The following is a 68,456-nucleotide window of genomic DNA, read 5'->3' on the forward strand; positions in this document are numbered from 1 at the left end:
ACCAAATTAGGGTGCTTCAGCTTCCCCACCACCTCCATTTGCTGCTCAAATTCCTTTTTTCCGGTGCCCCCCAAATCCTTCAGCCGCTTCACCGCCACCACATTCCCGTCGTCCAAAACCGCCTTGTACGCCGTTCCGAGCCCGCCTTTTCCGAGCATCTCCGCCGACGCCCTCAGCAGATCCTCCAGCTCAAACCTCCTCACCCCCTCCAAGAACACGATCCGCCCCCTCTCGCACCCCGATTGGCCCGGGTTCGGGTTCGGGTACGGGCTCGACGAGTAGATCGTCTTCTCCCCTGATCCGCTGCTCTTTCCCGATGGCGATGACTCCAGCTCGTTAGAGTAACTCCTCCAGAAATAGCAGTACAGAAGCATCGAAACCAGCCCTAAAACTAAAGCATCGCCGACTATTATGCCGATTATCGCCGGCGAGCTGAATTTTCCTCGGCGATTATTTTCCGAGTTAATGTCGGGCTTTGTTTCCGTGGTCGGAGACGACGGAACGGTTGCTTTCGCGCATTTCTCCAACGGCGGCCCGCACAAGGCCCGGTTGTTTAAGAACGACGTCGCTTGGAAAGTCGAAAGTGAGTCGGGTATCCGACCCGTCAACCCGTTTCGCGACACGTTGAAATCATGCAGATTCTGTAGTATCAAACCCGGGATAGGACCCGAGAACCCGTTTCCCTCCAGCCTCAGCGTGAGCAAGCGGGTCAACCCGTTCACGGCGGCGGGTATGCGGCCGGAGAAGCTGTTGTGGGAGAGGTCGAGGCGGTAGAGCCCCGAGAGAGACGCCAGCGAGGAGGGGAAGGCGCCGGAGAAGCGGTTGTGGGAGAGGAAGAGGAGCTTGAGGCTGGTGAGGTTGGAGAGGTCCGGGATTTGGCCCGAGAACCCGTTTTGCTTGAGGCTGAGGACCCGGAGCTGGGTGAGGGAGGCGAGGGAGCGCGGGAGGCCGCCGCGGAGGCGGAGGTCTTCGAGGATTAGGCGGGAGACGCGGTTGCGGAGGCAGGTCACGCCCAGCCAGGAGGCGGTGCATGGATCGGTGGAGGCGTTCCAGGAGGTGAGGGCGGCGCTGTGGGGGTCGGCGGCGGATTTGAAGAGTAGGAGGGGGCGGAGGTCGGGGTTGTCGGCGGCGGCGGCGCAGTGAAGGAGAAGGAGGAGGAAGAGGGCGAGTGTTGTTGGGTTGGGGTTTGAGTTTAATTTTGAGACTGACGGCATTGCTGGAGAGAGAGAGAGAGAGAGAGAGGTGAATGTGAAGAAGGTTTGAGAGTTGAGGTGGCGGAAGAGAAGAGTGTGTATTAAAGTGAAAGGATTTGCAGAAAATAGATGCGAGAAATGAAACATGAATTTTGTAAACTTTAATGAAAATGTAGGTATTTGCAAATCCATTTTATAAGTAGACACTTATAAAATGATCTGTTTCTATATTTTTAAATATTATCTAGTTTTAACTTTTAAGCATGTGATTTCTTTGTAAGAATTTTTTACTTTAGAATTGGTTTTTTTATTCGAGTAGAACTCACGCTGAACTTGTAACATACACATCGAATTCATTAAACTAACAATCTATAAAATTTACACGATTATAAGTCGCACATAATTTAAGATATCAGTGAATTAATAAGATGAAAATGTAGTTAAACATGACAAATTTGCGATCGAACATGAGACATAATAAATTAATAATAAATGCTTACAGCTGCAAAATTAGGACCGTTGGCGCGCATGGATGGCCAGTGTGAAAACTACTCAATGTGATTCATAACTCTATTTTCGTTTGTTTGCTTATATTATCATTATCTTCTTTTTATTCTCTTTTTTAAGACATATCATTCACTCAGCTAAATTTCGTTTATAACTAATAACATGTTGCATAAATCACAAGCGTAAATTCGTGTATACATATATAATAACTTGATTAATAAAATATTGGTAGAAAATATAATTTTCTGATGCTCATCTTAAGTTTTAAGTAAAGGGGTTAGATATAGTCTGTCACTTACGTACGCTTCTTTCAGAACTGATATTCATTTGGCGAATATATATAGTATTAAATAAATTAAATCCACGAATCAATATCATTTTTTACCAGCTTATTCAACCGTATATAGTCTTTGCAGACCGATTCATTATTACTAGTGTATCTTCCGCACTATGCGCGGTGATTGTGATTTTAGGGTCATATAAATTATGTATATATTTTATATTTTTTTTCGTCCATAAAAATAGTGCTAGAAAGAGACGATACAAATTTTAATAAAAATTATTAGTGTATTGTGAGTAGAGAAAGGATCACACGTAAAAAGTAGTGTAAATAATGATAATTAATTATATTGTGAGTGAAGAAAAAGATCCATCATGTGATGTAAAGTTTCCAAAAATATAATGAGACTAATTTTTGTGGACGTCCTTAAATGACAAAAATAGACTGTTTTTGTGGGCGGAGGGAGTAATTATAAATATAACCTTAAAAATGAAAAATTTAATATCAAATTTATTATTTTCATGTAATTTACACAATTTATAATTTTATTTTCAAAATAAATTATAACATAATCCACTAACTTTTGCTTTATCTTTTGCTTCAGAAGATCTAAAATTATAGCTTTATCTTTTGCTTAAGAAAAAAAAGTGCAAATGGAAAAGGCATAAATTATGTTTCTAGTTTCAAGGAGTATATATCAATTTTAAAATCTTTTCACGGTCTTTCATTTAATTTAAATGTTACAAATTTTATTCAATAAAATAAGAATAATGTTCTTTATGTACAAGATAAAAAAGAAAAGAAGATTTGAGATGAAAAGGAAGAATTTTAAGTTACTAAATCTAAAAAAATAGAATTTTAAGTTACTAAATCTTAAAAAAAATATGCATTAACATTGACGAAAATATGTACAAAATGTGGGTAATATTTTTAATCTATAATCACGGTTATATTGATAGTTTTCAAGTAATTTATTTGTTGCTAGATTTTAATTAATAATTATTTTAATATTATTTTAATCAAATAAATGATTAATGAACTTAACAAAATAAATATATTATTATTTAAAGAACATTTACTTACATCCTTTTGTAATGTGGTCATTTTGTTATTTCCTTCATAATATAAGCTATAAGTTATAAATTGGTGGTAATATTATTTTGTTCTATTAATAAATTTTTATAATGTCAAAAATAAAAAAGTAAAAGCAAAGGCGAAAATAAGAAAAAAAAAATTGAAGAAAAATTTAAACGTGCCCGATCTTTAGCTAAAAATATATATAAATAAAAAATAATTATTTTGTTGATATAATTATAATTTATTTATTTATTTATTTCAAATTAACTATATACCAAATTAAATGGCTTTCCATTATCTTTCATTTAAGATGCATATATTATCTCAATTAAATATAGCTTTTATTAGAAAAATAAAAAATAAAAAAACTAAAGAAAAACCCTTGAAAGCACAAGAAAAGCAGACTAAGGGTCGAGCCTCGTTAAAACCTCAGAAGGGAAAATCTAAGAGGAAAAATAGTATTCGTCTAGAGGAAAAGAGCCATCAAAAGTTAAGATGCATATATTATCTAATATGAAACCAAACAAAAAAGGGTAAAACTATATTTTTTGTGTGATGAATAAATAAAATAAAAATTATAATATTACACACTCCTCGTTTTTTTGAGAAATACATCCTCCCATATTGCATAATAATTGGCTACATATTTTTGAAAACTAATATATATTAATAGATATATTACTATATCATCCATATTTTAAAAATGAATTATTCACTTTTTCTATTTTTGTGTAGAGTAAGATTAAATATTCAATTATTTTGATGAAAGTTGTGAAAATGTATGTGTACGCATCTTGTTTTATAAAATTTTAAGAAATATTTAGAATAATTAATTAATCGGATGAAATTTTGAGAAAGTATGTATGTATGTATGTTTACGAAATACTCCCTCCGTCCCATGAAGCGTGACCCATTTCTTTTCGGCACGGGAATTAAGAAATTGGTATTTTGTGTGTTAAGTGTGGTAGGTGAAAAAGTGAAAAGATGAATAAAGGATAAATTTTTTGCCATTTTTAGAAACAGGTCAAGCTTCGTGGGACAACCCAAAAAGGAAAGTGGGTCACGCTTCGCGGGACGGAGGGAGTAATAAAAATTTAAAAAAATATATTCAAATAACATCTGCATTTTATATAAAAAGAAAAAATAACTAAAAACTAAAAAAATATTAATATATTAGAATTTCTAGTTGTCATAAAATTTTAATTTTTTCACATCCATGTTCTATATATATTATATGAAATTAAAGCATTCTCATATTATATGTTTAAGACACACACTGCACATATTTACCAAGATTGAATCATACAAAAATAGTAAAATTGTGATTTGTGTAAATAATAAAAAGGGTATAAATTACATTACTCATTTAACGTGTTTTGAGAAAATGCATTTCGCCCATAAATTTCATATTAATATGTTCTTAATATAAAATAAACCAAAATACATAATTTGAAAAATTAAAATATTAAAATTAGGAAAAAAATGTAAATTAAAGAAATTTGAAATACAGATTTTAGTTTTAAAAAAATATCACTACTTAAATATAAATAATTTAATATATTAAAACATTAAATTGTAATAACTTGCTCATTTTAAATTTATTTTTAACATATCATATATCAAATTAATGATAATTTCATGACCTTTAATTCAAAATATATATTACATATTTTTTCGAAATATAATTGCATGAAAATAAGAAAATTGTGATCTCTACAAAATACGAAAAAGAAGAAATTATATTGTCTTACAATATTGCAATTAGGCGGTTATGATTTGATGCAGTTTTTTTTCTTTTCTTCAAAGTGTAGTCAACATTTAATTGATTGTGAATTTTATAATTTTTTCCAATTCCAAATACACCCTTCTAATTGAATTTATTTACATTTACTTTGCTTTTTATATATATAAAGATTTATCCACATCTATATAATATATAAAAGAAGAGTTTTCTCCCTCCATTTTTTCTTTCATTTTTTCTCTCTCTTCTCTCATCAATTTTTTTAATATTTTTTTCTCTTCTTTTTATAATTTCAATTCTTTTCTAAACATTGTAAAATTTAATTTATAAAAAAATATTCAATGTGCATCTTAAGTTTAAGTTCGTCAGAAGATCTTTAATATGGTATAAAAATTATCAAAAAATAATTTAAAACGAATCGGTTATTAAAATCTTAAAATATTTTCATTATCAAATAATTTAATAACTATAAATTTTTTTTTTGATCAGTAAAGGTAAAAATTCATTGAAGAGGGAAAAACATGGCACCAGAAATGCCAGTTGAAACTACAAAACAAGTTTGAAACCCTTAGAGCACCAAGAGGTAAAAGGAATTCTCAACTCAACAATTTTGAACACCTCATTCCAACTCCAAAGACTCCCCTTAATTTGCATAACCATTCTATCAATATCCCAAACCTTATTCTGAAATCAGCTTTCGTTTCTGCTTTTCCAAAGCCACCAGATAGTGTCCACCCACAGCGCTAAAAGCAATCTCCTACTTTTCTTCTTTTTTCCTTCAGAGATGAAAGATATAAAGTGTTGGAGAATACCTCTAGGCCTTGCCATTTTGATGTTGAGCCATTGTTGTATCTGGTTCCAAACCGCCTCTGCTTTCGGACAGTGTAAGAACAGGTGTTCCGCCGTCTCCTCACACGACACACAAGCGTTGCACCATCTCTCCTCGATGCCGATCTGAATGTTTATTTTTAAACCATATTTTGCATTTATTATATTTTGTTTCTATTTATTATTTATATTTATTTATTTAAACATATCATTTAATTTCGATTTTGCCGTGCATCGCACGGATGGTCGTACTAGTTTAATTATAGACAAATTTACTAGTTATTGGCCTAAGTTAATCTAATAATTGTTCTCAATTAAGAAGATACCCAATACCAAATACGTATATCTTACGTACTAGTGTTCTTTTACTATATGATTATTTATAGTATATATTGGATATTATTTGATTTAATTAGTTAAGACAAAAGGCAAAAGCATAAATTATTTTTTGACGAAAAGAGTTTAATTGAGAGGAGCTAGCAAAATGAAAGCTAACACAATGATGAGATTCTTGAGAGCTCCCTCCTCTTCACGAATATCTTTTGCGATTTTCGATGTCATTTTTTTCTAAAGTAGGTTCAGAAAGTGCTACCTTGTTTGAATATGTATTTATTTCTTCGTTTTATAACCTATATTTATGTAATGAAAAAGATAAATTTGTTTACTCAAATATAACCAATTACATATGTTTAGATATGATATGTTCGGATCATGGAAAAAAATATAATAGTATAATATGGATTAAACCAACGTTTTTTGGTCTTTTTCGTTAACATTGAAATATTACAATTTATAATTACTAGTATTTTTTTTTTGGAGGAGAAAAAATGGTGAGGTTTGAACCATAAATCTTGCTAACTGCTTATATATATTGAAGTTTGCATCGTTTAAATATCTCTTGAGAATAATTAATATTCCTTTCGTCTTATTATAAGCGGCATGTATTTTATTTTGGATTATTCTATTATAATTGATCTATTTCATAAATAGTAAAAATTAATTTTTAAAACCAGTATATAAGTTCAATCACTTTTAATCAATTTATATATTTTTCTTAACTTTTGTAATCAAAAAATTTATGTCACTTATAATGAGATTGAAGTAATACATCGTATTCATTTAATAAATACCTACCATTAAAGTTTTATTTAATTGCATGCTGAATTAAAAAAAATAGAGAAAAGTGAAGTGAAAGATAAACAAAAAGAAGGCGGCATTCAAAATAATGACATTCAAAATCTATAAGAGAGAGAGAGGCGATTGTATTGTTGTAAATAATGTCTTTACGTTTGTTTGGTGTCTGGTGTCGGAAAAGAAGATTTAAGAAGAATTTGTGTCTGCTTGGAAGCACGTTTTCCAACGGAACCAGATTTTGGGGATTAAAGCAAAGTCATAAATTTGTTTGTCTGGGAGCCTTTGGGTATGGTTGAGGACTAGGGACCCTTCTTTTTCAAAATTTTGGTGGGGCAAGATTATTATTTTTTTTATTATTTCTTTTTGTAATTACACTTATATAGTATAAAAAATATATTAGGCTTAGGGTTGATTTCAATAAAAATTTATTTAACGTAAAAATTTAAAAATTTGCACTTGATAATTGATATATAAGTAATTGTATGTATGGGGCTGTAAACGAGCCAAGCTACTCGTGAGCTATTCGACGTTCGACTCGATAAAAGCTCGATCGATAATTTAATAAACAACTCGTTTAGCTAAACAAGCCAAACTTAAGCATGACGATACTCTCAGCTCGTTAGCTCGTGAATAAGTGATTTATCTTAAAATATAAGATTATTCATTAGATGTCTTACTATATTTTATATATACTATATGTAGTAATATTTGGGTTAAGTATCTAATTAACATTATTTATTTACAAGAAAATAGTAAATACTCCCTCCGTCCGCCAAAATTATGTAAAATTGCTTGGGCACGGGATTTAATAAAATTGGTGATGATTTTGATGTAATGGAGAAAGGGTCCCACCACTTTATGAAATGTGTGGATGAGATTGAATTTTGAGTGGGTTTTTTGTAAATAAAGAGTGTTAGTAAGGATAAAATATTAAAGAGGATGGTGGGACCATTGCCATAAAAGGAAAGTGACATAATCTTGGCGGACGCCAAATATAGTACTCCCTCCGTCCACGAAATGAGTACCCATATTTCCTTTTTCGTCCGTCCACGAAATGAGTACCCATTTCCCTTTTTGGCAGGTGTACCCCACACATCTCTTTAATTAATACACTCAAAAAGTGGGACCCTTAAACTATTCACACCACACTCCATACATTTCTTAAAACCCGTGCCGTCCACAAATGAGTACTCATTTCGTGGACGGAGGGAGTAATTTTTACATAATCTTGGCGGACAGAGGGAGTATATATTTTTGTGAATAAAATAACTTACATATATTTGAAAATTAACTTATGTATTAGGAAAATAATTAAAATTTTAAATAAAAATTTAAATTTAAAAAGCTCGATTAGGCTCGGCACTGTATTCGACTCGATTAAAGCTCGATCGATAATTAATCAAATAGCTCGATTAGCTAAACGAGCCAAGCTTGAACAACACACTATTCGCCTCGGCTCGATTACACCCCTATGTATGGCTATAAATGAATAGAGCTATTCGCAAGCTATTCGAGATTCGGCTAAAAATAAGTTCGTTTGGAGTTCGAATCGATGCTGAGCTGGAGCCTGATTTCGAGCTCAATACTTTATCGAGTTGTGCTCGAGCCTAACAACATTCGACTCGTTAAGCTCGCGAACAGTTCGAATTTAATTGTTCGCGAACATGTTTGCGAGCCTGTTCACAAACCTTTAATCGAATCTTTAATTCAGTTAGTACACGAGTCATAAACGAGACGAGCTCAAGCTCGAGTTCGAGTAACATATTAATTAACAAAATTTTCTTAATTTTTAAGAAATTCGGGCTTGAACATATTTATACGAAAATCTAACGAGCCGAGCTCAAGTTCGAATTCGACATTATCGAGTATCACACAAGTCGAGCTCAAACTGAACTTGAGCTCGACAAGTGGGTGACAAGCTGAGCTCTAACAACAAGATAAAAGTTCAAATCAAGCTCAAGTCGAGTTCGAACACCCGAATATTTAAAATGAGCCGAGCTCGAGCCTGTTAGTATTCGGCTCGACTCGGCTCGTTTGCAACCCTAATTTGTACGTATAATGTAACTGCACTTTTGTGATAATAAATTATCTTATAATTATGCTTCATTTAGATTTCGAACCCCAAAATTATGATATAAAGATTTTATAAATAAAGTCAATTAATTTATAGATTAAATGTAAAAAGTTTCTCGTTTTTATATTAAGATCTGTTTTTATTTGACAAAAATAGGGTGTAACAATTGCCCCCACCTCCTCTAAATGTAGCTCTGCGTGTCTTTAATTAGTAGTTTACTTAGATATTTTTAGGAATCACATTCTCGCAAGGCTCGTTGTAACTTGTAAGATCATCTTTGACGGTCTATGCCTAGAATAATGCAAAATCAAAGTTACAATTATTATATTAATGCAAAAAAAAAAACACTTTACTATATATTCTATTTCTATCAATATTTAATTATTTTTTTTAATTTGTGCGGTTAATATTTTTTTCTTCATCTTTTTAAAATTCCATAGTCCAATTTTCTTGTCCAAACCCAACAAATTTGAACCAATCTCTCACCCAAATCTCGGATTTGATCAAGGAATCAAGATTTTGTGATTTATTAATTCCCATTTCCTACACTTCTTCTTCGAGGTTACTTCAATTAATTATTCTTCTCAAACTTTATATTTTCTCAATATAAAAGTAATACATGTCAAATTTGCATCTTCCTATTAGTTTATTGAACATAAATTTACAGATACGATCACATGCCCACCGTGGGCAAGCATAACGTGCCCACTAGTGATGTGGCAATTGTAATTAGGAAAGAGAATTAGCAAATCTTACTCTAATTACAATTGTCACATCACTGGTGGGCACGTTATGCTTGCCCACGGTAGGCATGTGATCGTTTCTGCATAAATTTATGCTGACAATAAATTACATATCAAAAAGGCTAGTTGGAAATAATCTTCACCAAAATGAAACACATATTTTTTCAGACTACATTGTCACGACTGGGCCGAAGGCCGGCCCAATCTCATTAATCCGCGTAAGCCCAAAGCTCAATTCACATCATCGAGTCTTAGGGTTTTATCAAGTTTAGATTTGACTATGTGAGGATGGGGTGAACAAATTTGAATCGGCACCAAATAATCGATGCGAGTCGAATTGAAATCGACTGTTTATTCGATGTTTTTTTAAGTAAAACAGTTGAGCTAGGGTTGAAAATTTTAAAATTAATATTGTTCGAGTCAGGTTCAACCCAAAATTTTTGATTTTAATCCAAATCCTTATAAATATAATATAGAAGTGTGTACATAGATTGTGATCCGTCGATAATTTATATTCTCATTTCCAAATGACACGAGTTTTAATAAATTGTTTAGTGTGTTGTGACTTGTGAGCAGAGTAAGTTCTACTTTATTGTAATTGAAAACTTACCAAAAATAAATTTGATACATTTATTATGGACGGACGAAAATGACAAATTGAGTACATTTTTTATGGACGTAGAGAATATATTTTAAGATTCGTTACAGATGTATATATCTTTATTAGTTAGAAATTCAAGTATGTTGGGAACTTATTGAAATATTCTAATCCTTGTTTTGATGATACCAAAATCCATAGGCCTTAATTGTAACAGACTAGAACTGTTCGAACTCAAGTGTTAGAGTTCTTTTCTAGTTTAGTTTGCTGTTCTGAAGACTGAAGACTGAAGGACGAAAGACTGAAGAGTGAAGTTACCAACTGAAGTATCAGTTGAAGAATCAGTCCGGAACTGATTACTTAATGCGTGCCACGTGGATTCAGCGGAGTGATACTAAAGTCAAGTATCAGTTAAACATTATTCCTCAGACTGAACCTCCAACGTTCAAAGGAAGCCACGTACTCCAAAACTACAGCCGCATTAAATGCAGAGATCTCAGGATCATCCCTCTCTGTAGAGATCATTCCTATTTGGTGGCTACTTTATCAGAGACGTCACATCTCCTGCTCTTCAACATAGCCGTTCTCACCAAACAAGGAACCTCGAAGATTGAAGCCTCAACCCAAATTCGAAAAGCTCTCCAACGGAAGAAATTTTGAAGACGTTCTCCGCCATAGGATCTATTCAAAACCTCTCCTATAAATAGCGCTCGAGGATCACTTAAATCTTCACCGATTCAACGACATAAGCTGAAACTCTGCCAAAATTATTTCTCAGCCAAAGCTTAACCTCTCCAAAGCTTGAATCGAAGAAGAGAATACCAAAGCCAAAAATAAGTCACTGCTAATTACATACATTCTCTTAGACCTTAGGCAAACCTCTGTTTACCCAAAGCCTAGGTCAAAACTAACTCTAAAGAACTTGTTCTTTGAAGTTTAGTTGGCAAGATTTCAAATCTCCCTTCGAGAGATAGAATCGAGTGTTTGAGTTGAAAAGGAGTTCAGGAAGGTACTCTGACTCCGTGAGATCCTAGTACAGGTTCGTGCTAGGAGTGAGAAATCCAGCGCGAGTGAAGTGTTGGTACTGAAGATTGGATCTTCAGTTGATTCGGTTGTGTGCACCCGGCTAAGCACACGGATAGGTTTGCAGTGCACCAGTTAAGCACTTGCGGAGTAATGTTGTTGGTCTGATCAGCCGACCGTGGATGTAAGAAGTGTTTTTCCGAACCACGTAAAAATCTCTGTGTTATTTACAGCTTTCAGTTTTACATTCTTACTTGTGCTCTTTCCATTGATAAACTGAACACTGACTAAATGCAAAGAGAAACCTAAGACTAACAACGTGCTCAACAAAGGCTATTACGAAACAAAGTTATTTCCGCTGCTTATGTTATCAGTCTGACTTATCTATCCTCTGATAGTCAGGAAGACTTGTAACATCTCTGTTTTAACAAACTCGACTGAAGCCTTAATGTGCATCAGTTAAGTTCCAGTGACTTAACTGATAATTCTTTACTGAAGAGTATTTCAGTATCAGTCGTCAACCATGTTTGGTCAAAACTCCTTTCAGTTAACAGGCGTCTAAGTTTGCATGTAAAGTTTCGTTTTGATCTCTATCTTGAGATCCCTCTAATTTGAAAAAAAATAGCCTATATGTGTATTGCCCCCCTCCCCCCTCAGACACCTATTCGAGAACTTCCGGACCCAACAAAGTAAGCCTTGACTTTATAAATAAAGGTCTTTTTTATCATCATAATTAATTTATACTAAATAATATTCCCTCTATGATATTTTATATCTTAATTTAATAGTTAAATATTCAAGTAAACCTGATTTTTATAAATAAAGGTTTTTTTATCCTCATAATTAGCAAGCTTCTTTCATTTGCTTCTTTAATTGACTCATCAGAACAAGAGTTTGTGGCAATATTGCTTCTGCTTGACATATTCCAAAGGCCTCAAATAATTGTCTCAGCAGAACAAGAGTTAATTTTATGATCGGTCATAACGTGAATGCATGGTTTTTTGTAGCGAAAAATAGCAATTTAGCCTCTATCATAGACACCTTTATAATCGCTGACACTTTATACTCAAGATTCGATTAATCAGGTCCCTTATGTTTTGAATTGGGTGCAATCAAGCTCCTCATGTTGACGATCAACATATACTGCTTGTCAAATCTTTTTTTTTTATCATTATTGCACTACACCTCCTCTCTCTCTGTATCCGACGTTGTTGGACTAGTCATTTGGTGTCGCCTAAACCAGTTCTGCGACCTTCCACGTTTCCCCCAAGGTCCCAGTCGGTGACACTCCTTATGTCAGAGCAAAAAATGTTCAAGTCAATTAAATCTGTTAAAAAAAATCTAATTTTTGAACATTATTAGCTTGAAGTGGTGGGAGAGCGAGCTTGAAATGGGAGTGCGAGGAGAAAATAGAGAGAGAGTGGGTGCATTGTAGTAATAAAAAAAATGATAAACGATGAACATCGGCTACCAGCAGAAGGAGCTTGATTACATCCAATTTAAAATATGAGGAACCTAACAAATCGAATTTTGAGTATGAGGTACAAAAAATATAAATATGTCTATGATAAGGCTAAATCGCTACTTTTTTCTTTCTTTTTATGTTTAACAAAATTGTACTAAATCTTGGTAATTTTTTTTAATAATTTTTTTATGTATGAGGTACAGAAAATAAAAGATTTTTTTAAATAATTTTAGACATTCTCTTAGCCAATTCGCAAGTATCTCATTTTCTAATTATTTCTGACTATATATCGTAAGACCATCTTCAGTGATGCATCCTCATTTATAAATTTTTCCAGACATCATCACACACACATCACCGTATTGTTTTCCTCCAATAATGCCTACTTAATTTTAGCCAATTTTGGGGATGCATCTCCAAGCATCCCCTTGTTAAAGATGCTCTAATATAAAGGGAAATGGAGACCCACATATATTCTTATGGTTGATTTAGTACTGCATGCTATAATATTAATTGAGGCGAAATTTAAAGTGCCCTTTCTCTTATAAATAATTTGAAAAATGCCCTCTCTTACTATGTAAAGCACTACATGCCCTAAATAAGTGAAGAACCGAAAATGCCCTTTGAATGTGATGGATGTGCATTGTTTTCCGCAAAAGTTCTTACACATCTATGACAAAAGTTGTTAAAGTGTAAGAAAAACATCAATTCATCAACTTAAAGATTAAAATCGGTCAAATAAGTGTTGGAACATGTGAAAGACTGACAGAAAAAATAATATTTATTTATTTTTTAATTAAAATCGAAGGTTTTACAAGTAAATCGTAGGCTAATTAATCAATGGAATATAAATACTAAAAATTAACACAATCGATATTAGCACTCAAAACACACATTGGAAAAAAAAACACTGTCCGACCGGAAAAACAACGTGTCCGACCGGACATAAGGTTTCATCGGTCGGACGCATATATGTTCCGGTCGGATAGATGTTTTTTTGGTTCCGATTTGTGTTTTGAGTGCTAATATGGATTGTGTTAATTTTTTGTATTTATATTCCATCGATTAATTAGCCTTCAATTAAGGGACATAATTTTTTTAAAAAAAAATTGATGATAAACGACAAATATGATGTGAAATAGCCTTGTCAGTAAAGTATTCATATCAAACACTCTAATTTCATTGAAATTCACGTGAAATGAAGGAATCTTTGTTTATATATAGGTGAATTCTCTCATCCGAGCACTCAAAGTGAAAAAACACTCAAACTCATTAGAAATTCTAATATTTTCCAAGTGGTGAAGCTATTATTTGTGAATTCTCTCATCCGAACGTTTAAAGGTATGTCATTTTACGTTTGAAATGTAATTTAAGTTGGTTATTGTTTATTTTCAATGTTTTGTTTGATCTTATATGCTTATGTGAATTATTAGCATATTATAGCATACTATGATTTAAAGCCACGTTTGAAGGAAATACATGTGAATTAGAGCACATTCTATCATGTTTTAAAGTATTTATTAGTTGCATTTTAGTTCTATACATATATATTGCTGCATAACTCATGTTAATATGCTCGAAAATCATGTATCCGCCCGGACAAGTGTCCTTGAAAATGTGTCCGGCCGTGTGTAATTATATATCAAGTAATACACGGCCGGACACATTTCCTCGGAAACTTCCCCGGGCGGATAGATGTTTTTCGAGTGTATTAACATGTTATATGTTGTATTTTAACATTTTATTCCCTTTACATCATTTATTTATTTATTTATTATTTTTTCTGTAGATGAATGAATATGGGAGATACTTTGTGGTTAATTATGGAGGTGCCTTCAATGGTTATGAGTACATCGGCGGCTCTTCTAAGAATTTGCATATTTTCGGAGACACAATGGCCAGTACGGTGTACATGATAAATCACCTGATGTTGGAGAATTCATTGAGCACTAATTACAGCTTGTATTATTTGACGAAGAGATTAAATGGCAGGGTATACAGTAAAAATCTTTTTGCCGATGACAATGATTTGCTTCAGATGCTGGCGTCCCAGCTACATTTTCCTAAGATTTATGTTGTCGAAGACGATTATAGTGGAGGAGTGTATGTTCCTTCGTTCGATCTCCCTCAATCTTCCGGGTATGGAGGTGAATCCAGTGCAACATTCGAAGGTGGGGACGGATTGGAAGCAATCCAAAGATATGCTTATTTAGACTTATCTGCCGGAGATTCACCGGCGCAAGAAATTGTTGAACCGTCGGTCACTTGGGGTAATGATCAGTCAACGGGTTGGCCTTCATGGGATGAGCCAAATCCGTACAATTACGATCGCCTAACAACTGATCGTTGTTGGGGTCCAGCTGATGATCAATATACGTACGAGCCTCAGTTTATGGAGAATGCTGGTAATGTAGATGAAGATTATGTTCCATCGTCTGAAGCTGAGACTGATACAAGCGCCTCTGAAGACTTGTCGGAGCCAGAGAACGTGAGAAGGGCGAGGATTGAATATGCAGGGTGGCAGAATTTGCAGATCGACGACGATGATGACGAACAGGTTCCTGGAGCAGATGAACTAACTAATTGGTTAGTTCCGGTTATCCCGTTGGACGCTGCAGCGGCACTTGTGGATATTGAAGATTATCAGCTACTGCCTCGGGAGTTGTCAAAGAATATGTATTTCAATAGCAAAGATGATCTGATCGTTGCAATCGGTCTGTGGAACATGAAGTAGGGCAAGGAATTTTCTGTCAGCAAATCAGACAGCAGACGAGTCTACTTCAAATGCAAGCATTCAGATACGTGCCCCTTCAAGCTCCATGCATCGTCACAAGATGGAGCCATTTGGGGAGTGTATAAGTTCACCAATGAGCACTCATGCGACGGTGAGCTAGGGCGCGTAGCGCGAATAAAGGCCCCCGCAAAAGTCGTCGCAGCATATCTAGCACAGAAAATACACGACGATTGTGAGATCTTGAAGCCGAAGGCAATCCAGCTGGAGCTGCGACGTGAGTTTGGCGTACAGATCAAGTACGATGTTGCATTGCGAGCCCGTAATCGAGCCACTAAGATGGTTTATGATCGACATGATCAGTCCTTCGAGATGCTGCCCAAGTACTTATACATGTTGAGACAATCCAATCCCGGTTCGATGGTGGAGTGGGAAGTTGACGATGATGGCCGATTCAAACACTTATTTGTTGCTCTTGCAGCTTCGGCTACCCCTTTCATGTTCAGCTTACGGCCAGTGATTGTCGTCGACGGCACACACTTGAAGGGCAAGAATAGGGGTATTTTGTTTGTTGCAGTGACGAAGGACGGCAACGAGAGTTTGTTCCCACTCGCGTATGGTGTTGGCCCGAAAGAAAACGATGAATCGTGGACTTATTTCATGTCACGCATTCGACGTGTTTATGGCCAAGCCGATCCACTTTTGATTGTCTCTGATCAACATATCTCCATTGCCAATGCTATCAGGAATGAGTTTCCAAATGCAACCCACGGCCTATGCTACTACCATTTGCAAAATAACCTGAAGCATTACGATAAGGCAGTGGTCGAGGTGTATCGACAAGCTGCATTTGCGTACGAGAAGTCCGACTTTAATAGGGCTATGAACGCCCTGAAGGTTATGAAGAGAGCCGCGTACGATAAACTAATGGGGATTGGGCCGGAGAAGTGGGCTCGTTCGATGTGTCCTATGCCTGTGCGACGCTACAGTTTTATGACATCAAATGCCGCTGAAGCTTTTAATTCCAGATTGTTGTGGGCAAGAAGACTTCCTATCTGCTCGATGTTAGAGGCAATCAGAATTGTTATTGAGAAATGGTTCAGCGAGCGACTAAGGGCTGCACAACAAATCGAGCAAGGCTTGACTGCTGAGGCCGGTAAAAGGGTAGCTATTGAAGTCCAAAAAAGTCGTCGATACACTGCACAAAGGTTGAGTGGCATGAAGTATAAGGTGCAAACTGCTGACATAAGCTTTAAGGTGGATCTGGAGAAGAAAAAATGCGAATGTCGAGTATTCCAGCTAGACCAACTGCCCTGTTCTCATTCAATCGCTGCAATAAGGTACGAGCATTATTTCTAAGGCGGGTTCAGTGAAATGTAAATATGTTCTAATGTTCGTTATATTGATTACTGTCGGAGTTTATTTGTTTTTATAGTGAGGCCGGTGATACGATCGCGGAGTATGTAGACTCATACTACACGAACGAATTTCTTATCGATACTTACTCTCGCGAAGTTAATAATCTCCCGCCGAGACGTCAGTGGTTGGTTCCCGAGCACATCGCTGAGCAGGTTGTATTACCTCTGATTGTAAAAGGTCAATCGGGGCGCCCAAAAGAAGGAAGACATCGAGGTGGTGGTGAAGGCAGCAGCACACAAGCAGATGAGTCTTCTAGTATCAGGCGTCGTAAACCAAAGAAGTGCAGCATCTGCCATGAAGAAGGACACAGCAAGAGAACGTGCGCTGGCAGGGCGACTGAGCCCAGGGAGTAGTGGTTTGTATTTGTGTGTTGTAACAGTTATTGATATTGATTGAATTATCTTATTATTCGATAAGCTGAAATGATTAACTGGAAATAAAGTTCTTTGAATAACCAAATAGAACCACAAATGAATGTAACAATATACAACACTATCTAATGCCAAGGCGATCGCATCGGGCCTTCCAAGTTTCACACAACGAAAATATAGATCTAGAAATCTTGCTCCTATATGCCGCCACGTTGCTATTACCCCACTCAATGGATGGAGAGCCAGATATCAGTCGTTCAGCATACATGCAGACGAAAGACCCGCAGCTGACAGAGTCCTGCTGGTGAAACTGAACCTCCGCTGGAGCAAACTCTGCCGTCATAAGTGGCCACTTGTTCTTTGCCACTGTCGAATCAATGGATGTGTCGTCTAGCCACCTCGACACCTGAAGGACAGCTGGCAACAATCTCAGTAAAGGTAGTAATTCACCAACTCGAGCATCCTGTTGTCGAGGTGTTAGCTTGTGGAATACTGGATCATAGACCTCGCAAACGGCTTCTCCTAACCGAATCTGACATAGGATAAAATGGTGGCCAATTATGACTGGCATGAGAACCTATGACAAACCACAATGAATTGATAAGAAACAACGATAAAGCACAAATGACAAGTAACAATAATTGTTTAACTGATAACCTGTGTGACATCCATCCATCCTATATGACCAGGAGGAAGTTCATGGCCCTTAAGTGATTTTCCACGTACTTGGCAGATCCAGTCTATCTCAGGCTCTCAATCATCAGCCATTGTTGTACTAGTCAATACATGAAACTCCTTGGGGCCGAACTCACTTCCTGCCCACTTATCCAATAGAGCTCCCCACTCTTTCTTGAGGTATATCTACAGATCAAATAAGTAATTATTAATTTATATCAGCACCAATGAAAACATATAAATAATTAAAGTTTACTTACAAACCAATCCGTGTCTACTATGACTGTGTTATTCATATCTACGTCATCAAGTAAATCCAGGGAATCTCGAAGTCTATTTCTCAAGGTCAAGAAATACAAGTCAATATCCTGCAACAAAGGTAAAATCAGAAAGTTAGTAGAAAATAATTTAACAATGTTAAAATCAAGAGATTATTTACCCCAGTTGTGAATTCCTGGCTGACATTATCCACCCGCGCGAAGTCGTCGTACTCCCGCAAACCACCACTGGCCCTGACATACACCACACCACCCTTACCAGCTCGACATCTAGCCATCCACTTCTCATAATGGTCACTGCAGTATTGTGTCACTGGACGTGGCATTCGGCTATTGACCCAAGGCGATCTCTGAAAGTTAGACGGACACCTCACCCTCTGACTGCGACGCGGGGGCTCCTGCTCTGCCGGCGGCTGCTCTGGGTGCTGCAGCAACAGTGACTGTGGCTCAGGCTCCTCCGTCTGATACGGGCCTGCAGAACTAGACTGTCCCCACTCATATGGTGCAATAGAAGTGAGGGGCTCAGCAAAGAATATCGGGGGCTCTGTCCTATACTGCGGCTTCAGGAATGGGGACGACCAATGAGGGTAGACATGGGTCGAACAATCAAAAGTCTGTTGTGCCGGTGTGTAGTCGCCCTGACCAGACTGCATTATGGCCCGCCACTGCTCGTTGTAATCCGGGGTCTCTGCTGGGCGAGAATCATAATCTGAAGGGCGTGCAGCAAAATGCTGGGTCTCTGGATGGCGTGGTTCCTCATCGCGGGGGTCGTCGTCGCAGGGAACTGAAACGTTTGGCCCTGAAGCGTCGGGCCCTGAAGCACTGGTTGGGGCTCTGTGCTTTGGAGGAGACCGTGGCTGGTAATCATCAGGGGACCGTCGCTGGGCATCATCATCAGGGGAGTCGGGCACTGGGAAATGTTTGCTCTTCTTGCACCTATCCTTTTTACCCTTGCCCTTCAGTTTATCCAGTAATTTGCCGAAGGCCTTCTTAATCTCCTGACGGATCGTCTTCTTCACCCACTTACGGTCCACCTCACCCTCGCTGGGACTGGATACAGCCCGAGATCCGCTCGACGATGAAGAAGTCTGCGGTGCTGGGCGCTTGCCCGTATCTACTGAATGACGAGCCGGCTCGTGGGGTCGAGCATCCCTCACAGGGCCCCGAACACTGTGACTGCGAGTCGTACGAGGTTGTCTAGGTACATCCTCCTCGTCACCGCGCTCCTCCACAAAACGGGCTCCGGTGTGCTGTGGAAATTGGACACCCCGAGCTAATGGGTTGTCGGGGGGCCTGAAGCTCACCGAGAGTTCGCCCGGTGTCAGCGCTGTTATGAAGTAGTGACTCGACAGATCGTCACCATCGGGCTCCAGTGGCAGGACACCACCCTAGAAAGCAACAAAGATAATAAATTAGAACATAAGTAAAACCAGTAACTGTGAAACACTAAATCTGAAATAACTGATTACATGTCCCTCAAATAGCTCGCGCAGACCGTGAAGTCGGGGCTTACCCCTGAAAGTCCATCTCAAAAATCGAGGGTGCGCTGTCGGATCACCGCTAGATGCTGCGACCATGTGTCCGAGGCCCGGGACGCGCTCCAATGCCCAGACATATAAAGCCCACGAAGGACCGTAGAAGTGATACTTCTCGCCCTTTCCTGTCTCTGTCGTATAATGGCATAACATCTTATACGAATACGCGCCCCAGGGGAATCTATCAAATGCAGCCAGATCATCCACCAACACCCAAAGCTACGGCTGTACCCGCGCATCCAACCCAAGAACAAGGGTGTGAGCCACACACACGAGGACAGCACGAAGGTACAGGCTCCCATCCTCATCATCCACTCGACGATCCAAATCGCACACGCGTTTGATGAGCGACTGTATGGTCATGCTTCGCCCACCGCAGAATCGTCGGTATGCCTCCACGCGACTGCAGTCGTGCTGTAATGTCGCATCGAACCTCGATCCCCCGAAATTGAGCCCAGTCACTAATGCGTAGTCCGCTGGAGAAAATCTGACTCGTGCTCCGCACAGAAAGAAGCACATCTCATCGTCTTCTGACACAATCTGCCTCGATACAATCTGGTGTAAGGCTTTATTGCTCTTCGGGCCGGGCCTCCAATCAGTGAAATGCCCAAAACATGATGCTCTAAATCTTCCCAATAAATCTGAATTGCACTGTTCGCCGACCACATTTAAAGTTTCAACCAGCTCCGGAAAATGTGAATCCCTATAGTAGGTGCTGATAGCAACCTCCGTCTGGTCTATAGTGTCGCGACGAAGATATGGGACATTCGCCTATTCATTTACAAAATGAAAACATATTAAATTCAGTAAAATATTAAAAAATAATACAAATAGGCATAATTAAAAAAGAGGCGAAATTAATTAATACCAAGCAATTTAATTAAATAATATTTAAATTCAGTAATTCAGTAAAATAGTAAAATTCAGTAAAATATTAAAACAGTAATTTCAGTAATATTAAAATATTAAAATTCAGTAATATTAAACTGCAATTAAATTCATATTAAATACTGAATTTAATATTAAATTCAGTAAAATTAGAGTAATTCAGCAATTTAATATTAAATTCAGTAAAAATTCAGTAAATTATTAAACTGCAATTAATACCAAGCAATTTAATTAAATTCAGTAAAATATTAAAAACTGCAATTTAATATTTTACCAAGCAATAACAGTTTCAATAATTAATAATTAAACAATTATAATTAAATTAAATTCAGTAAAATAGTAATAATTAACTTAAACATACATATATATTTAATAAAGTATTTTATGCCTAAAGAGCAACTATCCGGCCGGTGAAGTGTCCGGTAAAATGTATCCGGCCGGGAACATTTCAGATTGAAACTGTTCCGGCCGGACGCATTATTCCGGGCATAGTGTCGGCCGGATAGTTGCTCTATAGGCATAAAATACTTTATTTTATTAAATTGCACAAAAACCACATAAACAATGCAATGTAATACCCAGCAAAACTCGCAATAATAATTCAATAATGATTACTTAAACAAATATAATTAAATTAAATTCAGTAAATTACTAATAATTAATATAAACATACAAATAATTAAAATGGAATAATTTATGCTAAATCACGATCGGTCCGCCTGGTAAAGTGGCCGGATAAATCGATCCGGCCGTATGTTTCATTTAAATAATGTACTCGGCCGGATCGATTTATCCGGCCACTTCACCGGCCGGACCGATCGTGTTTTAGCATAAATTATTCTATTCTATTCAATTTCATGAAAATTAAAAATAAATACCTGTGAAGAAGATGCCATGGATGAGTCCTCCGTAGAAATTCTAATATTTTGAACTCTCTCTCTCGGTGGGTAAAAAAAAGTGAAGAAGCCGAGCCGATAGAGGTGAATGGAGAAAAAGTGAAAAAATCCTAGTATTTTAAAGTAAATATAGTGTTAAATAGAGAAGTGAATGGACCGATTGTATCAGCTTTATGTCTATCAAAAGGGAATCAAATTTTTTAGAAAGATATTTTTGACCTTTATGTATCGGTTCTTGCAAAATTCACTTGGTAACATGCATGATTTTTTTGGGTAACAAGCATGCATTTATTTGGGACGGATTTTGAGTATATATATATTAAATTTAAAGATATCGATTGATTAACACGATATATATAGTGTTATATAGTACTATATATCAACATTCAAGAATAACACAATATATATATATATATATATATATATACAAATAATTTCAAAGAATATATGTATTGAAATTAAGATATTAAAGGGAAAAAATAAAAAATTTAAGATAGATACGCATGGATATATATTATTAGCTTCTTGACTTTTTTTTTTTTATGAAATTGAATAAAATAGAATATTTTATGCCTAAATAATATATATCCGGCCGGTAATTGTCAAGGAAAAATGTATCCGGCCGGGTCATATTTTACCTGAAATGTACCCGGTCGGATACATTGATCTGGCCATTTCACCGGCCGGATCGATGCTATATCGACATAAAAGTTTGTATTCTATCTATTTGTATCTTTATATTAATTTTTACTATTTTGCTGAATTTAATTTAATATATTGTTTAAGTGTTAATTAGTGTCCGGTCTATAATATTTTCAATTTAAACATATGAACACTATATATATATACAGTTTAAAAAAATCATTTCGGACACTCAATGTGTAATCATTTCGGTCAACATCACAAATTATTGTACAAAAATGCATGGGAACTTAAAAATGTGTAAGATTGTGTAAGAAGACCGAAATGATTACTTAAGATGTTGACCCACTTAAGGGTTAATTAGTAATTTAGGGCATGGATAGCTTTGCATGATAAGGGTGGGCATTTTTCAAAATATGAATAAGGAATTGGGCACTTTTGCCTATTAACACATATTAATTTTGCATTATTAAATTAGATTTAAAAAAAAGGGTTAATAGTTGCTTTTATTAATTCCCATAGGCAAAAAACAAAAAAAATACTCATTATAAAAGAATTAAAGCTATAAAAATTACTTGTTTTGAGCTTGAAAGAACCAAGTTTTCCTTAAAACTTACATTTTGATGAAATTGCGAACTTTGCTCAACCTGCTTAACCAATGCAAGTCGAGCATTAGTAGTAAATTCACTAAAACTCGACTTGTTCGACCACTATGTCGAGTCGAGCATTAGTATATTTGTGGTAAATACATTAATGTTCGACCTCTATGAGTCGAGCATTAGTGATAAATATATTGATGATTGACATGCTCGACCATTGCGAGTCGAGCAATCGACTATTAGTTGTCGAATATTTTTGAAAAATGCACTAATGCTCAATATATTCGATCATTACGAGTCGAGCAATCGGGTATCAATGGTCGAATATCATATCAGTTTAAAATACATTAATATTTGACATAAGGATAAAATAAAAAATTTTAAATAAACATAATTAATTTATAGTATATTTTATAAAAGATGCGTATTTTTTAAATTTTATCTTTAAAAACCGAGTATATATGATTTTGCCTCAAGAAATAAACTCGATCTATTCACTTAGTTTTGCATTCCAATTATAAAAAACGAACACAAAATAGATGAAGACAAAATCAATGACTACATTCCCACATATATACGTACTAGCTACAAAGAAGTTGTCGTAGTAGAATCAGTAATCCACAAATCAGTCACTGCATTAGGTGATGACTCAAACTCAAAATCTGTCTTCTTCTTCTCCACCACCACAGCATCGCCTTGCCGAATCTCATTCAAGCAACTCAAAACCTCATCCATGGAGGGCCTGGCCTCCTTCTCCGCCTGCAGGCACCTCAACGCCAGCCGCGCCACCGCAGTAATCATCCTCGCAATCCCCGCATCCATCCCAAATCCAAGGGACTCATCAACCAGCTCCTCCACCGCGCCCCTCTCGATCCGGGTCACGGCGAGGCTGGCCAGATTGATCTCGTCGCTCGGCCTGCTGACGTCGACGGCAGGCCGCGACGAGACCAGCTCCACAAGAACGACACCAAAGCTGTACACGTCGCTCTTGCTGCTCAGGCGGTAGCTCCGGTGGTAGCTGGGGTCCACGTAGCCGGGCGTCCCCTGGGGCGCCGTGGAGACGTGGGCGGCGCCGGCGTCCAGCCTCGAGAGCCCGAAGTCGGCCAGCTTGACGGAGAAATTGGCGTCGAGGAGGATGTTGCTGGTCTTGACGTCGCGGTGGATGATGTCGGATTTGTGGAGGTAGGCCAGGGCGGCGGCGGTCTCGAGGGCGATCCTGATGCGGTGGGGCCACGGCAGCGGGGTGGCGGCGTGGAGGTGGTCGGAGAGGGTGCCGTTGGGGATGTATTCGTAGACGAGGAGGAGGTCCTTGGTGGAGGCGGAGGAGCAGCCGTACAAGGAGACGAGGTGGTTGTGGCGGAGGGAAGTGAGGATCTTGATCTCGTTCATGAACTGCTCCATTCTTCTGCAGTTGTGCTCGTGCAGCCGCTTCACGGCCACTTCTCTACCGTCCTTCAGTTTGCCTGCATATTATACAATCATTAATCACACAAAATACCGAAGATATAATAGGGATTGTTGGTGCAAAAAAATAGTCTTAGAAAAAAAAATACATGTTTTAATAAAAATAGTTAAGACATTTGTGAGCAGAGAAAAGCTATCACTTCAAAGTTAGTGTTAATAATGATAATTAATTGTATTGTAAAAAGAGAAAGTTTGTATTGTAAATAGAGAAAGTGACGCATCATGTGGTAGAAATGATCCGAAAATGAAAAAGTTCTGATTTTTGTGGAGTTTCAAAATTGCAAAAATGAACTAATTTTTTGGACGAAATGAGTAATAAGGGATATTGCCATGTAAATACACACAAAAAAAGAAGCTAATTTCTGATTCGCACATAATTTTAATTTTGATATGATAATAATTAATACATAAACTTTTAATTAGTTATGATTTTACCATGAAACCAAAATTTTCAAATTTAAATCCATTAATTTCAAAGTCAATCAAGCTAAATATTAAATTAGGCTAAATTAAGGTTCGAAGCTAAAATAGTGCACAAATTCAAGGTAATACGATGCAAACAAACAAAAAGTTGTATGTATCAGTACTCTCTTTCAAAATTTGAGAACTTTAATTTCGTACGTAACAAATTGACAATTTATATATTATCATATCAAATTAAATTAAAGTTCATATATATAATTCAGGAATTGACTAAAAGTACGTACAATTACACGCCAATATCCCTAATAATTAAGTAGAATAAAATAAAAAACTTTTAAGTTGTTTGGTGGAGACTTGAGTTGCCATTGGCTCTGCCGGTGGAATCATGAGATGTTTGAATAATGATGTTGTTGATATTAATTCAAAAAAAAAAAATGATGTCGTTGATATTAGTTACACGTAATGTTTGGGTTGAGCTTGAGAGGCTTGCGGTGTGACTTGAATTTATTGATGGGTTCTTGTTGTTCATTGGCACCCTAATGTTTTACAGTGTGAAATTCTCTCATTTGTTCATCATTATATATTCATAACAAGTGCAATTGGGGAATTATACGGTACGTACCGTGATATACGGTTCCGTAGCCTCCGTCTCCGACCTCCTTTGACGGATCGAAGGAATTTGTGGCCTCCATTAGTTCTTCGTAGGTGAACAACATGGTGCCGAAGTAGAAGGTTCTAGATTCGGCGGCGTCGGATTTTGTGGCGGCTTCGGACCTTTTCTTGCATTGCCAGATTAGGAAGGTGATTAATGCGCATACGATTAGGCACACTGCGCCGCCGAATATAGCTGCCACCAAAATACTAGAAATTGAACCACATCAATCCTTTAAATGAATAACACAAAAACATACATAGATTTATTTAAATATCATGTGATCATCACTCAAAGTTTTATATATATACCTGCTGCTCGTATCAAGGTCGACCCATCTTTTTCTGCGTATATCAAAATGTGACAACATTACAATCTCACTACAAAGCCACAAAATTCAAGAATTTAATTTATTTTTTTCTAGGTGAACGAGAGTTAAATCATATTTTGTATTACCAAACTTTTTACGTTTTGCAGAAAATATCTTCAATTTTCATTTTATATTCTAAAAGTATCGACTTTTAATATTTACAGGAAAATGTTCAACGACGTAATGATGAGTCACCTCGATAGATTCTTAGGTGGAATTTTTTTTCTCAGCTCAACTAATAAAACAATGTTTGTTCCACCTAAAAATTTCATCTGACTTATCATTGTATTGCTGAATTTAGATTTACAATTTAAATCTCTTTCTTTTTTTTTAATTTGAAAATTTTGGGACATAAAACATTATTAACTCTTCGAAAATTAATCGTATTATCCGACCAACTCACCCCGTCTGCACGACCGGTAGTGAGGGCGGTTGGGGCAGAAGCACCTAAACAAGTAAGTGGTGTCGTTGAAGCCGCAGCGGCCGCCGCTGCTCTCGCACGTGCCGCAATCACTAGCTCTCCATTTCATCACAAACCCTCTCCTCAAAACCTCCACCATCTCCTCACCTTCTTCCCCATCGCCTTCCACCGCCGCCACCGAATTCTCCTCGCAGTTTCTCAGCGCGGCCGCGACGGAATCTCCATCTCCATCTCCTTCATACAGCGCCAGAATCCGGCCGCCACAACCGGCGACGTCCGCGCCATTCCCAACCCTAAACATCGAATCGCTGCAGTTGGTGAAGAAGCGGAGCTTCGTCACATTCTCGGCGAAATCGAACTGAGCTGTCGGAATCGACGCGTTTCTGATGCGCGGAACGCAGCCGCCGCCGTCGGAATCCACCACCGCGGCGTCGTAGACGCGGAGGGATCGTGTCTCGTAGGAGATTTCCTTCACTATGTATTCGGTTTCTGGGAGATGAAGAACTGGGAATCCATTGGTGCAGTTGAGCACGAATCCGGGGAAGCCGCAGTAGGAGTTTTGCAGGCCTTTGATGTAGAAAGGGAAGCTTATGTTCGGGCCCTTGCCGCAGTTTACCGGTGTGCATGCCTCGTACCGGTAGTCTGCGGCTTCCGAAGAACTCCTCGATACGAGTATAAACCAGAGTGTGTATATGTTGAGATATGTCGACAAAGTATGCATAATGTCGAGATTTGAAGGAGTTAAATAATATTCCTATTATGAAGAAATGGAGAGTAATAATAAATGGTCTTGATTCAATTAGTAAGAGGGATTTAATTTGGTGTTGCTTGTGTTAACAAGGACAAGCTCTCTGATAAGGAGAGGTTAATTGAGTCACTGACTGTGGAAGAATGTGATTAATTTGTAATTATTAAAGAAATTAGATTAGATAATTTCTGATTGGTCGTGCTTCATAGTTGCAAGAATTGACTGACTTCATTTTTGGAGACTTGAATGAAATTGAGAGTTGAATATCTTCTCGAAAAGAAAAGGGAGTGGCTAATATATTAATATCTTCGATGTAACTATTTATTATGGACGAATCAAAAAAAATTATACTTTCTGTAAACATAAGAAGTACAAAGAAATATTGTCAGTGGAATTATTAATATATTATTGGCGTACGTCTAAAACTGGACATTTGAAATTGCAATTTGATCAATTAAAAACTTCTAACATTATCATGAAGTCAACTCAATTGTTCCATTATTGAACGTACGATGATAAAATAAATAATATGATAGACAATTCAAATAATTAATTTAAAAGTGCTCATTTAATTTTAAGTTTCAACATTGTATGAGTGTCAAAATCTCATCTCCAAACACATGCTAGAAAATAGAAGGTCTAATTTATTAGAAATGGTAAGATTGAATCTTAATTTGCAATGGTTCAAAGTTTGATTGGAGTTGTCAATGAGCCCTTGCTCAAGTGACAAAACTGAGCATCCAAATATTCTTTTGTGAATTGTGAGGTTTGAATTATTTTTTCATCTTAGTGTAATGTAGATATGATTCCGTCTACGTGCGGATGACTTATTTGATTATATAATATATACACATTGTAATTCTCAAAAAAGAAGTTTGATCGGAGTTTCTAGAATAATGACCAAAAATTGAATTTACTACAGTTATCTTAATTTATTTATTTTTTAAATGGAGCAATCTATTGGTAAAGAAAAACATGAAATTTTGGATCCATAAACGAACAGAGTTCAACTCAGAAAGTTCAAACCTACAACCCATTTTTCAATCTGATTTCATAATTTTGATTTCTAAGAGTACGACCAATTAATCCTCTTCAAAAGTCAACAAATTTTATTTATTTACTTTTTTTCGGAAGAAAAGTGTTGCACAAGCAGTACTAAGAAATTTTTTCTGCTTGCTTGAGTTTCAAATTTGCAAAAGTCTATGGATTCATTTTATTCAATAAAATAAGTGTATGGAATCATAGGTAATCCAAATTAGAATAAAGTTTCACAGTCTCACTTAATAAATAAGCACACTTTAAGTTGGTCAGAAGTGTTTCAACCAAAATCCTATTTAAATAAAGTTGAGTTCTAGAAGTTTAAATATTTGTAATAAAAAAAATCAAGGCAATATATGTAATTACATTCTGCTGACGTATTTGAAGGTGTTTGATTTGAACATCAATGTACATACTTTTTTATTGTTTTCTCATTGGCCTATGTCTTTAGTTATTATTAATCAAAATATTTATTAAAATACGAAAAGCATAAACCGAATGAGAGTGATATATTATTGACGATCACTATTTTCACCAATTTGGGCCGAATATTATATTTCTTGCACAATTAAAATGGATTATAACGAGATTAATTGGGTTTAGATGTTTAATGGGCCCAGGCATCTCATTTTAATGGGCCCAAGAATATTCAAATGGCACACCCCTAAAACTTAATTCGAATACCAAAATCATTTTAATTCCCTAAATTTCAGTTTTATTAATATTTTCAATTATTTTAACGTAGACATCTCATTTTTTTTTTATCAGAACGTAGACATCTCATTAACTATTTCATATCGTACAATTATCTTTCTGAAAGCCAATTACTCGCTAAAAACATGATTTAAGTATTACTCACTTTATATCACGCGACACAATCTTTTAGCTCGATATTTGAATTTATGCAAGTAAAATTTGGTTATCCTGATGCACTCAAAGACTCTCTTTTATGAGAGGTTTTGGGTTCAATCTCGCTTGCATGTGGTGATGTTTTTCCACTTTAGGTTGTGTTGTATTTCTACCTACGTGTGATGTTGTATTATTTGGAGTTGAGGTTCCATACGCAAGACATTTCTCGCCTGCGTGCAGTAATGTTTTCCCACCGTTCGGGTGGTGGTGAGATCCCGCCTTCGTGCGAATTGCATAATTGATATATTCAAATACCTCTTGCAATTTCAAAAAAAAAATGGTTATCAGTCGCTGATAGAAAAAGTTTATTACTTTTTTTTTAATTAGAAAAAGTTTATTACTTCTTAATTACTAATCGAATACAAGTGTTATATGCTCTTCTTACCACCCTAATCTCAAATCTCAATTCTTGAAATTTGTTACTGTATTATAAGTTAGTTGCCAAATTAAATAGTACTATAATTATTTGGTCAATAAAGAGGGTGCATATTTGCAACATTTTAATAAATGACACTTTTTGTATATTTCGTAAGCTTCTCTATATACATATAGCTTTCAAAAATTAAAAAATCTATTGAATTTGTTTTGAAAGTGAAAAATGTGGGCTCGTAAAAATGAATACTGTTCAGAATTTCTCATGCTAAGACTATTATTATGATTATTATTATTATTATTATTATTATTATTATTATTATTATTATTATTAATGTCGCTTTCTCTGAGTTGGACTCGTGTTTCAGATGTGGAATAATCCTTGCGGATATGCTATGTTCCACATTAATTAAGTTGGCTTGTGCATTGTGGTTGTGATGTTGCACCACAGCTCAATCACACCACTTTTACTTTAATCTTTTTGTTTCCTATTCTTTTCCCTTTCTTATTAATAAAATCGTCCAATCTCAGCATAATTAGTTGTCAAACAATGAGAGTATTTCCTTTAATTCATCGTAAGTCTATAACTCACGAACACGAAAATATTATTTCCCAAATTCTCACAAAAATTTAAATCGACAATCATCATTTAATCCCATATTGCAATATTTTGTGGCAACGTTACGTCCTATTCTTGTAATTTATTCTATTAATTGATCAGTACTCTCACTCCCCACTATCAGTGGGCCCAATAGCATCCGTGGCCCATTGATTTCAGAAACGTCGCCGCATGGTTAGTGGGCCCCTCGCGGTAGATTTTAAAATTCCCAAAACAAAAGAAAATAAAATAAAACATTTTTTATGGTTACATTTCATAAAAAGAAATACACCTGTCTAAATGTCAACATGCAGAGAGCCATCATTTGTACAAAACTACACCGCACAATACATATTAATAACAAATTAAAAAAAAAAAAAAAAAAAAAGGTATCTTTGATGAAAGTTGATACTACCAAAACAGCTTTACAATCGATTTCAATCCAACAAAACTATCATGCTAATTAATAATATATCATACTAGTTAGTATTTTGAGTTTATTGTATAATATATTCTAATGATATAAAATGTTGCTATAATTACACTAAAAATAGTATCGGAATAACTTGGGTGAGGTTCTTATGAGGATCACGAAGCTATGCATAAAAATTATTTGAAAAATAACTATAATTTTAAATTATAGCGAGAAAAAATAGTCGATAAACTGCTCTTTTATATAGTATATAGATATTGCGGGTTTAATTTCCAAGAGCAACGTATTTTTCATTTTTTTTAGCATTATGATATCTATTGAAACATTAAATTTTTTCATTAATTACTTGATCAAATAAATTTAAAATACAAATTCTCGTAAGTAAAAATAATTATTGCTGTGAAAAAAAATAATGTTTAACAAATGTTATCTTTTTTTATGTAGATTATTAATTTTTATTACAATAATAATTACTGTTAATGATTCGTATTTTTCAATTAGTCTGTGATCTGCGACTCACATTCCGCCCCAACTCATCTCTTAAGTGAGATCGGCCTCACCTAAGACCAACTCAAGTACTATGTAGCTCTAGAGTTGGCCTAATGATTTTCTATGGTCTTAACACTTGGACCAAATAAGATTATAATACGTGGAAGAGTAATTGAGATCCAATATCCTTTAATGCTCCATTATATTTTACCTACCCTTCAATCACGTGGACTCAATTTTAGTAGCCTTCCCATGATGTCATTCAATTATATGAATGGTAAAAGTTAAATATGTATATATTAAAGATAAAGGAAGATATTATAATGACCAAAATTTATGTATGAATGAGGAAATGGTGGGGATTTCTCTCACTAGATGGGCGTCTAGACTTTATGTTAATAGGCAAAAATATCTTATTTCTTATGTTATATGAAAAATGTCCTATTTTATAAATTTAAATATTTTATATTTAAATTATGTGAAATACCTATTTTATCTTTTGATGTTGATGGGTTTGTTTAATTTTTTGTGAAAGTCTTACATATTTGACAAATTTATTGACTGTTTTGACAGCTATCAGCCATAAAAGTTAACGATTTGACAGCTATCAGTCAAGAGTACATATTAGTATCACCAGTGGGTGGCTAGATCATGTGTCCGCTGGTAAAATTATGTATCCACCCGGACGTACACATGATCTAGTCACCCACCAGTGATATGTACTTTTGATTGATAGCTGTCAAATCATTGACTTTTATGACTGATAATGTATATTTTTCAACATATCATTATCAAACAATTTTGTCCGTATCGTAGAGAACCTTGCAACATATTTTAATTCATCAACTTGTTTCCCCTAATAAAAAAAATGACAAATAAAAGAGGTGTTTACTTTGAAGGATTAGTCTTGATAGGTAAAAATAATAAAGTTGATCCCTTATTTATTTTGATGGATTGAAATTTTGGGATATCTCAAGGCTCTTGATTGTTTCTATCGTTTAAGCTAATTTTGTTTGATTCTTATACCACTGAAATGGTGGATCAGTCATATATCTTATCAATCATGCAAAGTAAACGCCCCTAAAAAGTCTAGATATATTTGACCAATTTCTCAAAAAATAAAATGACCAAATAAATGTATATACTTGAACTTGCCTAATGTGTTGGAATTTTGTTTTAGCCTAATATGTCGGCATTGAAAAACTATAATTAATTCTTGCCGAATTTGTGCCAAACTAATCAATTTGCCTCAAGATAAATGGAAGCACTTTATTTGGTTGCCTCTTAATTAGGTATTAATTTGATTTTGCACTCAGGATGCCTGACTCAAGCGACAAAAATGAGATATCAAAATTGAGAATTCCACCAACGTCACGTGAATTACATAGTCATTTATTTGGTTATTTGATGTAGTAATTTATACTAGTATGATTATTGATTTATATACGAGTACAATATTTAATTATAATAATATATATTTAGCTTCAGGACTTGATTTTAAGATATTTTTAGGGTGCATAATCTCCACCAATTATTAACCTACTAATTCATCATGTTAATTAATTGGCTTTCTTTCATTAATTCTTCAGCTACTTGCAACCGTACTCACTGTCACCGACACAACCATGTGAGCTTGTTGATTAAGGGGCCGTTTGATTTGCAGTTTAGGATTGATTAGGATTAAAATTATCTTGAGAAATTAGTGTGGATTAGTGTGGATTTATATAATTTCATGGGTGTTTGATATCATGACTACTTAATCCTATATTATGTTTGATATCCATAGGATTATGTTGGATTATATTATCTAATACCAAAACTATCCTCACATAATTTTAAAAATATCATGTATGTCCACCATTACTTGGGCATTTGCATCGATATGCGTGAGGAAGGGTAGCAGAATTTTTATCCAACTTCTCAGTATTAAATTTATCCGAGGGGGGGTGGGCGGATTATTAAGTAGGATTAAGTAGGAGTTGACCATATTAACTGCACATGATATCAAACATCACACTAATCTATATTAATTTAATTTATCCTACCTATAAACCCATATCAAACAGGCCCTAATTGAGATGGTTTTAGGTAATTAATACTCTCTCGGTGCCAACGAATGCAACATATTTATTTTATGATCATCCCAACGAATATGCTACATTTTTAAATATAGAAAAAAAATAAGAGATTTTAATTGCAGAATTACAACTAATTAATCACTCTCTTATTACCTTGTCTATCATACTTTATCATTTTATTACATTCTCTCTCCTACTTTATCACTTTTATAGTTTATACTACACACTTAAAACACTAATCTACAACTCCTTAAATTCCGTGTCGAAAAGAAATGTATCATCTTGGCTAGGACGGAGGGAGTATATAACTATATACATAATTTTGTTTATTTTATCTTCCATTTTTTTTAATTGAGGAATATGAGGTGTGGATTTGTAGCTGATCACTCATTCTTCCACATATGAAGAATATATATGAATTATAATGTTCGAACAATATTACTCCCTCCTTCCGCGAAGCTTGAACAATTATTTTTTCGGCAGGAATTTTAAGGAGTTAGCATTTTATGTGTTAAGTTAGTTAAAAAAGTGAAAATATGAATAAAAAAGAAAACTTTTGTCATATAATAAAAGTGTTCATACTTCACGGGACAACCTCAAAATTAAAGGAATACTGCTTAATTAAACTTCACGAGACGGATGAAGTATTTATTAAGAGTTTCATTTGGTATCTTTATTATGTCCTTTTTATTTACATGCTTCTACAAAATATGAAGAGGATCAACTAATTTTATAAAATAGTACACCTTAAAATTAATTTGATTTTTCCCTCTAGATTAAAAACTTGGATGTTCGAGCCCAGAATACCAACAATAAACTAATTTGCAAATTGCAATTATTTTCAGATGTTGTGAATTTTCTGCCAATAAATTTTGTTACAAAATGGCATGCAACGTTTTGCTTACTGAAAGTTAGGTTCATGTAAGACACAATTTTGTCGGTCATGCCAGTTTATAAATTATTTAAAAATTATCAAATTCATTACGGAATTAACAATCTAACAAAATATAATTATGTGAAAATCAATAATTTCCACGTCAATTAGAAACTACTTCGTTTAATTGAATAAATTCATGCAAATTTTCAGCTGTCCACTAACTTCTTTTGGCACTGAAAAAAGAGACATACCCCGGTATATTCGGATGCACTGCATCCACCCTAATTGTATTTTAATTATGACTAATAAATAGCAATTGACATTAGTAAATCTTAATTAAATATTCATAAATTATAATTAAATTTAATGGAGATGGATATACGTATATGCATACACACAAGTTTTTGCCCATAAAACATTGACTCTTTGGATTTGAAAATGAAATCAAAATACTTCATTCATCCACAAAAAAAATGTCACATTGTGGAAGACACCAATTTTAATAAAATGTGAATAAAATTAGTAGTATAATAAGGATTTTACTTTAAATCCGAGTGAAGCAGTGTGGACCTTATTACAATAAATGAAAGTGATAATTTTTTTTATGAACAAATCAAAAAGAAATTGTGACAAATTTTTCGTGAACAAATGAAATACTCCCTCCGTCTCAACTTTAGTATTCATATTTCCTTTTTTGGTCGTCCCACATTTTGGTATCCATTTCTAATTTTAGTAAAAGTAGGTGGGATCATTGCTCCACTTTAATTATTTTAACACTCACATAAAAAGTGGAACCATTATTTTACTCACAACACACCCAACCACTTTATTAAAACTCGTGACACTCTCAAATGAATACTAAAAGCTTAAACGAATAGATTATTAAAGATGCCTCCAATGATGAACTAAAATTTCATCTTCTAAATTACCACATCAATTTTAGATACTCACCTAACATCTATTCCAGTAATAAATAATGAATAAATTTCTAATTTTTAGAGGGTCACGCTGTAATACTAAAAAGATAAATAAGTGTGGCTAAAAATTGTGATGTGTCGGGCAGGGTCCACAAAAAAAAATGATTGAAAGCTGAATGCTAATTGAAAATTACTTTTTATATTTTTTCTTTTTAGAACTAATTTCTTGTTTCTTCAATAATATAAAATGTGGCTTCTAATTTTTAGTAGCCATCAATCGAAATGTGATCCAACACTCTTTAGGGGGTTAAACTTTGACCTATAACTAGTGTGTAACCCGTCATCATAATTATTATTTTATATTGTTTATAACTATATTATATGAAATAGTCTTTATATTTATTATTTTTTATTATTTTTATTTGACCAAAATAAATTGATGGTACAGTTAAAACTTTAGGGAGTAATTTTTTGTTGAGAGCTAAAATAGATTAAATTTATATATTCTCTCTGTTCACGATATCGTTTCAATTTTTGCCATTTTGATCTGGCCACAAGATCATTTCCACTTCCATCAATAACAATATGGTCCGTCCCCAAAGGGACACCAAGCGGTGCAAACTTCTGTCTACGAACAGTGAGGATCAGGGTTCAAACCCACCGCTCCCCCTCCCCCAAAGTAAAAAAAAATAACAATATGGTCCACATAACACTTTATTTCCATCCACACATTATAGTGAGACTCAAACTCCACTCGCATCAATACTCACTATTATCAACTATTATCCACTATTTTATTAAAACTCGTGTCGTTCACAATGTGAATACGATATCGTGGACGGATGGAGTATAGATTTTTATTTGATAAAAATTCATAAAAAGTTGTAGTAAGGTTAGAGATTTTAGAAAAATAAGAAGAAAAAGACTTAGGCGTATATTTAATCATATATAGGAAAGAGTTACTAATGCTATAGGAGTATAATTTTTTTTTAAATTAACAGATAAAATTTAAGACCGCATCTTATATATGAACATCATTTCATCTGGATCTTACAAGACTTTTGAGCATCATCTTGTTTGTAGCTCGAAATATTACATTGGACTTTTGTACGTCGAACTTCTAATCATCATCATATATGAAACTTATTATATGAGATTTGACTTATGAGTATCGTCATCCCAGCTGTAGCTTCAAAGATAAAAACTGACTTGTGAGCAACATCTCATCTGGTGCTCGTAAGACCATAACTGACTTGCTAGCATCATCTCGTGTGGAGCTTGAAATATCATAATTGACTTGTGAGCATCATTTAGTTATAGTCTGATAGACCGGAGTTGAGTTCCAAGCATCACTCATTTGGAGAGCTTCACAAACCACTTTTAACTTGCGAGCATCGTATTATTTGAGCCAAAATTGAATCTGAATATGTCTCGTATAAAGCTTGATAGACCACCTTTGACATTTTTACATTATCACATTTGGAGTTTGAATAACCAAAAGTGAATTTTGATAATCATCGCGTTTAGAGCTATAAAAAAGCATATACATTGCATAAAATGCAACGTATATAACCTCACATCATTTTTTGTCATTCTATTATAATATAACATAGTATATTAATTACGTGAAACATAATTTTTTGTAAGCATATTCAATCAATGATATTTTTTCAAGTGATAGTACTATATTTTTATGCGATGAAGAAAATATTTTTTTAAAAGAAATTTTAAAATGTTTGAATTCTAAAAAAAAAACAAATTGGTAAGCATGATTTTTCTATTATACATAACAAAAATTTGCTACTTAAATATTGAAAATTTGAGGAATCATATCGCTCTTCAAAATAAATATTTGAAGTTTCATGGATTCATTGAACAACTTTGTGTCTAACCTTGAAAAAGAATAGGAAAAATAAATCTATTTAGTAAATTACTATATTTCATTATACAAATAAAAAATAACTTTATAATTATTTTATTAATTATTAAATGATTAATATGATCAACTTTGTGTCTAACCTTGAACAATAATTATTGAATTTAGTACATAGATTTAGAAAAGAAAATAAAAATATGAAAATTGCTAAGAAAATTACACTTTCTTAATTATTTTCTGATCAATATGATCAATTTCATGTTCAATCAAGAAAAGCAATTATTGAACTTAGTACATAGCTTTTGAGAAAAAAAAAAGGAAAAAAAATTATTAAGAAAATTACTCTTTCTTTATACAAATAAAAATGAAATATGTAATATTCTTAATTATTTTATGATCAATTTTATGTTTAGGCATGAATAATAATTATTGAATTTAGTATATAGCTTTAGAATAAAAGGAAACGAAACCTAAGGAAATTATTCATTATAATATATATATATATATATAAATTAAGAATGTATATAATGATAACTTAAGATAAATAGAAATGACTATGGACATAATAATATATAAGCACATTAATTAATGTGGTGTTTTAATGAAATGCATTATTAAATAAAAATTAAAATTAGACTGTTTATATTAGGAATAATTGCAAATGGTGAGATATGAGGGATGCAACATAGGTTAAGACTTAATCATATTATAAAGAAGATTGCAATAAATTTATATTAGCATACATTTTGACTAATCAATATTTAATTAATAATTATAGCAATATTAATATAATCGATACATTTCATATTTTGTATTTTTTTGGATTGACCATATGCTCCTTTATTGATTAGTATTTTTATATTTATATGCATTATAAATTACTTCATTAAAAATAATGATTAGATATAATATAGATATTACTATTATTTATTAAATAAAAAATATAGTACGAAAATTTAAAATTACATCATTATATATGTAATGGATATGAATTTTCCAAATTTATATGCATCTTGTATAAATGCACATTAATATTGCTTATGTAACGGTTAAATATATAAGGGAATGAAAAAAATTATAATTATAATGATTAATTGAATTAATAATAATTATTTAAAACATGAAATGTAGTATTTAGAAAAAAGAGAATGGAAGAATATGAGAGTGCCATGTAGGAGAGAGAAAGATTATGGGGACTTCAACATGTATTGTACTCCCTCCGTCCCGCTAAAGTTGGCAACATTCGTTTCGGCACGGAGATTAAGAAATTGAGTGTTATATGTTTTAATAGAGTGTGGCCTACAATTGTTGACCAAATTAGTGAGTAATTGTTGACTTAATTAAAGTAATTTTGACATTTTTAGAAAGTGGCCTACAATTGTTGACCAAATTAGTGAGTAATTGTTGACTTAATTAAAGTAAACTTTTGCCATTTTTAGAAAGTGGCCAACTTTAGTGGGACACCCAAAATAGAAATGTTGCCAACTTTAATGGACGGAGGGAGTATTATATAATAGATAGATAGATAGATATTAACACTATATTAACGAGTAAACTCAGGTCCCATTCAATTATCAGAACCGCTCCACCTATCTTACACACTTGCAAAAGGAAATACCTAAATTTACCGACTTTAAATAGATAATCTAGGACAGCAAAAATCGAAAAAAAAAAAGAAAAAAAGAAGAAGAAGAATGTTTGAATTGTTTCCCACTGTAAATAAGCAAAGACAAAAAAGTGGAAATGAAATGCGAGTGAACGACACGCGCGTGGAAGAGGGTGGAGACACGAGAGTATGAACGCGTGGCGATCCCAAGTAGTTACGGACCCGACGCGCCACCTCACGCGATCCCATCCCGATAAGAAAGCGACGCCCCCTCGAAATCGAGCCATACACGTGTCGCGCCAAGTGATTAGTCACGTGAGATTTCTCATTTGACTAATCCCCTGAGAACCAATCACGTTCGTGCTTAGTCAGAATTGAATGCTTGCTCAATCCGATAATGTTTTCCATAATTCACTGGTCGGCTCGCTCATTATTCTCTCCGTTACTTTAAATTACATAATTGCCCCCTACTCGTTACAATACTTCTTTCATGGCGTTTCATTTAAATCGATTAATTAAAAATTATTCGTCCCATTACAATTACAAATGTTTTGTTTCTTTTGAGTATAATTATTATTTAAAATTAAAGTTAAAGAAAATAAGACCTTTAAAGATGTTTAATTTAATTTTGATAGATTGGATTTCAAAAAATTGAATGGAGTTACGGAAAAGGAAAGTATAATGTAAAAATATGGATGAGTGTTAACCTAAGGAGTCAATATATCTATTAGACTAGTATTTAATACTTTAATTCTAATTTATGTCTAATTGAATATGGGGTTAAAATCTGTCTAATAAGTCAATATTTACCAGATATAAGTACACGAGCATATATAAGACATTTTTGTTAGGTAAATTCCAAGTAAACTATATAGTTTCTAAAATCTCCCATTGGGGACTATAATATTAAATTAGTTCTAAAATTTAATATTATAGTCCCCAAGGGGATACCAAGCAGTGCGATCTTCTGTGTGTGAACAGTGAGGTTTCGGATTCAAACTCCACTGCTCTCTCTCCCCAACTCCCCCAAGTCAAAAAGAAAAAATCTAATATTATAATGGATGCATTCACCAATGTAAAATTAAGAAAAAAGAAATAGATAACATATATATGTATGAAGATCAATTGTGAGTGATTAAGTTCGGTTTGAAGCGGACATCCCAACTTATATTTGGTCATTGGAATAATGCATTTCAAACCATGGAAGGTTACATTTTTTTTTTGAGACGCTTGGAAGGTTACATTTTTGATTGGGATGTTGGATTAAAACTTTTTTTTTTTTTTTAGAATAAAAGGGAACTATTATTAATTCAAATTCGAAAGAGCAATATCTAGAAGCCAAAAGGGAATTGAAATCCTGACTTTCAAATCATTACATCATTAGAAACAATAGCAAAATATTTCTATTAGTTTCACGACGAGCATGAAAGAAATCCACCTCCACATGCTTACGAGCATGTTCAAACACCTCCCACAACTCATCACAGAGGAAATCCGAGCAAGATAATTTATCATGTAAAATATGGATGGCAAGAAGATAATCCGAAAAAAGAACCACGAGCCAAAATCATTTTCCAAACAAAAACCCACCACAAGCATCATTGCGTGTATAGTTCTCCAATATATTGTCGTAATTATTATTCTTTTATTTGTTTTTAAAATTTAAATCATCCCCCAACTATACTGCATATGTTGCCCCCCAACCTAAAGTAGAAACACCTTCTTTAATCTCTCTACATTAGCACAATATTACTCGTTTCGGAATAGTCCATATATGATTTTTTTAGAATGTTGAATTTAGTTACATGTAGTCAATAAATATCATGTAGTCTGTCCAAAATTCTTAAATACTATTTATTGTTTTGGATCAGAATTAAATTAACGATTTCACCTATAAAAAAAAGAAATATGTGGTTGTGAACTAGGGTAAACATAAATTTACACGTTTTCAGTCAATGTTTATGCAAACCAAACTACGTGCTGTCATTGATAAATTTCCCAATATTGTATCTTGTCAAACAATTTAGTTTTCGATTTTGACAAATAAACAAGATATATATAATATAATATATAATATATATAAAAAGTGACGGAGTACCTGCTAATTGGATTAAATAACAAGAATGCCAGAAAAGTATTTCATGAGTTTTGACCAAGCTAAGAGTTTGCTCACAGCTAATAGCGTTTGGCTTCATTTGAATGAATCTGGCTAGGTGTGGAGATTCACAATTAAAACTCCCCCTTGGGGAGTATTTATTTATGAAACAAAATAACTAAATTAGTATCCTATTATGAATTCCTTAAGAGTGGATTTACTTTGATTGTAGAAATTTTATTGAAAAATGATAGATGGTTCGAAGTCGGGATTGCTTGAGGACGATGGTTAGACCGGAGTTCTCGAAACAATCTTTTCCGCTCCTTCACCTCTGTTGTTCGTTTTTTCCTTTTTAGACGAGTACTTTTTTTCCGTTTTACGGTTTTTCCCATTGGGTTTTCCGTAAAAAAGTTTTAATGAGAATCGATTCTTAGTCTGTTTTTCTGTGCTTTCAAGGTTTTTTTAGGATTTTTCTCTGATCTTTTTTATATATAAAATTGCATTTTAATTAATTGAAAAATGATAGATAAAAAATAAAATAATATATTATATTTTCTTCCTTTTTATCATATACTATATACACTTATTTACTTTGTTGAAAATGGATGGATAAATCTTTAAATGGATGACTAAAATGTTAAAAAAATATAAAGAGGGAAAATAAATAAAAAAGAGTTGTACGAGAAAATATTCCACCCTATTCAAATATTTTTTTAATTATATTAAACATGTGGAAATTATGAAAAAAAAAGTAGAAATATATGCATTCTCTCATTTTCTATCAAAGTAAATGGACTCTAACACGAAAACTTATACGGTCAAAATTAATCGTTAGAATATGTCCACATCCAAATTCTTACTCATATCCAAAAATATGTGTTTGTAAATCATGAATGTTTAATGCCGTTCGAACTCAACGTTTAATTGAAGATTATGTTTGGTTTTGAATTAACCGTACATCATTAAAATAAAATAGCATTCCACAAATATAACACAATGGTGAAGACACGAACCTTCTAAAAGATAAGATGTCAACAAAGTAATACATCTCTAATGTCTATGCCCAATTTGACTATTCAAATTGCGTAGTTTTCTTCGTACACAAAAATTATTGTGAAATTGATTTTATGGTGAAACCGACTTTACAATGACACTACTTCAATATACAAATGATACTTTAATATTTTAAAATATCATTTGTATGTTGAAGTAATGTCACTGTGAAACCGATTTTCTCATAAAACCGATTTCACAGGAGACCACCTATTCTTTATAAAGTGTATAAAATTTAATTGAATCACTAAACATTTTGCTAAGCATATTATCACAAACACACACACACACTAAAAAATCATAAAGCTCACTTGGTGCGCGTGTGTTGGTGTAGCGATAAGTGGTTAATGCTCAAGCTAACTTGATCTACAATGATTTGGCTTTGTTTTAATTTGACTTGATCGAGACAATAAAAATAATAATAATAAAGTTATCTTATATTCTCTATGTCAATTGACAATATGACATTTTTTATATTTTCTAAAGTATTTTATGTCAATTAACAACACAATTTTCTTAGAAAAAACATATCATATCAAATATTTAGCTATTTACATAAACTTTAATGCATTCTCTATTTTTGTATTTTTATATTTATATAAATTTGACACCTACTCAATTATCATATTTATAAAAATAATAAAATAATTTTAACTAAATATATTTGAGCAGAATATTTGAAAAAATAAAGAAGAATTCACAATAATAAAAATTAATATTATGAAAAGGTAAAAAAAAAATAAGTAATGAAAAACTAATTGAAAAATTGATTTATTCAAAGAGATGAAAGATGAGATTTTTTTTTTAAATTTTAATCTTTACATAAATATTACTTTTGCATTTTAAATCAAATATCTAATTAAATATTTTATCATTAGTTGAATTTATAATTTTAGAAAAAAAAGAAGATAAAGGAAAAGGGAAGTAAAAAGAAAAATATAATTATAAATAAATTTTCAATTTTATTCTAATTATAAATTATTATTTAATTTTAAAATTAATTTAAACTTGAAATCAATAACGATAAATCAAGGTGCTTCCATAATAGAGTAATCAAGAGCACGTTTTTAAGCCTAAAATAACAACCATATTAAAAAGCTACCATTAATGAAAATATGTAACCGGTGGCAAATGCGTCATTTCATAGTCACCACACCAACGCCAAAAACCGCGTCGTTTACAGCGCGCAATACAAAACCATTTCCCCCATCATCAACTCCACCTTTTTCCCTTCCAAATAATTATCTCATAAATTAATCATTTATTTTAATTTAATTTAAGCTTCTCTTCTATTCCTTTCTTCTTATACCCATCCATTTTCCTCCATCTCTTTCTCTCTCTATATCTACACCCCCATATACATACATTCTGCATAGCAATTTCGATCCCAGTTAACATTTCAACAATTCGTCGACCATAATCGCGGGATTTGATCGCCGATATCAAGCGGCGGCATTGACTGATCTGCCATATCTTAAGATAAAACTCGGAAATTCCCATAAAAATTTGTCGGATATATATTGCAGGAAAAAAAGGAGACGGAAAAGGTTTTTGCGTGTATAGAGCTGTGGCTCTTTTTGACATACGCAGATAATTCCGTTTCGGTAAATTAGGGTTTTTGGTGTATTTTAGTTTTGGTTGGGCAATATGTTGGGGCCAGGGTTGCAGTTCAATAGGAGTAGAAACGGCGAAGATCGGTTTTACAGCGCGGCGAGGGCTCGACTGAGTCAAGATTATTTGCGTAGGGCTCAGAGTGACGTCACCCCTAGCCGGTCAAGGAGTCGGCCGGATGAGCCGCTGCCGGAGAAGTCGAACGCAGAAATTCCGGCGTCGCCGCCGGTGTCGGAGCCCTCTCCTTTGTGTAATCTGGAGAGGTTCTTGGAATCGGTCACGCCATCGTTACCGGCGCAGTATTTATCCAAGGTTTGCCTCTTATTGGTTGTGGATTTTGATTGAATTGTGAAAAACCCTAGCTTGTTAGTCTCTATAATTTGTGGAGTCATTAGTTATTTTATGTTATTTAGCCTGATTTGAGCGAATTTTGAGTATAGTGCTATTGGTGGTATTTTAATTGGGGAGGGTGAATTGTATTTTACTTTTTGGAATGAGCTGATTTCACTTTGATTTAGTTTCCTGAATCATAGAAAAGATGAAGGTTTGAGTTATTGGGAGGGTGGTGATTGACGATTTTTAAGTTGTAAATTGATTGTGCAAGAGCAAATATGTAGTTCTGAAATCTGCAGCTTTAATGTTTTTATGCTGAATCTATGCTTTGATATGTGAAATCATTATAAATACATTTTCTTCTCTTTCAGTATACCTGCGTGTGGTGGCAAAATTACTATAGAAACTTAGGATACAGACTACAGTCTATGCGTGAGATATTGTTATTAGAAGGTACACTCAGTTGTTGGTTGAGCAAGGAACACTTGCTGCATAATTCGTATCTCGATGCTATACATCAGATGTGGTGATTTCAAACGTAGCAGTTGCTGTACTTGTGTTAGTCTTTATGCTATCATCCTGTTGAAAATCCTAAAAAATATTAAGCTTTTACAAAAAAGTTCTCCTTTTTTTCCTTGTTTGAATATATTGTCAAATGTCACAGATGAAAGTGAGGAGTTGGAGAACATGTGATGTAGAATACCAGCCCTTCTTTGTGCTAAGTGATTTGTGGGAGTCATTTAAAGAATGGAGTGCATATGGTGTTGGAGTGCCTTTGATACTGAATGATCGTGATGGCGTTGTTCAGTATTATGTGCCCTACCTGTCGGGCATTCAATTGTACGCTGACCTTTCAAAGAGTACAGCAAAATTAAGGTATCTGTCTTTTGGCTTGTGGTGTATTTTATTTAAGGTAACTTGGAGTGTGTGGTTTTAACTTAATGGATGTATTTTAATTGGTTTCATCAAGGACGACATTGGGACTTTTCCAATGAGTTTTCTGCACCTTCTTCATGATTGGGAATTGCATTTCGGTCACACCTCACTTTGTTGTTAGTAATATATTTTGAAAAGATCTTATTACATCAGACTCCTGGCTAATTTTTGCAACAATTTGGTCTCTGCTGTGTGCACGTTCTCTATTAGTGTCTTGGTTTTGGTAAGTCTTTAATGTAGATGTTTTCTTGAAGTGGATGTCTAACATCTGATTGCTCCAAATAATTAATGAACACGAACCTCCCTGTCAAACCTGTTTCCTTGGAAATGGATGCTCTTTATGACAGTTTTACCTTAAAGTGATAGATGTGTAGATGCTGGAACTGGTGAGTGCACACACAAAAGTGTATCTGTAAGGTGTTTGCTTGGAAACTTAAGAAGTACCATGCAATTTTTTTATCTGCTGAAGATAACTGAAAATTGCTACTGGATATTATTTCCTTGTGCTTGTGAAACAAATGAAAATTTGTACCTAAGTTGATTTGTAATGTCATCCACTTCTTGTCTGGCTTTCATCTGTGCAGAGAGCTTCCTTTGTATTCAACTTCTTAACTGTATGTACGATTTTGAAGGCTTAATTGTTAACATGCATTTGTTGCTCTTTGGAATGGAAAAGGAACTGGCACATCCTGTAGTTGATAGATTTATTATTTAGTTAAGAGTCTTGAGATAAATCTTCTTCCAAGTCTAATTTCTTTTGTTTTGTTTTAGGAGACTTGGTGAAGAAAGTGATGGCGAGTATTTCAGGGATTCTAGTAGTGATGGAAGCAGTGATAGTGAACAGGAGAGGGGTGGCATGAACTATTCTCGGGAGCAGCCAAGTTACCTCCATAGCAGTAATAGTCCTCTCACAGTAGATCAGATGGCAGTGAGAGCGCATCAAATGGCATTTCAAGAAGGTTTCTCTAGCGACGAAGGTGAATCTGGAAGTTCTCAGGGGTGCTTGTTGTTTGAGTATCTCGAACGAGACCCCCCATATTCTAGGGAGCCTTTGGCAAACAAGGTCCCTTGTCTATTTCTTCCTGAATATTATTTTATCATATAGGGTTTTAGGTTTGTTTTAGTACACAATTTACTGAGAGAGGACTCAATAATTCGTCTTTACAGATATCCGATCTTGCTCTCCACTGCCCAGAACTAAAAACGCTGAGGAGCTGTGATCTACTTCCGACAAGCTGGATATCTGTCGCCTGGTATCTTTACTAGAAAATACGTCATTATTTCTCGACTCTGCTGATTTTTGCGTTTCTCCGTTCTGATGTGGAGGTTACTGCAGGTACCCGATTTACAGAATACCTACGGGTCCAACCCTCAGAGATCTGGACGCTTGCTTCTTGACTTTCCATTCTCTCCATACACCCATGACCGGTAGTTGAACTAGTTACAACTCTCTCTCTCTTAATGATTATAGTTTATGAGCCCTGACTCTCTTCTTTGTTTGTTGCAGGGAGTGAAGTCGTGCATCCCCCGGTCGTGACATACCCCAGTGAGAGCGATGGCGCCCCTCAAGTTTCACTTCCAGTCTTCGGGCTGGCTTCGTACAAATACAAAGTATCGCTGTGGACTCCCCACGCAGGGCATCAGCGGCAGCTGGCTAATTCTCTGTTGCAAGCTGCGGATAACTGGCTAAACTTGCACAGAGTGAATCACCCTGATTTCTCCTTCTTCTGCCGCAGATAACTATGTTGATTTCACCTAGGTTGTTTTGCTCTGTTATAATGTATGTGATGAATATTTGAAAAAAGTGAAAAAGGAATAGAAAAAAAGAAGTGGAGAGGGTTGTAGTTGGTGTTATGAAAGACAGAGCAGGATGTTTTTGGTGTGCTGATGAGATCTAATGTAGGTTGGAGTTATTTACATGAGGATTTTGGTAGATAGTGTCATGTTATGTATATACTAGTAGTATGTTTGACAAATATAGAAAATGGTGTTTACTTCTTGCTATTGATTAGTTGATGTCTAATTGCAATTATTGGCGTAATGATCAATAGTACTCGAGCTAGGATTTTTAGCCATCTATAGTAGTGTATAAATAAGGGGCCGTAAAATACATAAATTTATATTTTTGTTGTAATTTTTAATTACAATTTAATTGACAATTGAAATTAAGTCAAATATATTAATGTTTGCATTCTTAGTCCTCCGAGCTTTTAAATACTCATTATAGTCAGAAGTTAGACCAATAATTTATGTATTTTTTTGACTTAAAAAAATTCATGCTAAATTACAATATGTATTTTTTGACAATAATCCCTACGAATAAATAAAACATGGACAATCTGTAGTAGTGTAGAAATACAAAATAATGTGTATAAAATTGATTTATAAAAAACGTGCTTTATTTATTATATTCTTCTATCTTTCTTTTTCTTTATGTTCTTTGACGCAACTCTAACGAGCGAAAGTTGGGGCATTGTCTGGTAGTGATTTTCGGAATGTTGGAAGAAAAAAAAACACTCTAAATATGATCATTCTCCACTAATTACATTCTAATCATTCATATCAAAATGCTAAAATAATTCCCACTAATTACAGTCTAATCATTCTGATCAAAATGCAAAATAAGCCTGAAAAAGAGCTTATTCATTTTTATTCATTGTGGCGCGATCATAATCCCCTAATTTTTTTAATTACTGAATGTCTCACCATACAATAATTATCATTAAAAAGCTTATAGTAACACATATTCTTCTTCATTCATTTTTATTGCAGTTGTCAATTATTTTCTATATTCTTTCTTTTCTTTTTTCCCCACAAGCGTTCGAAAAAGAAGTATAAAAGCAAAATAAAGCCAAAAATTCCTGCTTGCTTTTCTCTCTCCTCTCTCTCTCTCCACAACAAACAGTTAAAAGCTTAGTTCACACAGCTGAAAAATTCTCACTCACACATTCACACAAATTATACTGGAAATAAGCAGTAAGAAATAGCTGAAAAAATGGGAGTTTCAGTTCCCATTCTCGCGATCTCCATCTCTCTGCACCTCATTGCTTTCGTGCTTGCTGTCGGCGCCGAACGACGCCGTAGCACGGTGCTCTATTCATCCATTTCTCTGATATTCCTTTTTTTTTGTTTAATTTAATTCATTTTTTTTCGGCAATTGATTTAATTTCGACTTTTTTTGTGCTTGTGAAGGCGACGGTGAAGCCGGATGAGTACGACGAGAGAACGTACTGCGCGTACGGAACCGACGCGTCGACGGTGTACGGACTGGCGGCGTTCGGGCTGCTGCTGATTGCGCAGATGTTGATTCACGGCGTTACCAAGTGTTTCTGCTTTGGGAGGGGGATGATGGAAGGCCGCCGCTCTACTACTCGCGCTGTCGTCTTCTTCGTTCTCTCATGGTGAGTTTACTCCCCGCTCCTTCTGCATCTACCTTATTTACAATTTCTGCCACTTCTTCTGTAGATATGATCCTCTCTCTCTGTCCGAGTGTCGTAGGTCCTACGCACATGGTGAATTCTGTTGTGATTGAGTTAATGAATTTGGTGCTGATTTTGCTAGAAATTTTGTTGTGTGCTCTATTGTAGCGAACTTGGCATTTATTTGTTTTAGCTTCTGAAATTGTTACTTCTTTTGTTGGTGTTTTAAGTTTAATGGTTATAAGTTGCTTTCAACTATTGGAATATATTAACTGCTAGTCTATGTGAATTCCTATTAATAGGGCTATAGAGGGGGTTGGAGAAGGAGTTTGTTATTCAATTCTCTCGTAATAAGCAAAATTTGCAGAAGTATATCTGCACTGCTAACAGAAATAGGAGTTATTGGCATTAGATCATCCAATCTCTTAGACTTTCGTCACAATTCTCTACTGGGAAGTGAAATGAGTGTATTCCAGCATCTGTTTTATGTAAAATCTGGGACAAACCTATAAATTTCAGTGATTGATTATTTGCATCTTCAACTATCCTTGAGTTTTGATTGTGATACCACCCTGCCAAAGCAACTGTTATATTTCAAGAATTACACGATTTTCAGTTCTTTTGATATTGTTTATGCTAGATATTATTTAAGTCTTGGCCTGATTGACATATGGGGATTTGCAGATGCATAAGGTAAACTAAAATCTCTTGTTTTGTTCAATTAATCTCGGTGCAGAGTTGAAAGGTGTTTGAGTGCATTGCATTATGCATGTCGTTTTACCATGCAAGCTATTGAATGGAGAGAACCATGATCTTTATTCGTATATTTATATCCTTTATACAGCCTCAGCTCTCCTCCTTCATTTAAGTGGCAAGACTTTAGTCGCTTTATGGAGTGGTTACTTGAAGTAACTTATCATTGAATAAGATTGGGTTGCATTCAGATTGAGGAATTTGAAACGAATGGATTTCGAAACTACCGAAATAACTCTTAGATAGTTCAAAATGAAGTGATATATGGATTTTAAATCCGTTAAAAAGATTATGCTTATGCAATCCAAACTACAACCGGCAGCTTTTCTACCATAGATTCTAAATCCACCTGCATGTCCTGTCCAACTGCAACCATGATGTATCTATCATACTTACTCAATAAAGTCTTTAATTTCATTTAATGTCACTTGGCTTTTCTAATTCATGCTTCCTAGTTTCAGCACAACCGTCTGATGAACTTCTTAGCTTTAGATGTTCTTGTAGAAACTAAATTAGGTTTTCCTTTGAATTTTGGCTCATTAAAATTGGATAGATAGGCGCCTTTCTCAATTTTATTAATCTATTGGTGAATGTTCAGAATTTCTAGGAAACAAAATACATTGATCATTGCATGTGTAAAGGCTTTCTTTTAGAGTATAGTTTCTCATTACTCTGCTCAAATACAAATAGTAACTCTTGTTCATATAGTTGTAGGAGCGAACTATTATTGCATAGGGTTGTAATGTAAGAAATTAATTTAGCAGTTACCTAGATGGGGAACAAACAAGGACCTTCACCACTTTATCTATCCTAAAAACAAGAATCTTCAAAAGTTCAAATGACATGAAATTCTCAAATGTAAACAACGAGAACTATTCCCTTACCTTTAGGAAACCCAAGCAGGTGTTGAGAGTCTTGCGACTGCCTAGGAGAACTACTCCCTTAACATATATAAAATCATGTAGAAGTTAAAAATGCCTATTCGTAGAGCTATGTTTTGTTCACTACCTATCTTTTAATAGGCACAATAAGAAGCAATGGCATCAGTATCCACTCGTTACTCAAGCAATAATAGTTACCAACATGATAATAATTTATGAAAGTATTTGTTTCATTACTGGAACTTCTTGTTTCTGATTGTTCTTTCAAAGATATAAATCCAATATGATGTGTGTGTCCTCTATTTTGTAAAGCGTGGGGTCTAGGATTCAAATCACTGCTCTTCCCTCCCCAAACGTAAAAATAAATAATATCCTCGATGATGTGAAGTTTCTTAAAAATTGTTCTTATACCCTTTTTCGTTATACTAGCAGAAAGAACGTACGTTGTACGTGTAATTAATATTATTTTAATTGATAATCTATTATTTTAAAAAAATCTATTAATTCATTATTTTTATTAGATAATTTATTGGATGAATATATTTATTTATAAGCCTTATCAATAGCTATAGATATAAAGTATTCTTTATAGATTTGGGGTGACAAATAAATGTATATCAAAATAGATTTATATTTTATAAATATAATAATAAATATATAACAGGGGTAAAATAGGCAATCCACAAGTTGTGCCTTAGACTGCCTTAGGCTCTTATTCTATTAGTATAGATTATTATAATACACATTAGTGTGAGTAAAGAGAGGTATTTGAATTCTAACGTTATGGCCATTTGAAATGTCTTGTGTGATGCATACAAACAGATATTGCCATGATTTACTTTTTTCAATTCTCTTTGTTTGTTAACCCTCCAATATACTTATAAACCTTGTATTCTATTTGGACTGAAATGGGGAAAACAAAAATTCAACAGGATCATTTTTCTAGCAGCAGAGGCATGCTTGCTGGCAGGATCAGCTCGGAATGCTTACCACACAAAATATCGAGCAATTTTCCACGTAGAGCACCTATCTTGTGCCACTCTTCGTAAGGGTGTGTTTGCTGCGGGCGCTGCCCTAACGCTGATAGCAATGACGGTAACCACGTTGTACTATTGGATGCACTCCAAGGCTGATACTGGTGGATGGGAAAAGCATCAAAACGAAGGAGTCGGATTGACCCCTTCGCATTTTGCAGAAAATCAGCATCAGATGAAGACCGGTGAATTTCAGAAAGTGTAATCTTGATTGTTAAACAAAGGTTTTGAGTACTGTTTGTGATGTCCGAAGTGAGACAAAGATGTCTGCACTATAATGTGCTAACTTAAGTGGAGTATATAAATATGTCTGTTGTAGAAATTTTGTTTTTGTTATTTTATACTATCTCTCTTCTATTGATCTGCCGAAATTGTGATCTCCTCTTTTACAAATAGGTACAGCCAGGGGAAGTCATGGCTCATCTTTTTTTTTTTTTTTCATTTTTTTTTTCATATATACCCGTATAAAAGGAGTATGAAATTATTAGATAGTTGCAATTCAAATCGTTGTACCGGATTGCAAATTTAGTGCTCGTTTGGTTCAAGTAGAAGAATGGAAAGGGAATAGAATCAAATAAAGGAGTGGAATGGTAATAATAACCATTACTTTTATTGAGTGTTTGATATAACAATGAGAATGAATCATTAGTAAGAGATACCCTTTCTTTTGTTTCCCCTCTATTTTGATGGGTAACAAATTGGGTGATTGGGTTAACCTCAAGTAAGGACAATAATTATCTCATTACTCAAACCAAACAACAAGTAATGGATTCAATTACTTAATTCTTTTTCCAACCTCTAAAAACACCCAACAAAACGTGGACGTAACCTTTAAAGTAGTGTTCCGTTGATAGGATTAAACAAGATTTAGTTTCAAGATAGATTATTCGGTTGAATAGATACGATTTAATACTTAGCCTTGGAACAGTGTCACGTAGAATTAATTTGACATATAAAATTTGGCTTATTCTTATGACAATTAATCTTGAACAATCATGGATTTAATTATATTTCAGGTAATTTGGACAAATTTAGTCTCGAATAAAAGAATAATCTCAAAGTGTTTTAATAATGTCCCAATGCAAATTCATCAATTCTAGTATATTTTTTCCAGTTTAGAGTTAAGATTTAAATATTTATCTAACGTCGAAACTCAAAATTAATAAGGGCTTTTGAAGTTCATTGTTCGAGTTGTCTTCCTATATTGTGAACTTCATCATAAGGCGTTTAAAATTGCAACTCGAAACCAACATAAAAGCTCAAACTCTATCGCTCTAGAATTACTCAACCCTTACCAAATTGACAATAAAGGACAACCTGAGCCCTCAATCGATTTAGATTTTTGACGATGAATGGTTGTCTAAATCTGAGCTCCAAATTTGTGCAAGAAAATAATTAAGAAGGAACAAATTTGCAAAAAATCAAAAAGTTAGTACATTCACTTTTCTTTTTAATCTGAAAAAGTTAGCACATTATAACAATTTACAAAGCTTTAAATATTGATTATAAATGACAACAAGGTCCAAAGTTAAAGATTTAAATTGCAATGTCCCCTTGGGATGACATAGTGGTTGGGGTGGTTGCCTGTCCTCCAAGAGGTCACAGGTTCGAGTACTCTCGGCCACAATAACCACTAGGTGGGGTGTGTGTAGTTTGTATTATTTATAATGTAATTTCATCAAAAAAAAAAAAGATTTAAATTGCAATTTTCTCAACTATAAAATTAAAACACGCATAAATATTGTTATTTTATTATTATTTTCTCAAATAATAAAATTTGTTCATGTTCTGGTGGTACTATAGATTGGGTGTGCTCAATTACAGTTAATCCACCTTTTTATGCAGTTAATTAATCTTTCACTTGCTTATAATTAGCCCCATTTACGAATCGACAAATCATTTCTTAATCTCATGTGGGATTGCCTTCATCATTTCAATGCAGAAAAAGTTTGTACTACTCTGTTTTTTGCTGGTAAACAAAGTTGGATTCTACTCTTATCTTGCCGGTAATCCAAGTTAGTTTTCCTAATCTCAGCTCTTTCATTAAACATCAAGTCCAAATATACTTTATTACTGTTAAAGATTGACCTAAATAGATAAAATTACTACAGATTGGATCACCTTGGAATATTTCAAGGTTCTTGACAATTTCTATAATTTGGGCTAATTTTACTTGATTCATGTCTCCTTTAAAGGATGCGATTGGAGATATCCTAGTAATGAGCATAAAAATACTTTATCAATCATGAAAATAAACGCCCCGTAAAAAGTTCATCTGCCAAAATCCAAACCAAAAGCAATGTTGTGAAAGAGCAAGTTGATGCATAATAAAACATTTTCATTAAACATGGGCAAGTTTACAAGCAAAGAAAAACATAGTAGCATTTAATTACTCATACAGACCTAGTTTAATTTAATTAAACAACAGACTCATGCACCATATTAAGATGAAGACACAACATATATATATATATATATATATTAGGACACTCGAACACAACTTAAAAAAACTGATAACTGATCACATGATATTAGAATGTGATGAGAGAAAAGCAATTAATTAATTAGCATTTGGGAAAAGGGGTCCCACAAGAGCTGGCCACCTTCTTTGCACCAGGTGAGTTGATGAACTTCTGCAGATTAGGGTTCTTCATGTACTGGCAGAGGCATGGTCTCTGCTCCTTTATCTTGGTGCAGCAAGCCACGGTGGGGCTGCCGGCCGACGTGATCGCCGCCGCGCAAGGGGTCAGCTGCAGTGGGTTGCATGTCACTGCATTTGCTACCTTAACTTCACCAATTGCAAGGACCACCACCATTGCCACAAATATTGCAACACACCCTACTTTGGACTTCATTTTCTTTTTTGGTGTGTGTGTGTGTGTGGTGTTTTTGAGGTGTGGTGGGAAAAGTTTGAGAGGTGAAGAGGGAGATGTGTTGGGGAAAGATTTGGTTTTGCATCTCAATTTATAGGGAGTGAGAGAGAGAGAGATATGGAAGTAGGGCTGTAAATGAATAGAACTATCCGCAAGCTATTCGAGATTCGGCTCGAAAAAAGCTCGTTCGGAGCTCAATTCGATAATAAACGAGCCGAGCTCGAGCCTGATTTCGAGCTCGAAAATTTTATCGAGCCGAGCTTGAGCCTGACAGTGCTTGGCTCGTTGAGTTCGCGAACATGTTCGAATTCGATTGTTCGCGAGCCTGTTCACGAACCTTCAGTCGAGCCTTCAATCGAGTTAGTACACGAGCCTTAAACAAGTCGAACTCGAACTCGAGTAACATATTAATTAAGAAGATTTTCTTAAATTTATAACAAATTCGAGCTTTAACATCATATATACGAACATCTAACGAGCCGAGCTCGAGCTCGATTTCGAATTCGACATTATCGAGCATCACCCGAGCCGAACTCGAACCGAGCTCGAGCTTAGTAAGTGGGTGACGAGCCGAGCTCGATCATCAAGATAAAAGCTCGAATCGAGCTCGAGCCGAGCTCGAACACCCGAATATTTAAACGAGCCGAGCTCGAGCCTGCTAGTATTCGGCTCGGCTTGACTCGTTTATAGCCCTACGTGGAAGTAGACTACTCATCTCTTTTAATGTAATGTTTCTTTATGGCATGATCACTAGAGGAGTGGTGTATAGTCTGAAATCATTGCTCTTGTATAGATTTATCTTTTCACATTTTTGTATTAGATGTGTATATAAGATTCGTGGTAAAAGCTACTTAATCTGTTTTCGAATAAGTGCCTTATTTAACAAATAGATATTTGATCAATTGGAGTGGTATTTATAGTACGAAACTATTATTCTGAATACTATTCCCTCTATTCCAACTATTTTGATCAATATTTCTTTTTAGGCAGTCGAGATTAAATTGATCAATTTCCTTATTTAAAATAAATATAAGTAAATAAATATTTAATCGCTTATTCACTTTATTACTACATACACTTAAAACACTATTTTTTTTTATTTTTTTTTAATTTCATGTCGTAGAAGTTGATCAATTAATTAGGTGAGATGGGGGGAGTATTATATTTTGACATGTTTGTATATTGAAAGTGAATCTTTGATCCATGTTAAAGAAATCTATATTGGATTTGATGCTGACCTCAATACAACAAATGCAAAATATTCCATCATTGCATCACATGTCATATGAGCAAGTGTTTAAATTAATAAAATCATAGTCCCTTTTTCCAAATCGCATTCGAAGTATATTTTTATTTTTTTTGAGGCGGCATTCGACTATGACTTGATTGACTCAAAATGTTAAAACGGTGCAAAAGATAGGGATAAAAAAAATATTGATTTTGTGATCATGCGTATTTGAAAATTTTCAAATTATTTTGTCAATAAAGTTTGATAGAGATGAAATGAAAATATATATGATGCGAAAATAAATAGCAGGCATTAGGTTAGTCACGCTTGTAAATGATGAGCTAACATCATGCATTGCATGCTGCACCATCATCATTCCATGCTACTAATCATTGGTGCCACTTTTCCTAAATAAAATCCACCCTACTTTCCTATTTGTTGCTAACTTTATTTACTACTCATTTAATTAATTATACTATATCAAATGCTATTAATTTAAGCTTGTATTTGGTTAATCCTAGCAAATATAATGCATTTAAATTATATTTTATGGCTCAATCTTTGAATTGAATTCTATAAATAGTCCGATATTCAAAATATATGTAAAAAGAAAATTACGATTTTTAGAAAAAAGTTGTAAATATAATGACACGAGACAAAATTTTCAATCTTAAAAAGATGAGTTGGACAATTTTATCAAAAGATGCAAATACTGCAAAAGACAATTATAAGTTGTCCCGCGACATATTTGGTTTTATAACTTAGGTAAAAAATTATTGATGGTTAGGTTTACAGCATCAATGGTTTATTTTTAACCAATAACCTATCATGGAACAATTAGAGTTTCATGAATTTCAAGAAAAAATTTCTATTTTAGGGATAGTTACATGTATCATTTATTGCGCCCACGTTTCTTTTCTACTTCAGCCTAGCCAAGATTTCTGTTACAACTGAAATTATTTGGGAATGTGCAGTGTTTCATTAAATATGACCTGTTGCCAAACTAGGAAAAATTTAACCTAATACCAATGGGGAAGCGTCTATGCTGCACAGTGTTCACGTGAACACTGTGCTTAGGATCATGACATGTGTCCCTTAGGAGAAACCAGTTCGGTTCGGCTTTGAGTAATCGAGACCGGTTATACCGCCGGTCTAACGAGTACATGGTTTTCTAACGAGTACATGGTTTTCTGATTTAACTTTTCCTATTTTTCATTTTTTCAAATTTGGTGCTTTGAAAACTGTGTCGTTAATATTTCTTTTGTTTTTAGCTTCCTTCTCACAGACGTTTTTTTATCGTGCAACCGTGCAGCTGTGTTTTTTATTTACATATTTTTTGTGTTTAATATTTTGTTCTCATTTTACATGATTTTTATGTAACAATAATTTTTGCTATATACAAGCATTCGTGTAGCGTGTAGAAAATGTTAAATATTACTATGATATATCATAGTTGACAATGCATGTTAAATATTATGATATATGAGCATTCATGTAGCGTGTAGCGTGGATTCCTTAATATTAAGGAAAGATATAAAAATTGCTAATCTTTAATTGTCCCTTCCTTATATATAAATCATGTAAATAAAATTATTGATTTGCTAATCTTTAATTGCATTCGTGTAGCGTGTAGTCCCATCCTTAATTATTAATTTGCTAATCTTTAATTGCATTAAAAATTATTGTTATATAAAAATCATGTAAATAAAAAACACAAAATTAATTTATATATATATATATATATATATATATATATATATATATATATATATATATATATATATAGGCCAAGGTTCAATGAAGAAGGCCTAAATGTAAGAAAGAAGAGGGAAGTAATCTCATCCGTTGATCTTATCTAATCTAACGGACATGATTTATTTACGTTATGTTCAATGGATTTTTTCATTGAACATATGGGGGGTCGAAACCCAGAACCCCCAAAAATATTGTATATGTTCACGAATGTTCAACGAAAAAATCCGTTGAACATGGCGTGAATAAATCATGTCCGTTAGATTAGATAAGATCAATGGATGAGATTACTTCTCTCTTCTTTCTTACATTTACGTCTTTGTCATTGAACCTAACCCTATATATATATATATAGGGGAGGGCTAAAATAAATACACAATTAAGATATAAAATAGTAAGAATTATTTTCAGCCCTTAGATTATCAAGATCTACGGTTGATTCATCATCATGTTGGATGAATTCATGGTCCTGAGTTCGAATCCTAAAGGTAGCAATTTTTTTTTTCACAATTCATACCTTTATACAACGAATTCATACGTGTTTTAAATAAAATTCATACATTTTTCTTAGTTGCTGAAATAGAAATTTTATTAAAAAGAAAAGAAAAAAAAAGAGAGACAAGAGAAATAAGGAAACAAGCAAAAGCACCCGCAAGAAACCCCGGGTAACCAAAAAAGAAACCAAGACTAAGAGAACATATTAAGAGGGTCGTCCTCGTCTAAAACATAGTCATCTTCATCGTCCAACATATCGCCCCATTTTTTCTTATTTTTTGAATAGGCCACAACCGACATAGCATGGGCTGCATCAGTAGAGTTAGAGGAGTTGATCACAAAGTTTTGCAGAATCTGTCCTCCAGACTGAGCATACTTCACTTTATTCAGGAACTCCACAGGCGAAGAAGTGTCAAGAACAGGGCCCTGAATATCATCACGGCGTGCTGAGAAATCCGAAGACATGCCATTGATTATGATACGACGGAGCCTGTGCTTGATAGAAGAATCAGAAACTCTCCCCTTCTTGGTGATAGCCCCTTTCGGACGCCCTCGTCTACGAGAAATGGGTCCTGTCGTCCCAGTCAAAGTTAGCACAGCGTTGTTGTCAGTCTGAACAGCAAGCGGCTGAACAACCAGAGGTGCAGAAGTCCTCTCGTGTTCCTGCTCAACTATCTCAATTTGGCTCTTTTCGTCATCTGACCCAGGCTGTTCCATATCCTTTCTACCCTGACTGTCCTGAGAGATGCAAGAATCTGAAGCTCGGCCTCCATTAGAAGGCGGCTTGTCCATGTTATCTCTCTGCTCATCTTGCAACTCTAGAGAAACCAACACAGCAAAGGGATTGGATGAGGTAGGAGAGTCTGAAGAGTTCAGTTTCTGTCCAACCTCAGCTAAAGCTTGTCCAGCCCTTGCTGGAGATTCCTGATTTCCGGTGTAGGGACGAGGATGAACCCTGTGGTCATCTACCTTGGACTGACCACGTTCCCGGCCCTGATGTTCCGTAAAGCCCTCCTCGGTCGTGGTCGTTTTACTCCTTCTGCATTCGTTAGAAATATGTCCCACAACATTGCAAACGGAGCAGTAATAAGGCAAATTCTCATATCCAAACTTGACAGTAAAATCAATGTCGCCACACTTAATATCTAAAGCCTCAGGAATATCAGCCGAAACATCTAACTCAACAAGAATTCTAGCAAAGTGACCCACATGAGCCTGTGCAGACTGACCATCAATCAAGATAGGCGTACCCACTTCTCGTGCTACCCCGGAAAGAACCTCTGGGTGCCAATATTCATGTGGCAAGTTAAAGATTCTAATCCATACCTGAACAAGGGTAGAATGCGCTTTGTAGGGATCAAAATTCGGCACCCAAGCCTGGAGATGGAGTATACCTGAGCGGAGACGCCAAGTCATTTTAGCGAAAGCCGCTGCCCTATCCTCGTCGGTGGTGAAATTAAAAGTGAAGTAACCTTTTCCGAGAGGATGTATCGACCAACCACAAGACGGTTTCCAAAGTTGCTGAAGTTCCTCCCAAAGATCCCCTGCAAACCGAGGTGACTCACCTTTGCGGAGGATCAGCCGGCCGTGAACCGCATGGGCGAAACGCCGGACTTGTCGTTGGTGGAAAGAAGGCTCTAAAACAAGACAACGTTTGAGATCCACCAACTCTGGCCGGAGGATTGTAAAGTCATGAGCGGGGACGTCCCTAGGCTTGGAAACTTGTTCCGTCGGACTGCCATCCCTAGCTTTCAGTTTATCTGCAAAAGAGGCCTTCGGCTGAGGAGGAGGCGACACCTTCGGAGCAGACTGCGGACTGACCACTTTCGGATGGGCAGTCCCGATCGAGCGAAGCGGAATCAGTCCCTTAGGACCATCGGCCTGAGTAGAGACGCCAACAGTATGGGCAGTCATCATCGCAGCGATTTCCGGAAACGAAACATCAGCAGTAACTCTAGCAGCCTCCGCCGAACTATCTGTGACAGTGATGCTCGGAGGCATCGTGATCCCAGACTCGGGGAAGAGAAGCGCCGTCATTACTGTGGTAGAGTTCATTGTCGTCTGATCAGCAGTGGTTAAAAACTTTACGAGAGGCGGGTGCTGAGACGGAACATTGGCAGGGGACTTAGATCGAGACCTGTCAAAATTAGAAGATACCAGGGGAAGATTGAGGCCCCCCTTGTCACGATGGATATCCGGCGATCTCGAATCCATCACCGGCAGTAGTCACGGCGGCACAATCAGCGGCGAGGCGACACCAATCAGCGGCACGCGTGGATGAAGGCGACGAGCAGCAGATGCAAGCGGTGCGGTTGGAGTGGCCGAGATCTGCTTGACGAGGTTGAGGCAGCAGCGTGACACCCAGACGACGTCGGAGGCGAGCAGCGGTGGCTGCTGCGTGCTCTCCTCTCTGCTGCTGCTGCTGCTGCTCGGAGGAGGCGGAAGTCCGGTGTCGGGGCGGCGAGCAGCTCGCGGAGGAGCACGCGAGGAAACAGCACGGTGGAGCACTCGAGGAAACAGCTCACGGTGGAGCAGCACCTCGCGGTCAAAGGCAAGGGACAGCTCGCGGTGGAGCAGCACGCGAGGAAGATAGCTCGCGGTGGAGCAGCTCGCGGTCAAACATCCGGTGGAGACAACTCGCGGTCAAACATCCGGTGGAGCAGCACGCGAGGAAAAAGATTTCAAAAAGCCGCACGCGGAGCTGATCTCACGGCACGCGAGGAAATACATTTTTCTTAGTTCTTATTTCTTATTTTAAGAGCTGATCTCACGGTACTATATATATATATATATATATATATATATATATTATAACAAAATAAATCTTATCCTACATGACGTCGTATAATCAATCCATTCTAATTTTTCTCAATTCTTATTTATTCTTATTCTTTTCAAATCTATAACTAATCTCCATCTCTAATCAAACTCCACCCATTAATTTTTTTTAAGAGAAGAGACACCATAAGGATTTTAATTACGTATACATGCTAAGAAAGTACTTGAAAAACTTTTTTAATATTTTATGATATATATATTTCCTTTTTTAAGTCATCAATATTATGCTACTACTTATATAGAGATAGGGAATGAAAATTAGACCAAAATTTTGCTAGTAAATTGATGGCTAACATAACGTGTGCCGTGCACTCGTGTAATCGTGTGTATTTTAAAATCATAATTTTCTTTTTAATACTTGTTTAATTAGATTTGAAATATATCATCACTATTAGTATGTTTTATTAGTTTCCCTAAATACATATTGACTCAATATTCAGTACGAATGATTGCTATAGTATCATCTATGGATCAAATTGCACCAATTGAGTGAAAAACATAGTTGTACTTAGTAGTAAGCACTACTTAATAGTTCAACCTACTAAAGAGTAATCAAGTTATGTGATGAATAACAAATGACTATTAGTTAAAAATCATTCATTACAATAAGGTTATCACATATTTTCATCAAAATTCATAAGACAAATGCTACAAAATTGTCAAAACATCAAATCAATGGTCATTCCCTAACAAGTCACGGTTAGGGTTCACGGTTAGGGTTTAGGGCACACGGTACAAAAATCGTGCACGATTACACGGTCTATTATAACTTGTAAAGATCTATAATATCGTGTATATGAAAATAGGGTGAAGCGTGCAGCCGTGAATCGTGCAACCGTGCAGCTGTGTTTTTTATTTACATATTTTTTGTGTTTAATATTTTGTTCTCATTTTACATGATTTTTATGTAACAATAATTTTTGCTATATACAAGCATTCGTGTAGCGTGTAGAAAATGTTAAATATTACTATGATATATCATAGTTGACAATGCATGTTAAATATTTAATAAAAATTTCTTAAAAATATTAAATTGCATCTTTAATAGTTAATATTAAATTGCATCTTTAATAGCGTGTAGCGTGTAGTTAATTAAAGATGCATTCGTGTAGAGAATTAAAGATGCAATTAGAGAATTAAAGATCATTGTCATCTTTAATAGTTAATATTTTTAAGGAATTAAAGATCATTGTCAACATGAACATATTATGATATATGAGCATTCGTGTAGCGTGTAGCGTGCATTCCTTAATATTAAAGAAAGATATAAAAATTGCTAATCTTTAATTGTCCCTTCCTTATATATAAATCATGTAAATAAAATTATTGATTTGCTAATCTTTAATTGCATTCGTGTAGCGTGTAGTCCATTCCTTAATTATTAATTTTCTAATCTTTAACTGCATTAAAAATTATTGTTATATAAAAATCATGTAAATAAAAAACACAAAATTAATATATATATATATATGGGAGGGCTAAAATAAATACACAATTAAGATATAAAATAAGAATTATTTTCAGCCCTTAGATTATCAAGATCTACGGTTGATTCATCATCATGTTGGATGAATTCATGGTCCTGAGTTCGAATCCTAAAGGTAGCAAAAATTTATTTTTCACAATTCATACCTTTATACAGCGAATTCATACGTGTTTTACATAAAATTCATACATTTTTCTTATTTCTTATTTCTTATTTTTTTTTTAATTATTATTATAGTATCAATTTAAATACTAACATTTTTTTAAAAATTTATTTGTTTTATTTAACATCAATCGGTGCAGGGGGGTTTAATTTAAAAAATTAACTAATTTACTCTTGGCCACTAATTATTAGTTTTATTTAAATATTAATGAAATTACTTCTCTTTTTATTATATAGTGCAACACGATTATTCACATGCAAACCGTGTACATATGATATGCATACCGTGTACTCTTGGCCATTTTTGAAACTGCTTTTTGAATTTTTTTTTTATTTCAATTTTTATAATTTAAAATTTAAATTATATGCAAACCGTGTACATATGATATGCAAATCGTGCACGGATGAACATATCGTGTAGTGAGCATCCGTGTAACTATGTACAATTGAAAATCATAATTTTGGTGATATTTTTGTAATAAAATGATTTACTTGTTATTTCATGAATATCATAATGTTTTTTTTTATATAAATCGTACACATAATTAAATAAATTTATATAATATTTTACATGGTTACACGGTATAATAGACCGTGCACAGTAACACGGTTACACTAGTACGCAGTAAACGATATGATTTATTTTTTTTATACATTAAAATCATGGTTACATGGTTTAATAGATCGGGCACGGTAACACAGTTATACTAGTGCACGGTACACGGTATAATAGTGATGATATCAAAAAAGCTATGATTTTAATGTACACACATTTACACACAAGTGCACGGAAAAATCTCTAATCGTGTACCCTAAACCCTAACCGTGACTTGTAAGGGAATGGCCATTGATTTGATGATTTGATAATTTTGTTGCATTTCCTTTATGGGTTTTGACGAAAATATATATGTGATAACCTTATGGTAATGTATGATTTTGAACTAATAGTCATTTGTTATTCATCACATAACATGATTACTTTTTAATAGGTGGAACTGTTAAGTAGTACTTACTACTAAGTAGAACTAAGTATTTCAATCAATTCGTGAAATGAACATCGTTTTGAAATAACAAGTGAATCATTTACTAACATTATAAATATAAGTAAGTTAAAAAATTATACTTATAATTTGATATTAATGAAATAACAAGTGAATCATTTACTTACATCTCAAATATAAGTTTAAAACTTATACTTATAATTTGATATTTTTTTAAATAACAAGTGAATCATTTACTAACATTATAAATATAAGTTTAAAACTTATACTTATAATTTGATATTCATGAAATTACAAGTGAATCATTTACTAACATTATAAATGTAAGTTTTAAAATATATGCTTATAATTTGATATTTATGAAACAACAAGTGAATCATTTATTAACATTAAGATATGCAAGTTCTCAAAAAAAAAAAAACATTATGATATTCATGAAATAACAAGTAAATCATTTAATTACAAAAATATCACCAAAATTATGATTTTCAATTGTACATAGTTACACGGATGCTCACTACACGATATGTTCATCCGTGCACGATTTGCATATCATATGTACACGGTTTGCATATAATTTAAATTTTAAATTATAAAAATTGAAATAAAAAAAATAATTCAAAAAACAGTTTCAAAAATGGCCAAGAGTACACGGTATGCATATCATATGTACACGGTTTGCATGCGAATAATCGTGTTGCACTATATAATAAAAAGAGAAGTAATTTCATTAATATTTAAATAAAACTAATAATTAGTTAATTTTTTAATTTGATGCATGTGTACACGGTTACACGGAATGATGCACTGATTGATGCATAATTTGCTTATTTTTAATTAGTGGCCATGTGTACACGGTTACTCGGAATGTTAAATGTTAACAATCAATTTTCCCCACATTCATGTTTTTTTATATTTTATTTCTATTTTTTAACACGGTTATTGCTCATAACAAATCAATTTTTTAAAAATGTTATTGTATTTAATAATAACAATAATAATAATAATAATAATAATAATAATAATAATAATAATAATAATAATAATAATAATAATAATAACTAATTTCCATTCTCCCTACATTCATGTTTTTTTATATTTTATTTCTATTTGTTATAATAATAATAATAATAATAATAATAATAATAATAATAATAATAATAATAATAATAATAATAATAATAATAATAATAATAATAATAATAATAATTTGATGAGGTCTATGCACGGAATCAAGTTTTGCTGTATATGAGCATTCGTGTAGTGTTTAGAAAATGTTAAATATTATGATATATATCATAGTTGAAAATGTTAAATATTATGATATATGAGCATTCGTGTAGCGTGTAGCATTCATTCGTTGTACGTGTAATTAATGTTATTTTAATTGATAATCTATTATTTAAAAAATCCTATTAATTCATTACTTTTATTTGATAATTTATCGGATGGATATATTTATTTATAAGCCTTATAAAGTATTCTTTGTAGATTTGGGTGACAAATAAATGTATTAATATCTAAAAATCATTATATTAATATTCCACAAATTAAGAAAAAATCCATAACATAATTAATAATGCATTTGATACATAAATGTTTAAGAATAGAGCTATCTTGGTTCCCACTAATTAATGAGATGATTGATACCATAAATGATAGTAAATTGATGGCTAACATATAACGTGTGCCGTACACTTGTGTAACCGTGTGTACATTAAAATCATTTTTTTTTAATATTTGTTTAATTAGATTTGAAATATACCATCACTATTATGGTTTATTAGTTTCCCTAAATACATATTGACTCAATATTCAGTACGAATGATTGCTATAGTGTCATCTATGGATCAAATTACACCAAATGAGTGAAAAACATAGTTGTACTTAGTAGTAAGCACTACTTAATAGTTCAACCTACTAAAGAGTAATCAAGTTATGTGATGAATAACAAATGATTATTAGTTAAAAATCATTCATTACAATAAGGTTATCACATATTTTCATCAAAATCCATAAGACAAATGCTACAAAATTGTCAAAACATCAAATCAATGGTCATTCCCTAACAAGTCACGGTTAGGGTTCACGGTTAGGGTTTAGGGCACACGGTCAGGTATTTCTGTCACGGTTATACAAAAATCGTGCACGATTACACGGTCTATTATAACTTGTAAAGATCTATAATATCGTGTATATGAAAATAGGGTGAAGCGTGCAGCCGTGAATCGTGCAACCGTGCAGCTGTGTTTTTTATTTACATATTTTTTGTGTTTAATATTTTGTTCTCATTTTACATGATTTTTATGTAACAATAATTTTTGCTATATACAAGCATTCGTGTAGCGTGTAGAAAATGTTAAATATTACTATGATATATCATAGTTGACAATGCATGTTAAATATTACTCCCTCCGTCCACGAAATGAGTACCCAATTGTGGACGACACGGATTTTAAGAAATGTATGGAGTGTAGTGTGAATAGTTTAAGGGTCCCACTTTTTTAGTGTATTAATTAAAGAGATGTGTGGGGTACATTTGCCAAAAAGAGAAATGGGTACTCATTTCGTGGACGGACGAAAAAGGAAATATGGGTACTCATTTCGTGGACGGAGGGAGTATGATATATGAGCATTCGTGTAGCGTGTAGCGTGCATTCCTTAATATTAAAGAAAGATATAAAAATTGCTAATCTTTAATTGTCCCTTCCTTATATATAAATCATGTAAATAAAATTATTGATTTGCTAATCTTTAATTGCATTCGTGTAGCGTGTAGTCCATTCCTTAATTATTAATTTGCTAATCTTTAATTGCATTAAAAATTATTGTTATATAAAAATCATGTAAATAAAAAACACAAAATTAATTTATATATATATATATATATATATATATAGGGGAGGGCTAAAATAAATACACAATTAAGATATAAAATAATAATTATTTTCAGCCCTTAGATTATCAAGATCTACGGTTGATTCATCATCATGTTGGATGAATTCATGGTCCTGTGTTCGAATCCTAAAGGTAGCAAAAATTTAATTTTCACAATTCATACCTTTATACAGCGAATTCATACGTGTTTTACATAAAATTCATACATTTTTCTTAGTTCTTATTTCTTATTTTAAGAGGTGATCTCACGGTACTATATATATATATATATATATATATATATATATATATATATAGAGGGACGCTAAAATAAAAACCAATCTTAGTCTATAAAATAAGAACCATTCTTATCCATCGATTTTTATTGATTAAACGTTCAGATCTTGTCCTCCTTTTGGAGATATAATCAACGCACAATCTTGTATAAGGATAGAAAAGTAATTTATTTTAATAACTACATTCTCCATAAATCATGGAATCACGTTTCTGCCATAATTTATCATTCCATAACTACAATTCTCATTATACTCACGCGTGAAAGATTTGTCCAGAAAAAAAGATTCCATAATTCATACAATAAACAAAAATAATTCATGCAATCAGATTATTTCAAAACGTAAAAATTCATACGTAAACCAAAAATAATTCATGCAACATACAAAAATTCATACATAAACCAAAAATAATTCATACAACAGATATAAAATAATTCACACACGATTACATCATATTCATGTCGATCTATAAAGATTATACATGAAGCTTTTTCTATAATTAAATTCATGCGCAAACATTGAATGATTCACACAACATTGGATTATATTCATGTCGATCTATAAAAATTATACCCGGAGCTTTTTCAAATTTCATATGGGATGAATTATATTTGAAATAATATTGACATTTGTTGAGATAATCAATAAGCAATAGGATGAAATCTTTATTACCATAATAAACCGGCTCAAATCTTGGAAATACGTGAATTGCTGATGAGTTAATTACCTGATTTACCCTTATATGAAAATTGCGTGTGAACCGCAAGTTATTCAGTTACCAACCAAATGTCCCTCAAACTTTTAATCAACACCGTTGATTAAGACAAATATGTGGCAAGGATTAGTTCTTATTTTATAGACTAAGGGCAGTCCATTGAATAGCGCTACCCTATATATATATATATATATATATATATATATATATATATATATATATATTATAGTATCAATTTAAATACTAACATTTTTTATAAAATTTATTTGTTATGATTTATTCATCAAATTAAAGATCATGTTATAATCTTTAATTTAAGATGCATATTAAATATTTTCTATGAATTAAATTTATTATCTTTTTAATAGTCTTAAAATAGAATAAATGAGATGAGACAGAATTTTAGCACCAAAAAAATTGTTTTAAAAATTGTGTTATAGTTAAACACGCCAAAATATAATATTAAAAATTGTTTTAAAAATTGTGTTATATTGAACTCAATATTAATATAGTGAAACACGCCAAAATATAATATTACATAAAGAATGCTTTCAGAAATAGAACACATTACAAAAAATTAGAACTAATACCAATTACACATTTTGAGAAAGTTAAAAACAGAGGCAGCTAAAATTTCGAGACATATATATAAAAAAAGTTAAAAACAATTTTGAATTATGAGTCAAATACAGGAGACATAAGAGCCGGCGGTATTTTTACATAAAAAACCGGTCTGAGTTTCTAAAAAGAAAAGCTGAGTGGTTTTTGCTCAATAACTACGTGTCACAATCTCAACGACAGTGTGCATGTGCACACTGTTCAGCATAGACACTTCCTACCAATGGATAGCAAACTATTTTTTTCTCTTCATCCGGCCTGTACAATCACAATGATTGTAGACATACATAATAAAATTTATTAATTAATTTTTGCTGAATGCTGATATATATATATATATATATATATATATATATATATATATATATATATATATATATATATATATATATATATATCAGCATTCAGCAAAGTGTTAATATGAATTAAGTAAAGCATGCAAAACTCATACTAGGAATTTAGAAGGCATCTAATTATCTCTCTCCTTTTTTTTTTGACTAATATCTCTTTCCTTTTCACTATAGTACAATATGTATCTTGCAAAATTCAAACGAAAAAGTCTTGTATATATCTAGTAAAGGAGGTGGTACGAAACAGACATGAAATCAAAGCTCATTTTATTCTCTTTTATTTGTTTATTTAAAATTATAGGGAAAATGAACCATCGACATTTGAGTTTTATGTAATTTGTCAATTTAATGATGTCATTAACAATTTTAAAGGTAATCAAATCAAAATAAAAATGCAAAACAAAAAAATAATGTTACAACGGGGTACACGATCGAGTGAACTTTTACAACTCAAACTAAACAATCGAAGCTAGAAAAACTGAACGAAGAAAATAAACGGTTTAGAAGTAACAAGGAAACGATAATGAAAATACAATGGGAATAAAACAAACGTGAGAAAGCGTCGAGTCGAGATGAATCGCTTCCCGCAAGAAGATTATCGTCCCGGTAGTGCTCACGGTGTTGGCGAATCTTCCCCAAAGGTAAAACGACGACGTCTCGTTGGATGTAGCACCACAATCCGGCGAGCTCCGGCGAACGTAATGGAATCGAGAACTGAGCACAAGAATGATTTTAGAGAGTAGTGGAGTATGCAGATTTTCTGTAAGCAACAATGGCCATGCTCTAGACCTATTTATAGGCTACTCATCAAGGGGGGAAAATAAAGACTGCATTATGGGAATTAATCCACATAAAACTGCTGGGATGTTACACAATTTGAATTCAGAAGTTACAGAATTCATTCTGCATCAATTCCAGAATTCAAAAGATGAGCAGTTTCGGAAACTTCTGCAGCTCTTCAAAAGCTTGGGCGGGCTGAACGGATGGGCTTATGTTGGGCTGAAAAACAAATACAATTGGGCCGAGAATTAACAATCCAAAAAACCCAAAAGTATTTTGTCCAAAAATTTATATAGTTTGGGCTCAAACACCACCCAAAGCACCAATTGCCAAGATCCAAGTCCTTGGCCGCGGCCCGTACCCGACCCGCCCATCCGGCGGCGTCGTCCGATCGATCGTCGGCGGCGGCGGCGCGCGAGGCCAAGGCCTTCATCCAAGCCCACTAGCAAGCCCAAAAGTTATTAGCTCCATGAGCATTGCTATTCTTATACAAGAGTATTATTCCCTTGTTTTCCAATGTGGGACAAGAACACTTCACAAGTGTTATTTCCCTTCTCAACATCCAAACTTTGATATACAATATCTCATTCACCGGAAATCGGTTTTGAGACTTCAAGTATACCACGTTCATCTACTCGAGACGTAGATTAACATCCAATAATTATTTTAATTAAATAATAAATATTTAATTAAATAATTAATTCCAGAAAATGTCTAAAAACCATATTTCCAACAAATAATACTAACATAAACTAAACAAGAGTGATGCTCATTTCTCTCTCATTATAAATATATAAAACTATTTATTAAATACAGAATCTATAAACCATACTCGAACTAACCCCACAATCAAGTTTCAATATTTAAGTTATTTTGTAGCCTATTAGGGTTAATTGAATCAC

At 34.0% G+C, this 68,456-nt stretch overlaps 7 protein-coding genes across 10 annotated transcripts in view; 3 read left to right on the forward strand and 4 right to left on the reverse strand.

Moving 5' to 3' along the window:
- Nucleotides 1–1,519, reverse strand: part of LOC131025082 (probable leucine-rich repeat receptor-like protein kinase At1g68400) — a 5,273-nt gene extending 3,754 nt beyond the window's left edge. Inside the window, exon 1 of the mRNA XM_057954684.1 lies at nucleotides 1–1,519. This exon is cut by the window's left edge and continues 89 nt beyond it. Within this exon, the coding sequence (XP_057810667.1) occupies nucleotides 1–1,385 (1,385 nt within the window). The 5' untranslated portion in view covers nucleotides 1,386–1,519.
- Nucleotides 1,520–15,055: 13,536 nt separating this feature from the next.
- LOC131026126 (uncharacterized) lies at nucleotides 15,056–17,166 on the forward strand. The gene is made up of 4 exons (XM_057955896.1): nucleotides 15,056–15,377; nucleotides 15,462–15,809; nucleotides 15,972–16,734; nucleotides 16,830–17,166. The coding sequence occupies exons 1-4, from the start codon at nucleotides 15,056–15,058 to the stop codon at nucleotides 17,164–17,166; spliced, it is 1,770 nt and encodes a 589-aa protein (XP_057811879.1).
- A 2,481-nt stretch (nucleotides 17,167–19,647) lies between these two features.
- LOC131025083 (uncharacterized) lies at nucleotides 19,648–21,561 on the reverse strand. The gene is made up of 2 exons (XM_057954685.1): nucleotides 21,439–21,561; nucleotides 19,648–20,443 (listed from the first exon to the last, which is right to left on the reverse strand). The coding sequence occupies exons 1-2, from the start codon at nucleotides 21,454–21,456 to the stop codon at nucleotides 19,892–19,894; spliced, it is 570 nt and encodes a 189-aa protein (XP_057810668.1). The 5' UTR covers nucleotides 21,457–21,561; the 3' UTR covers nucleotides 19,648–19,891.
- A 1,582-nt stretch (nucleotides 21,562–23,143) lies between these two features.
- On the reverse strand, nucleotides 23,144–26,884 carry LOC131025085 (LEAF RUST 10 DISEASE-RESISTANCE LOCUS RECEPTOR-LIKE PROTEIN KINASE-like 1.2). Its single transcript, XM_057954686.1, has 4 exons — nucleotides 26,010–26,884; nucleotides 25,548–25,580; nucleotides 25,207–25,431; nucleotides 23,144–24,160 (listed from the first exon to the last, which is right to left on the reverse strand). Exons 1-4 carry the CDS (start codon nucleotides 26,746–26,748, stop codon nucleotides 23,283–23,285), a joined length of 1,875 nt encoding a protein of 624 aa, XP_057810669.1. The 5' UTR covers nucleotides 26,749–26,884; the 3' UTR covers nucleotides 23,144–23,282.
- Nucleotides 26,885–42,239: 15,355 nt separating this feature from the next.
- LOC131025086 (uncharacterized) lies at nucleotides 42,240–46,007 on the forward strand. 4 transcript variants are annotated; one of them, XM_057954687.1, is made up of 6 exons: nucleotides 42,240–43,039; nucleotides 43,725–43,936; nucleotides 44,768–45,059; nucleotides 45,164–45,249; nucleotides 45,333–45,424; nucleotides 45,504–46,007. In XM_057954687.1, the coding sequence occupies exons 1-6, from the start codon at nucleotides 42,764–42,766 to the stop codon at nucleotides 45,734–45,736; spliced, it is 1,191 nt and encodes a 396-aa protein (XP_057810670.1). In that variant the 5' UTR covers nucleotides 42,240–42,763; the 3' UTR covers nucleotides 45,737–46,007. The 4 variants fall into 4 exon arrangements, with proteins under 4 accessions (XP_057810670.1, XP_057810671.1, XP_057810672.1 ...); XM_057954688.1 differs by having other exon boundaries at nucleotides 42,246–43,039; nucleotides 44,771–45,059; XM_057954689.1 differs by lacking the exon at nucleotides 42,240–43,039 and adding an exon at nucleotides 43,437–43,618.
- Nucleotides 46,008–46,756: 749 nt separating this feature from the next.
- LOC131025087 (uncharacterized) lies at nucleotides 46,757–50,405 on the forward strand. The gene is made up of 3 exons (XM_057954692.1): nucleotides 46,757–47,084; nucleotides 47,189–47,397; nucleotides 49,982–50,405. The coding sequence occupies exons 1-3, from the start codon at nucleotides 46,992–46,994 to the stop codon at nucleotides 50,286–50,288; spliced, it is 609 nt and encodes a 202-aa protein (XP_057810675.1). The 5' UTR covers nucleotides 46,757–46,991; the 3' UTR covers nucleotides 50,289–50,405.
- A 1,995-nt stretch (nucleotides 50,406–52,400) lies between these two features.
- LOC131025088 (non-specific lipid-transfer protein 2-like) lies at nucleotides 52,401–53,039 on the reverse strand. The gene has a single exon (XM_057954693.1). It carries the CDS (start codon nucleotides 52,936–52,938, stop codon nucleotides 52,648–52,650), a length of 291 nt encoding a protein of 96 aa, XP_057810676.1. The 5' UTR covers nucleotides 52,939–53,039; the 3' UTR covers nucleotides 52,401–52,647.
- Nucleotides 53,040–68,456: the final 15,417 nt, after the last annotated feature.

Source organism: Salvia miltiorrhiza, chromosome 5, assembly GCF_028751815.1.
Source record: "Salvia miltiorrhiza cultivar Shanhuang (shh) chromosome 5, IMPLAD_Smil_shh, whole genome shotgun sequence".
Lineage (NCBI taxonomy): Eukaryota > Viridiplantae > Streptophyta > Magnoliopsida > Lamiales > Lamiaceae > Salvia > Salvia miltiorrhiza.

Coding starts and splice junctions, on each gene's coding strand:
- LOC131025086 (XM_057954687.1), top strand. CDS start 42,764: ATGTTGGGGCCAGGGTTGCAGTTCAATAGGAGTAGAAACGGCGAAGAT. Junction 43,040..43,724: donor CGGCGCAGTATTTATCCAAG/GTTTGCCTCTTA, acceptor CAAATGTCACAG/ATGAAAGTGAGGAGTTGGAG. Junction 43,937..44,767: donor AAGAGTACAGCAAAATTAAG/GTATCTGTCTTT, acceptor GTTTTGTTTTAG/GAGACTTGGTGAAGAAAGTG.
- LOC131025087 (XM_057954692.1), top strand. CDS start 46,992: ATGGGAGTTTCAGTTCCCATTCTCGCGATCTCCATCTCTCTGCACCTC. Junction 47,085..47,188: donor CCGAACGACGCCGTAGCACG/GTGCTCTATTCA, acceptor GTGCTTGTGAAG/GCGACGGTGAAGCCGGATGA. Junction 47,398..49,981: donor GTCTTCTTCGTTCTCTCATG/GTGAGTTTACTC, acceptor AAAATTCAACAG/GATCATTTTTCTAGCAGCAG.
- LOC131025085 (XM_057954686.1), bottom strand. CDS start 26,748: ATGCATACTTTGTCGACATATCTCAACATATACACACTCTGGTTTATA. Junction 25,581..26,009: donor CTACCGGTCGTGCAGACGGG/GTGAGTTGGTCG, acceptor TGATATACGCAG/AAAAAGATGGGTCGACCTTG. Junction 24,161..25,206: donor CTACGGAACCGTATATCACG/GTACGTACCGTA, acceptor TATAATATGCAG/GCAAACTGAAGGACGGTAGA.
- LOC131025088 (XM_057954693.1), bottom strand. CDS start 52,938: ATGAAGTCCAAAGTAGGGTGTGTTGCAATATTTGTGGCAATGGTGGTG.
- LOC131026126 (XM_057955896.1), top strand. CDS start 15,056: ATGGAGAATGCTGGTAATGTAGATGAAGATTATGTTCCATCGTCTGAA. Junction 15,378..15,461: donor TGATCTGATCGTTGCAATCG/GTCTGTGGAACA, acceptor GCAAGCATTCAG/ATACGTGCCCCTTCAAGCTC. Junction 16,735..16,829: donor CATTCAATCGCTGCAATAAG/GTACGAGCATTA, acceptor TTGTTTTTATAG/TGAGGCCGGTGATACGATCG.